The sequence below is a fragment of the Chanodichthys erythropterus genome, chromosome 23, assembly GCF_024489055.1.
Source record: "Chanodichthys erythropterus isolate Z2021 chromosome 23, ASM2448905v1, whole genome shotgun sequence".
Classification (NCBI taxonomy): domain Eukaryota; kingdom Metazoa; phylum Chordata; class Actinopteri; order Cypriniformes; family Xenocyprididae; genus Chanodichthys; species Chanodichthys erythropterus.
This window is the reverse complement of record NC_090243.1, coordinates 11,057,934-11,130,022: the sequence shown is the minus strand read 5'-3', so window position 1 is coordinate 11,130,022 and position 72,089 is coordinate 11,057,934. Positions and strand designations below refer to the sequence as shown.

At 37.4% G+C, this 72,089-nt stretch overlaps 1 protein-coding gene across 1 annotated transcript; it reads right to left on the bottom strand.

Annotated features, from left to right (window-relative positions):
* Positions 1-18,353: 18,353 nt before the first annotated feature.
* On the bottom strand, positions 18,354-59,406 carry tmtopsb (teleost multiple tissue opsin b). Its single transcript, XM_067377737.1, has 4 exons — positions 58,930-59,406; positions 50,999-51,327; positions 26,334-26,567; positions 18,354-18,629 (listed from the first exon to the last, which is right to left on the bottom strand). Exons 1-4 carry the CDS (start codon positions 59,291-59,293, stop codon positions 18,354-18,356), a joined length of 1,203 nt encoding a protein of 400 aa, XP_067233838.1. The 5' UTR covers positions 59,294-59,406.
* Between the last annotated feature and the right edge of the window lie 12,683 nt (positions 59,407-72,089).

Below are 72,089 nucleotides of genomic sequence, written 5' to 3'. Positions count from 1 at the left end.
TTGAGTGTACTGACTCCTAATAATAATGCCAGCCTGAGCTCTAACTATTTAAACTATCATATGACAGGGGCATTAGACCCTTTACTCTTTCAATAGGTATTTTGAGCATGTGGATGGAGTAAGAAGAAAGGGAAAAGCATTCTGTTGTACCATTACTCAAATTTTTAATGGTGATAAAGTAGAATCTGAATTAAAGAGGTTTCTTGTCTAATTCAGAAACAAACAGTGTCATGACTATTTACTAGTCCCATCACAAGTAGCAGAAATGAGAGGGAGGACTTGAAACTCACCCACCCATGTGCAACACACCTCAACTCAGCTGTTTAAAGCCTGAATAGACCCTACAGCATCCTCAAATGTAGTCGGTTTAGTGATTCATATCACACTCAGCTGTGGCTGCACATTTAATTATCATGAAGGACAGAAACAGTTTTATGAAGTCAGAGGCTGAGAAAACACACGAATAAGAGTATTTTAGATGTTGTGCACTGCGATTAGATGGGTGAGCATACTAACTCGTAGTTACCCCTCTTGACTTAATTAAAAATGTCAGTGTTAAATGTCAAACAGTGTCTACAGTTTCACAGTTTTATAATCATAGATATGAGCACATGGGAGAGTTCTCAGGAAACAGTGCCATATGTGATTGAAAATGTAAGGGTTTTTTTGCCCTTTGGAAAAGAATGAACTCATGAACTTTAAAAAAAAATCATATCCTTCCACAAAATAACAGTGACTTATCTGCCATAGTCATTGGGTTACACAATGTATGGTCTAACCCCATGTATCGCTTCATAAAATTAAGGTTCACATGGACTGTTTTAACGATGTCTTTAGTACCTTTCTGGACCTTGAAAGTGGTGGTTAGATTTCTGTCTATGGATGAGTCAGATACCTCTTGGATTTCATCAAAAATATCTTACTTTGTATTACGAAGATGAACGAAGGGCTTTTGGGTGTGGAACGACAGGAGGGTGAGTAATTAATGACAGAATTTTCATTTTTGGGTGAACTAACCCTTTAATTATATTAGTAGTAAGTCATGAGGAGGCATAGTTTTCTGACAATAGCCGGGTTAAAACCAGATTGTGAGACAAAAGACAAAAAACCTTTATATGCTGAGCACACTGGTGGTTTGTCCACTAATGATATGCCTGCAGTCTTCCTCATCTCTTTTCTTTTCTCAAAGGTACACTTCGCTTTTGGTAGAGGAGTGCAGTTTTGTCATCAAAATATATGGCAAATTATAAAAAGCGTTTTACACAGAAGTGCTCTGTAAAGGGGATTTCCCATGAGCAAAGCCATATATCTATGACCCTTACAACCACAGAGGGAAGACTTTAGCTGCATCTAAATTCCCTACTCTAGTATGCGAAAAACAGCACAGCAAAAGAGTAGTATTTCCGAATACATAGTATTATTTGAAAAACGGTTGCACTTTATTTTACAGTATACGTACGTGCACTTTTAATGTACTTAGAGTGTACTTACCAAGAAAGTACTGAGTAATATTACGTAACTACATGGGTTAAGATAAGGTTTAGGGATAGGTTCAGGACTAGTACCTTGTTATTACCTATTTATTGTAATACAATATTGTAGCTACAATAAGTATATAGTATGTACATGCAAAACAGGACTGTAAAATAAAGTGCTACCCAAAAAACAGTAGGCGAAAAGTCAGATGACCTACTACTTCCGCCGAGATTCTTAAGTGCGCATTTGATGGACACTTTACTATCCCATTAGGCCACATACACAGCAAAATCCCCAGAGTTAAATTAACTCTGCTCAGATTACATATGGTCCCTCTCTATATAGTGTTAAAGTAACACTGAAGCAGAGTTAAAGTTAATGAGATAATTATTGATTAAGTGATTTAAGTTATAATTGAGCATTAGTGATGAACACCTGCTGTTAACAAGCATTTACACTGAAAAGAGAAACCATAACTACAAAGGACTTCCAGCCACAGCCTAAGATGAAATCAACTGAAGATATAAGACATTAAATCTCTCAAAATCTGATCAAATAACTCCACAAACAGCATATTATCTCATTAACTTTAACTTCTCTGAGCAGAATTGATTTAACTCTGGGGATTTTGCTGTGTAAGAGGATTTAAGAATGGAAATAAAGCGACGCAACTGGCACTGCAGGTCATGTGACAGTAGCAACATGGCAGTACATCCGAATTTCATTCATACTACCCATATTCATACTATCATCGCAAAGTAAATTCAAATACCTAGTCAGACAGTATGCGATTTCAGACACTGCATTTGTCTTAAAGGGAAAAATCCTTTTGATTATCGGCCACAGTGACAGGAGAATTGACCATATGCCATATGTTAAGCTTGGGCATTTCCGGTGAAGTCTTAGCTGATCATTCTGTACTCGCTGTAGCCTACATCGGCACAAAACCATCAGTTTGGTTGTCTTTTTTTATGTTGTATTTATATCACATTTACCTAATTTGCCAAGAAGACAGTTTTATTGATGGCAATAAAGACAAAGCTATTGGAAACGTTTAAGAAATGCCATGTCTGTAATTAGACAGGCACACACATTTTTTTTTTTCAGCAAATGTTATTTTTAATGTAATGACCAAAAACAGTATTTGTTCATCCTTCTGTGATTGTCCCCATTTGTAAAACCGAACGTTTCAAAATGTAGGAAATCCAACATTTGATTTGATTTTGTTTTGCTTTTGAATAAATATTAAACATTATAAAATAACTAGGTTTAAAAATATGTTTTGTTAATGTGAAGAATGTTAAAGGTGCCCTAGATTCAAAAATTGAATTTACCTCGGCATAGTTGAATAACAAGAGTTCAGTACATGGAAATGACATACAGTGAGTCTCAAACTCCATTGTTTCCTCCTTCTTATATAAATCTATTTGTTTAAAAGACCTCCGAAGAACAGGCGAATCTCAACATAACACCGACTGTTACGTAACAGTTGGGATTATTAATATGTACGCCCCCAATATTTGCATATGCCAGCCCATGTTCCCAACATTATGAAAGGCATTAGACAAGGGCAGCCAGTATTAACGTCTGGATCCGTGCACAGCTGAATCATCAGACTAGGTAAGTAAACAAGGACAATAGCAAAAAATGGCAGATGGAGCAATAATAACTGACATGATCCATGATAACATGATATTTTTAGTGATATTTGTAAATTGTCTTTCTAAATGTTTCGTTAGCATGTTGCTAATGTACTGTTAAATGTGGTTAAAGTTACCATCGTTTATTACTGTATTCACGGAGACAAGAGCCGTCACTATTTTCATTTTTTAACACTTGCAGTCTGTATAATTCATAAACACAACTTCATTCTTTATAAATCTCTCCAACTGTGTAGCATTAGCCGTTAGCCACGGAGCATAGCCTCAAACTCATTCAGAATCAATGTAAACATCAAAATAAACACTGTACTTACGTGATTAGACATGCTGCATGACGAACACTTTGTAAAGATCCATTTTGAGGGTTATATTAGCTGTTTGAACTTTTTTTATGTTGTTTAAGGCAAGCGCAAGCTCTTGGGGCGTGAAGCACCAGATTTAAAGGGCCACACACCCTGAATCGGCTCATTTTTAATTATGCCCCAAAATAGGCAGTTAAAAAAAAAATAAAATAAAAAATCTATGGGGTATTTTGAGCTAAAACTTCACAGACTCATCAGGGGACACCTTAGACTTATATTACATATTTAAAAAAAAAAGTTCTAGGGCACCTTTAAGTAGGCCACTCACAAAATCTCATGAAAAACAATAACTTTTCTTTTCTTTCTTTCTTTCTTTCTTTCTTTCTTTCTTTCTTTCTTTCTTTCTTTCTTTCTTTCTTTCTTTCTTTCTTTCTTTCTTTCTTTCTTTCTTTCTTTCTTTCTTTCTTTCGTCTTACATTTGAATAACTAAATTAATGCTATGCCTGACTATTGTGTATTATATTCTGATTATAAACTAAGTATTACACTATTGATGCTCAACACATCGGCAACTGACATTTCACCATAAGTTTTCCAGCTGGCATATATTATTGCAGAACTTCTAAACAACGCTCCGTGCATATAGCCAATTGCCCTAACTTCATTGTTTTCCCACTTCTCTCTACACCAGAACATGCGCCAATATGCGGGTGACAGTTAAGCTATGCTGTGAGTGTGGCACAGATCCATTTTCCTGAAAAATCGAACCTGTTTGACAGCTCGTAAGTCACACAGTTTGAGTCTGTAAGTGAACGACAGAAGACCTTGGAGAGGTTCTTCCCCCTGCTTTTCTGTATTCACAAGTCTGTTTAATCTACCCCACCTTTGAGGACACAAAGTGAGCCAAACGAACTCTTCAAAAGCCACAGTGTTTCCAGCGGGGTCCCTGAGGGCCAGACGGCCATTTGTAGTGTGAACGCGGCGCGTGAAGGGAGAGCTGCGTATGAATTAATGAGGGGCCGACTGCGAGATCGCACATACAGAGAGGCCCTGTAAGAGAGCGCTCGTCTCTGGATCTGCACTAGACAACAGCGTCCTTGAGAGCCGCTCAACAGTCAACTCCCACCATTGCCATTTCCTTCTCCCTGCTTGCTGTCTGTATGAATAAATCATGGGTTTGGACTGGAGTACGCATTCACAGATTATCAGTCTGTTGCACAGAGTTTGATGTGCACCTTCATCTCCGCCGCTTCAATTTCTTCTCCTGCCTGGACATTCATCAGACAGAGTCTCTGTTCTTTAATCACACGGCAGAGCATTTCATGGTCATTTCTGCTCACGCTTGACTAAACAACTTTTATTTGCCGTGTATATTTTCACTTTCAGATTTGTCTTGGTTGCTGTGTGTTCACAGACAGCCTGATGTCACCAACACAATCTTGTGAGAGGGAATTTCGTATGATGCAATTTGTATGGAAATGTACAATTTTTTTGAAAAAACATAAGCATGAAGGTCCACCACAACCCATAACCCAACTGTTAGTGGGGCGTAAGCAGATTGTATGTGAATGTAAGATTGTACAAATTCATAGAGTAACCACCAATATATAATTTACCACCTAAATCTTTACTCCGAACCCTGAAAATACAGTTTCAATATTAAAAAGGTTTAAAATGGCATGATTTTTACTGATTTTACCTCAAGTATTTTATTCTTGGTAAACATAGATACGGTATAAACTGTAAACTTTATCAAAGTGAAAACATTCTTAAAGGGGTGGTTGATTATGATTTTACCTTTTTAACTTTAGTTAGTGTGTAATGTTGCTGTTAAAGCATAAACAACATCTGCAAAGTTACAGCGCTCAAAGTTCAACGCAAAGGAGAATTCTCTGTTTAAGGACTACAACAAATGGCTGGTAAGGACTACAGCTAGCTTCTTCCTGAGTTGGTGACATCACTAACCCTAAAATTTACATAAACCCTGTCCCAGAGAACACACAACAAAGGGATGAGGCCATGTTATTGCAATACAGTGCGTAACACAAATGCATATCGTAAAAGCAAGATGACAACATGACAAGTTATAACCGTAATTAAACTAATCTATACCTGTTCTGTCTTCATGCAGCATATATTCTCTGGTTCTGTAGGCATTTTACAACAGTTCATGAGCGATTTATAGATGATCAATGACTTTAAGATAGTTAACTCCATATCAGCAACATAAATTCATCAACCATTCAGAAACATCCTGTAATCAGCGCTGCTAACATGAGCTCTTGAAACTCCGCCCTCTTCTTGAGAGCAGCAGCTCATTTGCATTTAAAGGGACACACACAAAATCGGAGCGTTTTTGTTCATCTTAAAAAAGTGACAAATTTAACATGCTATAAAAAATGATCTGAGGGGTATTTTAAGAAAAACTTCATATACACACTCTGGGGACATCAGAGACTTATTTTACATCTTGTAAAAGTGGCATTATATGACCCCTTTAAAGATGTTGATATTCAAACTAACATTGCAATTTATAAAAATAAAAAAGCAGTGCAGTGACTGAACTATCGTGATTTCAATTGAGCTAATATTTCACAAACAAGATTAAGCAGAAAATTCCCTCTGAGGAACAAATTAGCATCACAATGATATTTTAATCATTTTTTATTCCCACTCCCTGAATTCACAGATGTATTTTAATCACCATTTGTGCGATTAACGTAATTGAACTTTTTCATATCCCAGGGCCACACATTCACAAACATGACATTTACTCACTATAATAGAACAGCAGTAGAAATGGTGTGCTGACCCAGTTTGACTCGCAACGATTCAAACCTTTTCACTGAGGAACCTGAGGTCAGACATAATAGAGCCATTTAGGAGCAGTTTTGACTGTTCATTGGGAAATCTCTAAAGAGGTTGTGCTCTGATGCACAGGAAAGGCATTCGATGACAGAAATCTTTTACGAGAGCACTGCGCTCTGGGAGACTGCTTCGCAAATGGCCTGGAAAAGGGCACCAAAGGGCATTGAAGACAAGCGAGAATGTTCAAATCCTAGCAGAGAGCTATTTTTGTGTTTATTAACTGTGGATAAATATTTAAATATATAGAGCTGAAAGTCAACATGAAAACATTTTATAATATATATGACAGACTGATCCACAGAGAATTGACTCTATATGGTAGAATGCAAGGATGCACCTTAAATTAAAAATAAAACACTAAAAACTGAAATCAGTCTTTCTTTTTAAATGCTACAAGTGAATTTAGAAATCACAGCATTATATTGTACATTATGAAAATGTTAATTCATTTTTTAGACTATTTCACAATGTGTAATTATGCAATAAACAATGTTAAATGTACAATTTTGATATCAAATATCAATAAAAATAAATTAAAACTAAAATAAATAATGTATAATTACAGTACAGTATATTGGTACCAATATCTGCATATATATATATTTATCATGTGACGACCAGGGCGGGCGAGAGCTGTGAGGGAACGGCGCGAGGCCGGTGGCGCGAGTGTTAATGAGCTTCACCTGGGAGGCGCACCGGCCTTGAGTCCCTCACGGAGGAGCTCCGGGAGCATAAAAGGAGGAGCGACTACCGTGAAGTACGAGAGAGGACCAGGCCTGGACTTTATGTTTTATTATGTTTGTGTGGCCGGCAGACGTCCGCGAGGGTCTGCCGGCATTACTTTCGTTTTGTTCTTTGTTTATTTTTTAATTAAAGTTACGTTGAATGTTCGCCGGTTCCCGCCTCCTTCTTCCCATTTACGAACTACGTTACAATATATCTGTTACGAATGGAGACTCAGGCTGGAGATCCAAGTGCAGCGTTTTATTGACAGTGAGAATGGTCGTACAGGCAGAGTCAATCAGGAACAAACGGAAGCAGCAAAGGACAGGCAGGGTCGTAGTCAGGGTACAGGCGGTAGGTCAAAAGGCAGGCAGATATCACTCATAGAACAGTATACGAGGCAAGGATCAGGACAGGCAGCAACGGGTCAAAAACAAGAAACAGGAAGGAACAATAACAAGCAGGCAGACAGGATAGAAACGCTCAGAAATTGCAACAACAGTTAACCAATACTTCGCAGTGAGGTGGTGTGTTTGGAAGTCCTTTATAGTCCTGTTAATGAGCTGCAGCTGGGTGTGGTAATCAGTGTGGTGTGCTAGGGTGGATGTGGCAACAGGTGATTGGTGTGAAGTGAACATGTGACTGACAGGGAGAATTGTGGGAAGTGTAGTCCGGGGAGTGACAGGAACAGACGGTGATCGTTACAATATCTATATGTATAATGTATCTATATATATTGGCATACAGCATATATATTTATGCTGATATTAGTCCCGTTATAGTGCAGTATTGTAGAGGACAGGTTGAAAAATGCGAGCTTGTTGATCGTCAGAACAAATTTTGATTATGAAGATTTTTTTTTCCTCCAAATAAAGTGTACTGATTAATCATTCATGATAAGAGAAGGAGAAGGAGAGATGTTTTAAGAAAGTAAAACTTTGACTTCATGTTGAATTTATATAGCTCTGGACTGTACAAGGAAACTGCATTTTTATGAAATTGTTTTGAAAAACATCTTTCTTTTGGATAAACACAGCAGCGTGTACTGTACAGCCTCCAAAGGATTTCATTAATAGTGCACACAGAAGCAGGGTGAAATGTTTCCCTATAGTGTGTCTTGCTTTCATGTGGCATTTGTACTTGGTTAAACGTTCTATTGGGTGCGTGTGTGTCTTTGTATGCCGTGGCATAGTTGAGATAAGCATTGGGCTGTGAGGGACCTACTGAGCTGCGTGGTGGTAGGATGCCAGTGCGCCACAGCGGAGGGCCCAGCATGCCAGTGCTGCTCCCTCCCGTACGCCTAACTGGAGCCAGTCACTGCGGGTCACTGGCGTCTAATCTGTCACTGAGGGCATCTGGCTCCTGCCTCAGAGAAGCACATCAGCAGATGGCTCTCTCTATGAACTGGCAGTAACAGAGAGAGAAGCAAAAATGGGAAGGGAGAGAGAGAGATTGGGTGGGCGTACATTTTTGCCACAAATATAAAAACGACAAAACATGGCGATGATATTTGTGTATACCGCAAACAATCATGAATTTCTACAGTTGATCGTCACTTAGGCTAATTGAATTATCAATTAATCGTTAAAGGTGCTAAAGAGGATCTTTTCGTTGACTGAGAAACCAAAGACTGTTACTGAGTTTTTGAAATGAGCGCATGCGTAAGAACAACCCCCCTCCTTTCGAGGGAACGCCTCCCAAAATCATAATCTGCAGTTGTTACTCCTGTCTCCTGACAAAAACATTGCATGCGGCGCCTGTGGAATGTGGAAAGTTACTGGAGAGCGCAGCCACGCACGTCTCTCACAAGGAACGTCATGGCAGTGATTGACAAGCCAGAGGGCCAATCGTTTACGCGATGATCGCGTAAACGATTGGCTGATGTTTTTAAGGCCCTACCTCGTGCACAGATGATGTATATTAATATTATTCCTTTCAGTGCACCTAATAAATAGTCTTTTATCAGTTAGTAAAGACAGTTTCAAGTAATATTGCAAAAATGTATAAAACAAAACATCCTTGTGACGAGCAGGGCGGGCGAGAGCCGTGAGGGAACGGCGCGAGGCCGGTGGCGCGAGAGTTAACGAGCTACACCTGGGAGGCGCACCGGCCTTGAGTCTCTCACGGCTCTCGCCCGCCCTGCTCGTCACAATCCTCTTTAGCACCTTTAATACCCTGACATGTGGAAGACACCAAATAATATGCAAAAAATATTACAATAATAATAATATTAAAAAATATTATATTTTGTTTAAAATTATATTTTAAATAAATGTACTTTCAGTGCACTATATTGAAGCATTTATGTTTTATTAAATTTAATTTGTTTAAATGCATGACTGTTTCGCCAATCATTCTTACATATTCGGGTCTTCATTGACCCGGATCTATATCTAACACGGAAGGATCTCTACCTGTCACGATAATATAAAACTCCTCTGATATTAGAGTAACAATTACAGAATAATAAAATAAAGCATATTTTGTTATGTTTTGCAGCTTGAAAGGGCTCAATTTGGGCAGAAGTTTTATGCCATCATCACTGTCCTCGTCAGAGTTCATTTCCCAGTAAATTCAGCAAATAATGGGCTAGTTTTATGTTTGAGGTCACGAATATGAGCCCATTCGCGATCTCAAACGTATTCTCAAAACTATATAATTTTCAACATCTTCAAAATCAATATTTCAATCACTAACAGCTTCACCAGATCCATCCAGTAAGAGTTACAGTCATATTTGATTGCGTTCAGTACTTTCTCTGCAGTAAATCACTGAGCCATTTCATGTTTTTCTTATTATTTCGTTTTCTGTCTGAATGAGTCGTCACTTCAGCATTGTGTATCAGACATTGCCACCTTGTGGAATAAAGGTGAATTGCACTTATTCCGTCATCTAAGATTCAATTATTGTTGTGCAGAAAAAATATACTTACACTCATACACACCTCTGGTTGTTTGCGACCATATTCAATTTTTACAAAAAATGAATACAAAAATAGGCATTCTTTTATAATTTTATGATTTTTTTCTTGTCATATTTTTTATAATGAATTGATTGAGGAATACCAAGAAGGTTGATGTCTAACTTTAAAAAATGAACGAGGAGGAGGGTAGTGAATGACGTCCCGGGTCACTAAAGACCCGAGGTATGCATTTAAGGGTTAATACTATTTATTACTAAATACAGGTTTAACTAACTTTGGTGATCACAATTTAGAATTATAAAACGGATAGCTCCGGCCCTTGATTCTATTGGTTGAGCCGTGTTCAAAGCTGTTGTAAAATTCCTGAAAACAGACAGCTGGCTGCATTACATAAGTATCGCTGTGTATGTGGCTGCGTCTGTCTTAGCAACCACTCTTAGCAACGTAAACATATGTTTGTTCCCAATTGATTTTGTTCATTGAAGCTTACTACATTATGTAGAAGAGTTTTGTGAGAGAGATATCGAGTGAACTTGCATTCAGATTTAGCATTTTCCTTCAGGTCAGTCCTATGTTCATAATAAAAAATCTGTTTTAATATCCGCTGCGATCTTGTCCTTTTAACATTTAATGGGGTTTCCCGTGCCATGCTGACACTGACAGCGCTTATAGTCAAAGCATTTGTCATTTGCGTTTTGTTCCGTGTTCACAACAAATTTCAATATAAAAGTCTTTGCGACTGAGTGAAGACATAAAGACAATCTCTGCCGCCATCTAATGATGTAACGCTGCATTCACATGGGGCGTCAGCGTTAGCGCTTCTCGTTTGCTTCGAATGGGTCATGCATTGCCGAACTGTATTGTGGGTTCCATCGTGTCGCTTCACTCGCGTTGCTTGCAACAGAAGTTGAAGATTTCTCAACTTTTCAAGCGCCAACGCAGATCACCATATGCAAACACTCTAGAGCAGTTGCTAGCCAATTGCGTTCATGCAACACCGGAAATGTGATTGGCTGATATCACTATAATGGTCGCGTTAACACAAGCTTCAGACACGCCCTCTGTCAAGCGTTGACGCTGACTCCTCGTGTGAATGTAGCGTAATATATATAACTTCTGTTGCTTTTCATGGTCAGGGACTATTTTTTCCAGCGGAAGGAAGGATTTTAATGATTTTACTTCATGAAAGTTGCATTGATAAATATTTTTGATTTTAACATTTGTATTGTGTGGTAACCGTTTTAAAAAAACATGAAGCAACATGAAGCCGTGGTTCACAGTGAATTTATAACACGCTTTGCTATTATAAATTCACTGTAAACCACGGCTTCACGGTGCTTATTGCTTTATTTTAGGGTGGCACCTGGAGTGGCCAATCAAATTATAGTAGACACTCCCTGCATTAGAGGAATTCTCTGTATAAAACTGTTCCTCATATCTATTTAAAACATGAATAAACGATATGCTTTTCCCCATGATAAATAAGCAGATCCATCACAGAAGTCATTGACATTGATGCTCTGCCAAAATGACAATGAAACGATTACGGTCAGGCCTGAGGGCATTGGCGATAGCTCACAGTAAGTGAGTCTTTTACTGCACAGAAGGATAAGTGTGTACTGCTGAACATTCATCCCTCGCGGTGGGAGATTGATTACGATGGCTTACAAGGTGAGAAGTTTTTATTTGATTTAGCAGATATGTGTTGCTCTGTTTTGTTCTGTGTATATTTAATACCATCTGCTTCTCTGTTCAACTGTATTTAAATGCAAATGAACACAAACCCAAGGGCAGTTGTGCTCTGCAAACTTTGTCTTAAACATTTTTAAACTGCATTTTATTTGTGCATGCAGTTTCATATTAAAGGGATAGTTCACACACAATACTCACCGTCATTTTGAAATCCAATATTAGCCTTTCTGATGTAATTGACAGCTCAGTCTTACAGTGTGAAGACTGGAGACCCAAAACTTTTACAGACTCTGAGTAACATGGACCCATTAACTCCACACATATACACAAACACTCGCTGCATACTATATATTTAAGAGTGAAAGCTCTTGTTGTTTGGCATACTTATCTGGAAATATATGCAGAATATATGCAGTTTGCACACCTGGAAATGACAGTACTCTTTTCAATGCATGGTCCATATACTTTTTCCAAGGAGTGAGAACTCTTTCTGTCTTTCAGCATTTCTCTCTCTCTCTCTCACCAGCTTTCTACCACCCTATTGATTCATCTCACTCAGAGAGGGATTTATCATACTATAGTGTGACTTTCCCATTTTCAAATCTCAAATCAGATCCCAGTACATCACACTGTTATGACAGAAACTAAGAAAGAAGACATCTGTCACAAAGACAGATGACGCAGATGCTTTACCCTTTGCATTTTGGTAGGAAAGATTAGGAAACATTATTCATTTGAGGATATCTGAGAAAATATTTGACAGCTCAGATCAGCGTACATTTCTTATACACAATGACAAAGCAATCTGGAAATATCAATAGAACACAAACTCTAAAATTACTTTCCTCTCTCTGCACAAATTGTATATAAGGCATGTTACAACTTTAACGTAATTTCTATAAAAGCCACATACATATTGTATATCCAGAGCAGACACATATTTTTTATTATTAGCATTAACATATGTAACATTTAGAGGGGAAAAAAAAAAATCTGCTTTGGTAATACATAATAGAGACGGATGTTAGGACGAACACATGTCTGTCAATCAGTTTCAACGTGCAATCACAACACAACAACAAAACAAAATCTCGATTTGGTGATCACTATGATGTATGAGATTCATTTTTAGTCATGTCAAAAAAAAAGAAGAAACACATCGAAGAAAGCCAACAACAACAAAACCTATTTTAATTGTACCAAGCAAGCTAGAAAAAAATGGTCCAAAGGAAACAGCATTAATATTAGTAGTACTAGACTGTAACAAATGTAGTTTTTCATTGCTGTCCAAAAATTGCATTCACTGTGCTGTTCACTTGCATTTTTATGCATTTCAAAGTGCCGTTATCTTACATTTCCATATGTATTCTGACTGCTTACAGCATTCTCGCTTGATGTACAGAATTCACAGAATGTTTTGCACATTGTCAGCTTTGCAAAATGGCCCTCAAAAAGTAATCATTAATGTTTATTTCACACAAATAACCCACCTAAAACCCTATTATACAACTAACCCTTAAAATAAACATTGTAATCAAACTTTCAGATAATTGTCAGTTTGTTTCACAAATCTAGCTCTTATAAAAATAATCTTGTGAAACAGACTCTCATCCGAACATTTGTGTTTATGCAGATTATATGACTGTTTCTGGGTAATCCTCCATTAATTTGATCTGTGATAATTTTATATATAAAAAAAAAAAACATGGCTCCAAATATATGTACAGTACCGTTCAAAAGATTGAGGTTTTTATTAATATCAAAAGGTGATGTTAACATTATTTAATGGACTATGCTCTAACATGAACAAATGAAGAGTTCGGTTCCAAAACGCAATAACTCCATTTTGATTAATTTGAGTAAAAAGAAATTTTCTTTACCAAGAAAGTGGCAAGATGAAAACCACTATTTTCTGTTTCAGACTTTCGCATCTTTTGTTTATAAAAACATAAAAAATTCAAATCTACATTTTGATTTTATTATAAAAACGTATTATTTTTTTCCCCCAAAATGCAATTAATCCATCAATATAAAAGTTATTTTTCATATTGAAAATAAACAACAAATTAAGTTGATTCACATATATGACAGAGTCTAAACTTTGCCAATATTTATCTTATATACAGACATTTTACTAAAAATACATTCAGCCATCGCTCCTGAAATGAATTCAACGGGTCGGCTTGTTAATGTTATAAATTATTTGTTATTAAAGAGTATCTGGCGCCACCGCATGGTTAAATAAACACAATTGCCGAGTACATTGGTATTAAAAACAGCTTTTTAAAAAGTCTTCAATGTTTACAGTGGGTGGAATGGAGCTCTGTGATTGGTTGAGAGCGGATATATCGCGTTCTGCAGAAAAAGGAGACTGGCGTTTGTCGCGTTTTGGAAAAAAAGGGAGAAAACATGACAGAATAACACTACGGATATCGCATTTCACGCAAAATTAATAAATTACTTTTCAATACCGACCAGATACAATTCTGATTTTGGCGGAAACTACATTTTTTTGAAAATGACGTTTATCGCGCTTTGGAACCAAACTCTTCAAATATCAACAAAGGTTCTTGAATGCTGTAAAAAAATTTGTTCATTTTTACTTCATGTTATTTAATGCATTACTTAATATTAAAGGATTAGTTCACTTTAAAATGAAAATTACCCAAGCTTTGGAACCCATTGGTCCCGTTTACTGTCATTATAAAGCTTGGATGCATCAGGATATTTATTAATATAACTCTGTGTTCATCAGAAAGAAGAAAGTCCTATACATCTATGATGGCTTGAGGGTTAGTAAAGCTTGGCTAATTTTCATTTTAAAGTGAACTAATCCTTTAACAAATGAGACCTAATTGTAAAGTGTTACCATCTTTTTTCTAAATCTAAAAGTCTTTACTGTAATTTTAAAACTATTTACAGTCTTTTTAAACTATTTAATGCATCCTTGTGAAATTAAGGTATAAAAGAAAATACTTCCCTCAAACTTTTGAATAGTAGTGTAACATTTTACATTATAGAATTTCACAAAACAATTTCATACAAAACATGGCAAATGAAACTGATCAGTAAAAACTCAGAAACAGTAAAAAGTCAGAAATGCTTTTAAGAAGTCATAAAAAATATCTACATCATTCAAATCTGCTTCAGAGTTCAAAATAAATGTGATTTATTTCTCTTATAATAGAAAAAAATCATCCTTTTCCTTGTCTGATGTGAATGTTGCTGCATTAGTAAATGTGGATCAGCTGATTAGAACAGTCACAGCCCCACTTGGGACCCCTCATTATTCAAGTCTTGAGGAGTCAACAGCCTGCTCATTTCCTGTCCCTTTGATGCCAAACAAATTTAAATATTGATTACAAAACCTAACTACCAGAATCAAACTAAAATGAAACCGAAAACATATAAGTGATATAAATAACTGTAAATAAGTTGAACTGAATTCCATTGTCAGCAGTTTCATGTTTTGGCTTCAAGGCATCATTGCTTTACAATACATTATGATTTATGAAAACTTTTTGGCATTTAATTATTATTATTCTCTGTGTATTGGTAAACAGTACGATGAAGACATTTCATGTGATGGGTGCTTGCAGCCAATTTCACATAACATGCCAAGGAAACTGCGTACTTAAAATGAATGATTTTCTTATTTAAACCTGGAAATATACTGGCAAGGCTAGGAGAATTATTCTTGGACTGTTTTCAATTGCTAAGCAGTTTTAAATGTTACACAACATCTGTTAAAATAGACGAGAGTGCTAAAACAGAACTTCAGAGCTTACATATAAATATTTATTAAAATGTATTTCATGTAGACTATTGCATTTTAATTTTAAAGGGGTCATATGATACATTTTTAACACTTTTTCCCTGAGGTCTATTATTAATGGTAGTCAAGGTTTCTTACACCTCAGTGTTTTTTTTTTTTTTTACATTTTGAGGATTATCATAAAACAAATCCAGCTGAAATGAGCTGCGTGAACTGACTGATGCAACAAGGGGCTATTGATTATTGACAATATTGCAGTATTTATTATAAATGATTTATCTGTGCACATCATTATTTATTTTTTTAATTCACATACCCTTGTAATCTTTAATTAAAATAACTTCGGTGACATCTGTTCTCTGATGACGTTTACTGGCATGAGGGCGGGACAACCTGTCACTCACGTGAGAGCGACCAATAGCAAACTATCCAATGATTTAATCAAATTGCAATGGACATTGCATGGAATTTCTTGGTCGAGAAGTAGATTCACTTAGATAGATGTAAATAAATAGATCACAAATACTACAACTTGAATTTCATGGCGACTTTAAACAGGCAACAATATAAATTAATCATTGATGTGTAAATCAGGACATGTGTTAAATATATTTATCAGAATTACTTCAGAATAGGGGTGTAACGGTACATGTATTCGTCCCGAACCGTCACGATACGGACATCACGTTTGTCTATCGATGATTACAGTCAGTCACAAGCTAAAACTCCAATCCAGAAGGGGGCGAGTGCGGTAATGCAACACTGCTTGTTAACTGCCACAACTGTAAAAAGCACAGAAGAAGAAGAACAGATTATCTATGGATATCCATAGATATGCTTACTTGTAATCTCTCAACCAGTGTTTCAACCATGGAAAGACATCAATAAAAGCTTGAGAATAATATCTCACATAGCATTACATTTACCTCAGGTAAGTCATTTAGTGTCCACAGCATGTTAGTTCACTGGAGAAATTAACTTTAGAGGGGGGTATTTCACTAAATACGTATATGCACTATATTTACTTTACCTGTTAGTAATGTCTTATTTAGTCAGGGTGTACGCCCCCAAAATTTGCATATGCCAGCCCATGATCGAGGCATTACACAAGCATTAACGTCTAGATCTGTGCACAGCTGAATCATCAGACTAGGTAAGCAAGCAAGAACAATAACGAAAAATGGCAGATGGAGCAATAATAACTGACATGATCCATGATAACATGATATTTTTAGTGATATTTGTAAATTGTCTTTCTAAATGTTTCGTTAGCATGTTGCTAATGTACTGTTAAATGTGGTTAAAGTTACCATTGTTTCTTACTGTATTCACGGCGACAAGAGCCGTCACTATTTTCATTTTTAAACACTTGCAGTCTGTATAATTCATAAACACAACTTCATTCTTTATAAATCTCTCCAACAGTGTAGCATTAGCCGTTAGCCATGGAGCATAGCCTCAAATTCATTCAGAATCAAATGTAAACAATATAACAGTATACAATACTCACATGCATGACGAACACTTTGTAAAGATCCATTTGAGGGTTATATTAGCTGTGTAAACTTTGTTTATGCTGTTCAAGGCAAGCGCGAGCTCCGTGGGCGTGGAGCACGAGAATTAAAAGGGCCAGTAGCCCTGAATCTGCGCATTTATAATGATGCCCCAAAATAGGCAGTTAAAAAAATGAATAAAAAAAAATCTATGGGGTATTTTGAGCTGAAACTTCACAGACACATTCAGGGGACACCTTAGACTTATATTACATCTTTTAAAAAAAAGTTCTAGGGCACCTTTAAATAAATTTGTCATGAAATCAAGTTATGACAGTAACTGTGTAAATGATTATATTTCAAAAATGAATTGGAGTAGAAAAATAATTGAAAAATAATTTTATAATCAGATTTAGGAGTGAATGCAACCTGCCTTATGTGCAATTTACATGTTTTTATTTTTATTTTTGAGTGTTGATTATTATATCTAAATTCAAATAGCAAATGAATTTAATAGTTTGGGCTCTGTTGTTAATTGTAACCTTCAATATTATAGTAATGTGCAAGAAAGGGCTCTGCATATATAGATTAAAGCATTAGCTGAGATAGATATTTTTATCCTTAAATGAAGTTGAATTTATTTAAAGAGTGAAATACAACTTATTCAATAAACCACTGTTAAATTAAAAAGAAGAAAAAAGAAGCAATTTTCTCCCGCTGTTGTACCAAACCCATAACGAACTGTAACTTCAATACCGAGGTACGTAACCGTCATGTTTGTGTACCGTTACACCCCTACTTCAGAATGTTCAATATTTAACAGATGCTGTTTTTGGATTAAGGAGGAAGTTATAAAACTGTATTACTGTATTTCAAAAGATCAAGGAAAATGATATGACCCCTTTAAATTTCAGCAACATATAGGCTTATCCCTTAACAAACTGGGCTTCATGAGCTTACTGTACTTGTACATGTCCACATGATGAGCAGGCTTACAAGAAGAGTAAGAAAAGTATCACATCTGTGCTACACTTGTTGTCCAACCACACGAAGGAACTGGTAGCGAACGTGTCCTTGTTAAAGTAAAATATCAGAAACAAACAGGCTCATCAGTTTCACCTCACCAAAATCTGCGAGCACATTTACATCCAGGATTGAAGAAACATCAAATACATTATCAAATTAGATCCATGTGCGTGTTTCCTACTTGTAGTGTCATCCCTTTCTCCAGCTGTTCACTTTCAATATCCATTCTTTGTTTTTTTCCCCCCCAGAAAGGTCATGTATGCAACATGACATGATTGTCAGTGAGGGGCGTGTCCTAGTTCCAGATTCCAAGACACACCCACTTATCAACTCTCTTTTCTTTTTACGCAATCCGTGACCTCTGTCACCTCCGATTCCATTGTATTAGTGCTGGTTTGGCCTGACTGTATGAGCTCAACCATTGTAATAGGCCACAAGAGAGACAACAGGTCTGTTGGTGCCCTGACCCACAGCAGGAGAGGGTTTCTCACACTCTGAGGAACTTTTCTGCCCTCCGCTGTTTGGGGCACAGATAGTAGGATGGCCAGCCGAGGCCACCGCGAAGGTCACATTATGGCCATTGGCGCGTCGCACTGTCCTGAGAGTTTTGGTGACTTTGGAGGAGTTTTTAAAGCTGGAGCCTCTCTCTGGGGTGGTGCACATGACGAGTGCATGGAAACATCTGCAAAACTGACAAACAAAGACAGATTGAGAGCAGGGATTACTTTTATAATCCTTAAAGGGATAACACACACAAAAAAAGAACATTTTTGTCATTTTCTACTCACCTTCGTTTCGTTCCCAACCTAGGATTTTCTTTCTTCTGTGGAAACACAAAAGAAGATATTTTGGAAAATGTCGATACACTGAAAGTCCATGGAGTCCAATGTTGTTTTGGACCCAAATGACTTTCATTGTATGGGAAAAACACTAAAGTTTTCTTCAATTTATCTTTTTTTGTGCTCCACAGAAGAAAGAATGTCAAATAGGTTTGAAACAACACAAGTTTCCTCTTTAATAAGAGATGCACATTATCAGTCAAAAGACAAACAATGCCTGAATGTACACTTGATTGCACAGCTCAGCTCATTTCTCCCTTTCTCTGCTGGATTTGCAACTGTACAGACAGCAGGAATAATAAATACCAGCCAAACGTGGGAATCATCAGCCCTGGAACAATAGCTGAAGCTATGTCTCCTCTAATGTGGACAGACTTGTTTGCAAATTGAAAGCTCTCTGTGCACAAAATTCATTAACAGAGGCAGGACCTCTCAGCAGGAGTGTAGGCAGAGATTTGTCTGCGAGTGATGGAGATGCCTGTTTGAAGGTGCCAATCCCTCGCTGAGCATCTGTGTATATACCTCTACATTCCCCGCATGCGGATCACACACTCAGAGGAAACAGCTTGCGGGCTTTGACCATCAGGTCGCCACAGATGGAAGCAAAGTGGGCTGATTTAAGCTGAGAAAAAAAACATTAACTCACAGCGCAGTGGATACTCAGAAAAACTCAAAGGAATGTATTATGATCCAAAGCTAGCACTGTGTTCTTACACAGCACTTTTCTTTATAGATAAAGGTTTATTGTACAGTAATTAATCATAACTGTCTGCAAAGGTCTCAGAGGAGAAAAACAAATTTTCCAAGAGGAGACGTTTTGTCAATATGTGTGAGAGATTTACCACATTCTAAGAAAACAACCTTCACCAATAAACTGACAAATTCAGCCAAAACTTTGAAGAGAGTTTTATGAATACTAAAATGTAGAGATGTAAGCATTGGTCACAAAGGTTCAGCAATTCCATTTCTCTAACAGAAACACTTATTTTAACCTTAAACAATGACAAAGCAATGTATTTTGCTCCAAGCAAACCCATTTTGCTGAATAAAATGAGTAAATGTTTGTGTGGCCATGGCTCTATACCACCTTCTGATTGCAAAAAGATTTCATGCAAGTGTTGAGTAGATGAATGGCTAGTCATGAATTGTTCCCTCAGCAGGAGAGTGTAACTAATCCGCCCTTTAAAATCCTCTATGTTTCTGGAACAGTGGCTTTTGAAAAACATTGAAAACTTGAGATTCAGAAATCGAATTTCAACCTGGAAATAAACAAAGTTTGACAAATACAGAAATATTATGACACAAAATGAACACAAACACACATATATATACACATACACATATACATATATGTTATTGTAAAATTTCAATTATTTTAAATACATTTTTGTGACCTAGAAACACTTAAGTACATCTTTCTGGTAAAATAAACCTTCACACTAGTTTGGTCACAGTTTAGATTAGGGTCCAACTGACTTTTAACTATGACTTTTGCCTCAAAAAACTCCTAATTATTGCTTATTTATAGTCAGTAAGGTAGTTGTTAAGTTTAGGATTTAGATTTTGGTAATGCAGAATAAGACATTCATATGTGCTTTATAAGTAGTACTAATAAACAGCCAATATCTTAGTATGCTTATAAGCAATTAGGTAATAGTGAGAATTGGACCCTAAACTAAAGTGTTACCAAAAAGATTTGTAGCATGCATTAACAATAGAAGCATTTGAAGTAAATATTAGTGAAACAGTAAAAATGTTATTTAAAAAAACTGTTCCAATGATTTTTCAGCAGTTTAAAGTATCATAATCCACAAAACACAGAGCGAGATTTCACCCCTTGAGAAAACGTAGTGTACTTAGTATACTTCCATGTTCACTGTATACTTATAGTCTACTACATTTCCTCAGAAGATGCCAAACACTGCAGAACCATCACGTGTTGTCAGTTTAGTCGCTTAGTATAGTATTATATGCCTGAAACATTGCTGTAGTGAAACATAAATATTCAGTTATCGGTGCCTTTGAAATAGAGCGACAACAAAAGAGATAGTGAAAGACAGACCACTGCAGGGGTTTAGATTGGGGTCAAGGGGTCACGGTTAATGGCAGACTGCAGATACACTCTTTTCCCAAGACATCTAACTTCACTGAGCCTGTTAATGGCCATTCAGTGTTCTGTTAGCACTGATGGGAAGCAATCATGCATGACCACGGCACTCACTGATAGTCCTCCCAAAATGCTCTCCATGCCTCCACAATAAATCCACAACTAGTCCAGACATACATGTCCTTAATGTTTCTACAGACATGGATGACCTATAATGTAATGAATCTGAGAATTGATCATGTTGCTGTCAGCCGTCGCAGGTGTGCAGCTCTGTAAGCTTTTTTTGGGGGGAGCGAGCAAGTGAGGAATGTGATGAGTCTAAGGTGGGAGGAACGAGTCTATAAATGGATTCAGATCCGCACACTCATTACAGGGGCTGGCAGGAGGTCTGGTGAACCCTGCAGAGATGAAGAAGGTGGCACAGAAAGTGGGTTTGCATCTGGACATGCTGTAAGACAGTTATCTGGCTGGGTCTTTCAACCGGAATCAGATTTAGTGCATATGGCACACTGATTTTACATGGCCGTTAACTGAATTTACAAGGATTATGACATTAGTTTTGTTGATTAGTCTGTGTAATTTTGTTTATAAGTAAAGCAATGTTCCTGGTTTGAAACAAATTAAACTCTATTGCCAGTATTTGTGGCACAATTTTTATTACAAGAGACTCATCCCATAGTTATATCAAGGCATCTACAATGGAAGTTCATGGGGCTGTTAGATTGGATGGATCTTCACGTCAGAAATATCAAATATATTAGATCCGACCTGGACGTCGAATCCCTGCCAGAAGATATCAGTCTTCTATCAGCCTGAGAGTTCAGACTTCGTCTGAATGTCTCAATGCTCAGACTTCATCTGACCAGTACAAATCTGACAAGTGTTATTATACTGAAGAAGAGGGGAAAAAATATCTTTGCAAACTCCTAAAAGTCTGAACTTGACTTAAGCAGTTGGGGTTTAGGGAAGCTTTCTCACCTCTGGCGGATAATGAACAATAATTTCAGCATATACTCATGCTGGATAAGTGCATGTTCTTTTGGCAGGGGTAGCCGGGTACAATCTGGATCAAAGAGGAGTGCTGGGTAGCAGACTTTTGAGCAGATGATGGTCTGGAAAGGAGATGATTAGCTCTCTGAGGGGTGCTGAGAAGCTTGGGGGAGAAGGACAGAACTTCCTCGCCAATTATGCTACACCTGTTTACAGGTGGTCCGGAATAACTGATCCCAGTGCTTGGATGTACATGCCTGTCTCTCTGGAAAGCTCTTACTTCGAAAGTGGGCAATTTTGTTTGTCTGATTGTTTCTCACATAGTGTGCAAAAATAGGTCTATTTGCAGTCACTTTTCACTTTTACAGCAAAAAATGAATAAAATAAAAATAATTTACTTATATTTTTTGTCTTGATTTGCAGTAAAACATCATTATCCTAAAAAAGATACTCTTACCGGACAAGAAAAATTGAATTAGACAATCAGATTTGTTATATATACATATAGTATACATAAATATATAGTCTTAAATTATTATTTTTTTTCATGAAACTCTAGAGGGCACAGGCTGATAGGTCCTTGACATGCAATCTGCAAGCAATCACATCATTACCACATGGTACAAGCTGATTGGCCTCTGCTGATCCTGCAGCCAATGAGATTGCTTGCTCAGCATTTAAATAGTCTGGTTCACTGTTTGCTGTAAGCTAGTGCTTCAATGAGCTATTAGAGTTCCTCTGAAACCTTCAACCTCCCCCAGCTTCACCTGTCTAGATCTGCTACTACGGGATCTATGCATGTCTATTTATGCAGCAGCAGCAGCAGCAGCATATCTTACATGCTCACAGCAGAGTGTCCGTGTATCTTTTAGTAGCATACTTGCTATGCAGCAGCAACAGTATAGCAGATCTAGTACGCCAAGACCAAATACATTAATATCGCCCTATTTAATAACATGCTAAAACTACTGAACTAACTATTGTCATGACTGAAATAAAACAACATCAATGTGATCTGCACACTACAAATCAAAAATCTGCCAATGTGGTAAGAAAAATAAACTTAATTCAAGTTATTTCCATTTATAATATAAGGGTTTTCTTTTCAATAAAATATATTGTGTTTTAAGGATGCTTTAAGGAAGTTTTCACTGGAAATCAAGACATAAATACTCAAAAGAATGACTTTTTTTGCAGTGAATTTTTCATATGCTTGTGACCTTATTGCCAGTTAATGAACAAGGGAGATTTTCAGCGTACTGATGCTTTCCCTAAGCACACATTGTGCTCTTAATAAGGGAGAGAATGTGCAATGTGCCAGAAAATTCTTTTCGTCCCAGGAACGAGGAAACAGTAAATGCAATTACCACACAGCATGACAGCTCCTGAACCTGGCGGTATAACAGTACAGTTATTTACTCACTGGTTCAGGGACTTCGCAGCTCTCTCACACTCCAAAACTCCCTCCTTTTTTCCATACTCTTCCATTTTTTGCTGTCTTTCAATCTCCGCTGGTCAAATCGACACATGCCGAGTAGATACTTGAATCTGTACAGCACTTTAAGTCTTCAACTCGCCTCAACTCACAGTTTCCATGGTTACGGGCTGGGAGGAATTGAAGACTGAAAATGACATACAGGTGACTGGTGTCTCCGATGACAGTCAAAGTTAGTTTCTCCAAGTCTTCATCTCCGGTCTTATCACAAGCAATTGTTTGGAGCAGAAGCTTAAACCCATACAGAAGAGATTTTACAAAGCCTGTTCATATATACACGACTTCAGAAATAACAATAAAATTGTGCATCTTGTATCAGTTGATCATTTACAAGAATTGCTTTTTTGAATGAAAAGTTTCTTTGAAAACTTTCTACTGCTTTCGCTGAACATACTCAGATATAATTATTGATCAAACACAAACTAAAGCGCTGAAAGATTATATTCACTCAAATGGTTTGTGCATTCTTCCAAAGACTACAGCATACCTATTTGCCATTTCATTGTTTTGTCCATCCATAAACTAGAATGAAAATACAAATGGAATACAAACAAACCATCAAAGCTGCGTGGGATGGATTGAACAGTCTTACAGGAGAATGAACACTAAAATATGATCTAAAGAAGTAAATATCACTGGGAAAACAACAACAACCAATGGTTTACTTGAATATTGTAGTTTTTTGGTTTCAGGAAAACAAGTAATTCATCTCAAAACTACGGAAGAGGATTAGGGCCAAGCAATAATAAAAAAATAAAACCATCTCGAGATTAAAGTTGTTAAATTTCGAGAAAAAAATAGTTAAATTTCGAGAAAAAAGTCGAGATAAAATGTTGAGAATAAACTTGTTAAATTACGAGGAAAAAAACGCGTTAAATTTCGGGAAAAAAGTCAAGATAAAATGTTGAGAATAAAGTCATTAAATTCTGAGAAAAAAGTAGTTAAATTACTAGAACAAATTCGTTAAATTACGAATTTGTTCTCATAATTTAACAACTTTTTTCTCGTAATTGAATGACTTTATTCTCATAATTTAATGAGTTTATTCTCAACATTTTATCTCGACTTTTTTCTCGAAATTTAACGACATTTTTCTCATAATTTAACTAATTTGTTCTCGAAATTTAACTAGATTTTTCTCGAAATTTAACAACTTTAATCTTTAATCTCTATTTTTTTATCATTGCTTGGCCCTAATCCTCTTCCATACAAAACAGCTTTTTTATTACAACATGTTTAGATTTTCTGACAAAATTCGCAGGTTGGTTGGATTAATGCATTTTTACTTCAAATACAATGATAAAATTGAATAAATGGTTTTGTGATTCAGCATTTTCCCTCTTTCTAGCATGCAACGGAGCTGGAATAATCAATATAGTTGCATTGTTTAGCCCATTGCCAGTTTAATTCACATGATTGTTGTTGGCTGTATCATGTTTCATGCATGTCATGAGCATCCACATGGTTTTTCAATAATTTAAAGAGAAAGTTCACCCAAAAATGAAAATTCTGTCATTATGTACTCACTCTCAGGTTGTTCCAAACCTGTATAAATTTCTTATGGAAGTCAATATTGCCCCAGAACTGTTCAGTTCCTCACATTCTTCAAAATATCTTCCTTTGTGTTCAACAGAACAAAGAAATGTATACAGGTTTGGAACAACCTGAGGGTGAACTATCCCTTTAAGCCAAGCACTTTGCTCTCCACAACATGTACATTACATAAAGAAATGTACAGTACATGAGAACATAACAACAATTTAAAACCATGTAAATAAAGGGAAAAGTCAACATAGAACTCTTTTCAAATTCACCCAAAAATATAAATTCTGTCAACATACCCTCATGCCATTGCAAACCCGACTTTCTTTCTTCTGTGCAACTCAAAAGAAGATATTTTGAAGAATGTTGGTAATGTTGGCATTGTGTAATGACACTGGGGTGAGTAAATGACAGAATCATCTCATTATTGGGTGAACTATCCTTTTAAGAAATCTCTCTATATAATTTAAATTTGTGGAAACATGACATTTTAAGTTCATCCAGTTCTCATAAAATAAGCAGATAACTTCAACTAATTAAAAACTGTTGCCTTCAGCTTTTGCCCTCAGATCAATCTTTTACAATGCAGAGTAAGAGAGGAAAAAGATGAGCAGAAAGAGAGATTAAAGGTTATTAGCAGAATATAATTCAAAACCAGTAAAAGAAAAAAGCTGAATACTTGTTCAGTCTCCTTGTCCTTTTCTTCTCCCCAATGAAAAACTGACCCTGAGAACCTGATTTTTAATATTACAGTTTAATGAAATCTTCAAATGGTACAGTTTAAATCATGTGGTCTTTTGTATGACAGCCTTGTAATTTTTCAATACATAACCCATAAAAGGTTATAATTTAATCTATAATGACTTGACTAGAGAAACTGAGTGGATTTTTATTTTTATGGAGCTTCGGATATGGATACGTTCTGCCTACATCATGTGTGACCTTTCCAGCGTGATTAAGTAATGTGTGGTGCATCGCAGAACAGTGCAAGATGAGCATTTGTGGTTAAAAAGTACATACATTTTTATTTATTTATTTTCTTTCAGAAAATGACCAATCGTTTCACTAGATAAGACCCTTATTCGTTGGCTGGGATTGTGTAGGGTGATTTAAAGCTGCATTAATTTGGACCTTCAATCCGTTGTACCCGAGTGAAGTGGTGTGAATGCTTACATAGTTATAAATATGGTTATCTTCATAGTTATCATTCTTGGTGTGAACGGGTCTCTAGTCATTGTGAAATGTTTAGCATTAAAGTGTGTTTTCTTTCTTTGCAATGACATTCATCCATTTTTAAGCGTTCGAATACGTATACGTGCTGAACTTGTAATAGTCATGTTCATATCATAGCCATCCAATGAAGAGCTAACAAAAATAGCAGCCATGCACATGGACTGATCAGTAGCTATTCTGTTACCCACCTGTTTGTTCATGAAGATGTAGATGATGGGGTTTATGACGGTGCTGGTCTTTGCTAACAGGGAAGGAACAATGCTGGCTGCAGGTGTGACCAGCCCTGGCCGCCCAAATGTGGCTAGCAGGGCCATAATCCCGTAGGGCAGCCAACACAGCAGGTAACACGCCACCATGGTGACCACCATGAAGAGCACACGCTGCTCCCGTTTACGACTGACCGCTGTATTGATCCGGCTCACCTTTGTTATTGTGATAATGGAAGAGGAGAAAGGAGACAAAGAAAAAAAAAGAGATGTGAGGAACATGACATTACACTGGGCAGCTGTGTCATTGCTTTTAAAGCAAAGTGATAAAACTGTATATGCAGACATTCACAGATTAGATGAACGTTATGTAGCTTCAGGCCAGCTTGGCAGAAATGGATACAGCCATGAATCGATCACTGTGGTCTGTAATAGACCTTTAAACACAACAATGGGAACAGAAGGCCCATTACACATTGTAGAATTGCCTGCGGAGCATGATGCACCATTTTCTCAGTGTCGTAGCACTTTGTCTGACAGCTGCTAAGTGCTATTTTGGTGTAGGTGCCCAAGAGCTGAGATTTGCTACTTTGGTTGAACTTTAGTCCCTGAAGTTTGGTGCAGTGGTGCTATGCACTGCCATTCACTCTCAGACCGCAATGTGGATGTGGAGTAAAGTCATTTTCTTTATCAGTACTTTTGTCTTTACTTCCAGTAAAATATTTAAATACAGATACATTTACTTACATTAATACTTTTATTCAGCGAGGAAGCATTAAATTGATCTAAAGTGAAAATAAAGACAAAACTTTCTATTCATCAAAGAATCCTGAAAAAAGAATCCACAAAAAAATTAAAAGGTTAGTTCACACAAAAATTAAATATCTGTCATTAATTACTCACCCTCATGTTGTTCCATGCCCATAAGACCTTTGTTCATCTTTGGAACACAAATTAAGATATTTGTGATGAAATCCAAAAGGTTTTTTTTATCCTCCATAGAAAGCAATGAAATTACCACATCAAAGGTCCAGAAAAGTAGTAAAAACATTGTTATAATATGTCAATGGTTCAACCTTAATGTTATGAAGTGATGAGAATACTTTTTGAGAATACAAAAAAAAAAATTTCAACTTTATTCAACAAATTCGTCTATGCTATTAATGAAGCAGCGCTTCCAGGTTCTACGTCAGAACGCTCAGGTTTGGCAGATGCTGTTCACGTGAGCAGCACGACGGATACATGCGATGCTGACACATGAGCCGGCCAATACCGAGTCGACGTTCTGAAGTAAATGGAAGCGCTGAACTGCATCAATTTCATACGAAACTGACGGGAGAGACGAATTTGTTGAATGAAGTCGTTATTTTATTTTGTTTTTGTGCACAAAAGTATTCTCGTCACTTCATACATTAAGTTTAGTCACATTTTTTATTTTAACAATGTTTTTACTACTTTTCTGGACCTTGAATGTGGTAATTTCGTTTCTTTCTATTGAAGATTAAAAAAAAAAACCCTCTTGGATTTCATCAAAAATATCTTAATTTGTGTTCCGAAGATGAACAAAGATCTTACAGGTTTAGAACGCCATGAGGGTGAGTAATAAATTCCAAAAATGTAATTCTTGGGTGAACTAACCCTTTAAGCAGCACAACTGTTTCCATGCATATTGGAATGATTTTTGAAGGATCATGTGATTGAAGACTGCCTGAAAATTCAACTTTGCCATCAGATGTATGAATTAAATTTTAAAATATCGTTAGCCTCATAGCATAATTGTCCAGATCATATTTCAAAGGCAGATATCACAATATGGCCAAAAAATGACTTAGGCAATTATGCTATGAGGCTAACGATATATTATAATATAAACCAGTTATTTTAGATTGTAGTAATATTCCACAATTTTACTGTATTTTAATAAATACTGTACATGCAGTCTTCTTAAATATGAGACTTCTTACAAAAACATACAAAATCTTACCAACCCCACATTTCTTAACAGCAGTGTATGTAAATTATAAACATGTTTAGCAATAATTTATGTGATCAACCTTTGACATGGGATCTTCAAACTACAAATGCCACACTCTAAAAAATGCTAAATTTTTAACCCAATAGTTGGGTTTGTTTATATTTGACCCATATTTGTGTTAAAACAACCCAGCACTTTTAAGGGTGCACATATGAACTGGTTAATGATAGACATCATGCAACCCAATTCTAAAGACTCGACTCCTAAATACAAATTTATTACATATTTAGGTCCCACTTTATATTAAGTGGCCTTAACTACTATGTACTTGCATCAAAAAATAAGTACAGTGTACTTACTGGGTTCTTATTGAATTGCAAAACACTTTTGCTATTATTGAGGTGGGATACGGGTAAGGTTAGGGACAGGTTTGGTGGTATGGGTAGGTTTAAGGGTAGGGGTAAGGTGTAAGGGATGGGTCAACAGTGTAATTATAAATGTAATTACATGCAGGTGTTTTTTTAAAATATAAGTACAATGTAAAAACATGGATGTACACAATAAGTGCATTGTATCAAATGATTAATTTAAATGTAAGTACATAGTAGTTAAGGCCACTTAATATAAAGTGGGACCCATATTTAAATCAATGTAAATTATTTGAAATGAAATCCGTTTTTTTCTCTATACATGATATACATATTTAACATACAGTTTAGTCCAATGTAAAATGACTTATGTTGTTTTCTTATTATTATTATATAGATTTATGAAAAATGGGGAACAGAATATAAACTTTAATTCAAGATATAAAAAAAAAGTCTTAATTTCTTTCACAACTGCGCTTTAAACAAGTAAATTTATCTTGATTTAGGATGTTTACAAGAATGTTCTTTTACTGGAAAATAATGAACAAATACTCAATCTAACAAGTAAAACCGGTAGGAAAAAGAGAGAAAGTATGTACTGGCAAGTAGCCCTGTTAAAATGTGAAAAATTCACCTCTAATGCCACATTTCCTCACACATAACTTAATGATCAGAGTCATACAGCACTTTGAATTACATACTTTAAATTACAACGTGAACACATGTCTTCCTGATGGGCCTCTGGAATGTAATGTAATGGCCAGAGTAACATAATTGGGCTTTAACTAAGAGCTAATTAAGAGCAATGCAGTGGAACCAGTGCAGCCCTTTCTTCACAGGCAGTCATCACTAGGCACCCTTGATTCCACCATCCACCTTGAGTAGAAGCCGCAACTTGACAAATTATTACTTAGCAGAATGTCAGATCAATGTCAAGTTGCTAATAGGCTCCCCATTGAGTTGCGCCACAGTTTTTTGGCTTTTCGGGCTACATTAAAAAGTCCTATATGCACAGAAGGGCACCACACAGGGGTGCAGACTGTGAATAACACAGACTGTGAGGTGTGAAGGCTTATGGGGGTGTGAAGTCATGGTGGAGAACATCACTGGAGGCCACAGCCAGCGGCACATCTGCGGCCGATCTACCAATTAAGAACTAGAGAAGATGTGATGGCTGTTTGAGATGCGGCGCTGAGGTGGGTGGACAAAAAAAGGGCAGTTCATACCCCGCAAGTCATCCACAACTTCAACTCAACTGAAGTTTGATTGGCAGGTGGAAATTTCAGGGTCACATTAAATGCGGGATGCCAAGCAAACTAAAGACAGACAACCTCAGATGTGAATCACAATAAGTGACAGCGAGTTTGTAGTGTGTCTGTGTAGGTGTGTCCGCTTTCCGTAATCCTGTAATTACAGCACAACTCCCGATGAAGCATTATTGCTGGGGAATAACAATTATGAGCTGTTATTTAAAAGTGCTGAAATGCTAATTGGATTAAACAAATAAACTGTGAAATAGGGAAAATTAGTCTAAGTAGGACAGAAAATATGCTTTGGGAACATTACAATAATCACATGGAATGTGAAAGCAAAGGCTCAATCAACGCTCAAACCCTTATTAGCATACATAAATATTTTTTTTTTTTTAGCTCTCGAAAACAAGACATTGAGATTGAATAGATTAAAAACTAAAAAACACCAAAATCTGATGACATTCAGAGCTGTCAAACTTCTAAAATGTGCCTGGAGAGACAAACTGCAACCATCCACAATGTTGCATCATTAGAGCGGGCGAGTACATGTAAATCCAGGAGTGCGTTACGCACCTAACCCCGATGTTGTGGTGGTGTTGTGGTAATGAGGCTCTCCCCTCGGGGTGCGTGTGAGCCCTGCAGTCAGAAGGTGGCAAACCCAGCAGGATGGAGCGCTGTGAAGGAGATGCTAATGCGCGTGGCATATCCTGTGTCTGTCAGAGCGCGTTTGGTCAGGGAGAATCCCTCGGGTATGTGGGTAGGTGGACGTCAAACATTATGTAGCTGAGAAGATTCTTATAGCTGTGATCACAGCTGAGATCTGCGAAATAAACATTATTTCTGGAGATCTCACCGGGGTCTTCTTTGAACCTGATAAAAAAACAGTCTCCCTTAGAAAAAGAAATGTCTGTCAGCAGTCTGGGGAACATGAGTAAATCTTTCAGCTCTCCGGTGAACCTGATATTTTGCTGATTGAGTGGCTTTAATTCTAAAGGCTTAAGCAAGGTGGTGATACTCCTTAAAAGTTTTTTCTACACTTCTGAATGTTTAGCATATCCGTAAATGTGTTGTGAATGCGAGTTTGTTTGAGGTCTGTATTGAATGTAATGCAATAAAATGATAAAAATGGAAAGAAATTGGTTCTTGCTAGCTGCACAGAACCACTGACTCTTCACATTCTTATCCTTTGGAAGTGTTTACAAAGAAAATTTGCTTTTGGAGAGCAGAAAACAGCGACATGTACACAACACAAACCAGCTACGGTGTTTGAGGGGGGGGTCAAAGTAGACGTTGTTCTCGGGTGGCAAATTTGTTACATTGTTACGTTTGTAAATCATGGAAGTAAGAATGGAATTACTGACAAATCATTTCGGCAGTTCAGAATCGATTCTTTTTTTGGGAGACAACACTAACGCTAACAACCAGGGTAGTATGATTCATGAACAAACAACTCTTATGGGCTAGTGAACCAAAAACATAGGAATTTCACGAGTTGGTTCTTTCAATAAATAAAAAAAAAGTTAAAGTCCCACTTTGATCACCAAAGTGACATATTTAAACATTTTTTCCTGAGAAAAAAAAACTTCCTGCCTTAAAATGCTTGCTTCATTTAGTATACGCTGATCTACGAATATGCCAATTAGCCCCGCCTCCACTCACTCGCATGAGCTCAGAGATCCACTCAGTCAACTGAGAAACGCAGGTAAACGCTGCACAATGATATTGCTTTTTACAATGTCGGACACACATTAGCCTTTTGCTTGACTACATTATCAAAGAGCTGCTAATAATGTGTTGCTAATGTTACAAACCATGTTCCCATTAGTCATCAAACAGCTGCCATCTGAAAATCAGTATCCTTAGAAATGCTTTCAACAAGAATTTCAGAGAAGAAAGGCATATAGTTTATCATAACATCGTAGTATACATCATACACCGCTATATTGCTAAATCTACCTGATTTGTCATATCAACAGAGGAATATACTGGGATGTATACTCTTGAGACTCCACTGCATGAGAGCGGTCATGGTTAATGATATGCTAAAGCCCGTCGGTACGTTGACGTGATTGGTTACAAGGTAGATTGTGACGTCACAGACACCAGCGATTTCAAACTGCGGGTCTTTTTTTCACTGCAGTTTTAAACAGAAAATACTAAGCAATAATTAAGAATAAAAGGTTAAAAACAAATCTGATTTTAAAACACTAGGCATCAGATATTTGTGATAAGTTTGTACACCAGATGGCGCAATGCGACAAATGCAAATAGAACCCATTATAATCAGAGATGCTGTCTACACTGGATGCGGTGTGGTGACAGTAGGAAATGTCATGTAATGCAGAAATATGACGCTTGCGCGACAAAGAGGAGTAACGGGAACCAGGCTTTAATAACAAACAACCAAACAAAGGAAACTAATGAGCTAATTAATCATAACACAGGTGAACAGAATGACACATTAACAGACTAATTACACAGACAGAGGGAAACTATGTCACAGCGTACAACTAATAAACACACTGAAACTTTGTTGCGTACAGTGTAGACAGCCTCAAGCTGTTGCAGCACAACATGACAATTGTCACATTTGGTGTAGTTATGGACTAAGACTGAGAACCACACACTAGTAGACTTTCACGTAATTCTGAACACAACAAACTCACACAGAAATATGGGCCTCATTGCAAGGAGATGCTGGTCAAATGACAACAATAGTTGTAAAAGTTGTCTCCATCCAACCCGATCTCACGGCAATTCGTAGTTTGTATGACCTCACTCATATGAATTAGTACGTTTTTTTCCAAATCGTACATATTTTATGAGTTGCCAAATTCGTATGAATTCGTCCAAATGACCTGCCACTAACCCCGCCCCTAAACATACCAGTCACTGGAGTTTAGATTAATCGTATGAAATTCATAGTGATGTTGTAAGAATTTGCACAAATTAACCACCTCGTAAAATATGTACAACTTAGTCGTGAGATAGTGTTGCTCCATCAACTAGTGTCGACTCATCCAGACTCTAAATCAGGGCAAAAATCTATACAAAAGAAGTGTATTCCAGATTTAACCAATTTGAGTCCTGTGTAATTCACAGCATTAGCAGAGAGAGAGCATATATAAGCAAAAATTATTTTATAACTGAAATATACCCAAATAAATCTGAATCAAAATAAAATTGAGTCAAGAAATATGTATGTGTAAATCTGTATACACAGTACAAATTATTATGAATCCTGTTCACACACAAAATATGAATTTCACTTGCTACCAGTTTTAAAAACAACAGTTGAAAGCTGATAAATCTGAATGCTTCCATAAAGTTCATGAAAACAGTTACAGAGGGCAGTTTCTTATCATTAAATCATGTATCTGAGCACGTTAATGTAGGGGAATTACAGTAACTATCTCCTTATATCAATTATGAAAACAAACATCTGTTTGATGACACAAATGTATGTGATCATTAAATAAAAAGAACCTTCATTTGGCGATAGAACAGTCGTAATCAGCGGACCCACACACAATCTGCATCCACAGACGATTTCCACAGAACTGGAACACCCTTCATTCACCAAGCTCCACATATCCCCCAACCCTTTCATGATCCATTATTAAATATTTGGGCTAATTTGATTATGTTTTCAGCTGCCAATACTCTCAGCACTGATTAACACATTTTACCATTAAATCCATTCTGCAGATTTCCTCACAATTCTATAATTAAATTAATCCTCAGATTCCCACTTTGCCTCTTAATCATTAAAGCCTGTAATGGGAAATTTTATGTCAATAAAACTCTGATATTCATGACATCAACATCACTCCATAAATATTTTCCTGTGCATCCCCAATTTTTTAGCATTAAAAAGAATAGATATATGCAATTACCAAAGTTTTTATAAGTAAATAAATGAAAGAGATGCCAAAAATGATTTAACATTGTTCATTTAGGAAACACTGTTAACACTTTACAACAGTGACTCATTTGTTAACATTAGTTAATGCATTAACTTACATTAACTAATAGTGAGCAATATATTTTTACAGTATTTTTTATTTTTGTTAATGTTAGTTAATAATGGATGGATGGATGGATGGATGGATGGATGGATGGATGGATGGATGGATGGATGGATGGATGGATGGATAGATAGATAGATAGATAGATAGATAGATAGATAGATAGATAGATAGATAGATAGATAGATAGATAGATAGATAGACAGACAGACAGATAGATAGATAGATAGATAGATAGATAGATAGATAGATAGATAGATAGATAGATAGATAGATAGATAGATAGATAGATAGATAGATAGATAGATAGATAGATAGAAGCACCAACACAAAAAGCATCTCTCTCTCTCTCTCTCTCTCTCTCTCTCAAAAATAAGTAGAGAAAGTGTTGATAGTTGAAAGACGGATGGCTGGAGTGACAGATGGAACAGTGAGTGAGAAGTACAGAGCAAAGTCAAAAACAAACTTAAAAAAAGTGGCAGCCAGAGAGCAGAAAAACGGGACAATACATTATATGGATGAGGAGTAGAGTCACAAGGCAGAAGGTAGGATAAAACATTCTAGACCAACCCATTTCAGTAAAATAGGGCCTGACGGTCCTTTCCTGATTGATTTGGGGCATAACCTGAACCGCACTAAACAAATACAGTGGACTAGATCATTAAATCTTCTGTCTGACAGGTGGGCAGAACAGTTGTGAGTACAGCTGCTTAAAAAGCTCCCAAGAGAATGTGTTGCTCTGTGCCTCTTTCTTTATGGTTCTTGGTTTTAAGCAGCAAGTTGGTTGTACAGCATACATAAATCAATGCCTTTAAGTAAACAGTGAGTTCATCACAAAATGAGTTCATCACATTCACTCTATTCTCTGTCCTCATGTAAACTGGTGACAAGGTCGAGGGTGTGTTCAGTAATACAAACCCTCCTTCCACCACTAATCTCATTTTCTGAGTGTAATTATATCCCTTGTCATAACATTTTGATGAAATGTACACTAATTATAGACTGTTATAAAACCCAATCAAATGGTGATACATTATAAGTCTGTGCAGGAGTTTTATGAAGAGAGATAAGTTGATAAGAAAAGCATGAATGCATTATAAATAAATGAGTCACATTTTATCCTTTCTATGTAAACTGTACAAGCTGTTTAAATTGGACAGCAACTTATCAGTCCGGGAAATTAATTTTTAATCATCGGTTGGCTGCATCCAGGACCACCGACAAAATGTCATAGTATATGTGCATGTTTGAGCAGAAAGAACAATACATATTAACTTTTATCAACCTTTATAAGTAGCTCTGAAAAAGGTCAAATCATTTTGATATTTTACTGAATTGGCTTGTTTAGAAAGCAAGGTTAACTTAAAGTGCCCCTATTATGCCTTTTTTAAGTTTCCTAATATTGTTTTGGGAGTCTCCTACAACAGGTTTACATGCATGCAAGGTCAAAAAACACTTTCATTTTCTCATAATATACATTTAATTTCACCTCTCTTCTCAATGTTTTGTAAACGATTCTGTGGCGAGGGGGGCTTGGTTCAGCGAGGTCTGCAACTGGAGAGAGCGTCGGGAGACGCGTGGTAAGCGAGTGGGTTAAATGTAAATCATGAACACCTGTTTCTCATTCCAGTAATTGGCACGGAGACAGGATAAAACGCCGGGAGAAGCAGGAGTGTCCGAGAGAGAGAGGGACTGCTGACTGAGACGCTGAGCACGACAACAGCACTGGAGTGAAGCCCTATTGTGGATTGTTTATACCGACGTTGGAGTGAAGCCCTGTTGTGGATTGTTTATTTTTCTTGTTGTGCGTTGCACAGACTTGTGTTGGACATTTTTATACACTGAATAAAGCTCAGTCAGCAGTCAAAAGCCGACCCTTGTCCTCTTCCTTCCCCACGAACTCTGAACATTATTACACTGGTGCCGAAACCCAGGAAGGAAGAAAGGAGCCGCCGCCATGCAAACGCCCTCCGCCACGCCGTTTGCGGACATCATTTCATCCCTCGCGGTCTTACATCAAGACCAACATCAAGCCCTGCTGGACCTCCGTTCGGATCAGGAGCGCCGCTTCCAGGCCATTCTTCAGGTCCAGCAGGAAGACCACGAGAGGTTCCGGAGCTGGATCGACTGGGAGGTTCGTACGGAGACCACCGGACAGCTGGCTGCGCCCACCCATCTCCCCCTCAACAAGATGGGCCCGTTGGATGACCCGGAGGCCTTCCTGGACCTCTTCGAGAAGTCCACGGAGGTTTCAGGTTGGCCCCGGGACCAGTGGCCCATGCGACTCATCCCACTACTCTCGGGTGAGTCGCAGGTGGCAGCGCAGCAGCTGACTGTACAGAACCTCCTAGTCTTCGACGACCTGAAGAGGGCCATCCTTCAGCGGCTCGGCCGGACCCCAGAACAGCATCGCCAACGGTTCCGCTCACTGGAGTTGGGCGAGTCCGGCCGGCCCTTCGTGATGGGCCAACAGCTCCGGGAATCCTGCCGCAAATGGCTCCTGGCCAAGGGAGGCGATGTGGAGCAAGCCATCGATCGAGTGGTGCTGGAGCAGTTCACAACTCGGCTGCCCAGAAGAACAGCCGAGCGGGTCCAGTGCCACCGTCCCACGTCGCTGGACTCGGCCATCCACCTCGCGGAGGACCACATGGTGGCATGCCCAGGGGTCGGCGAACCCCTTCCATCTGCCTCTCTCTCTCCTTCTCTTCCCTCATCCTCCTCTCTCTCTAAACCTGTCCCTCTCCCCAGGTCTCGTCTGCCCGGGGGCGGGGCGGGACTGAACAGGGATACTTTTCCGGACCTCGGGTCCCTGCCGGGCCGGACCACACTCCTGCTTCTCCCCTCTCTCCGCGCCAACCATTTAACCCCCTCCCTGCCACGAGAGCAGCGGGCAGGTCTGGGCCGGCCTGTTGGCGTTGCGGGGACCCGGAGCATTTAGTGGACAGGTGTCCGATTATGGAGGTCGGGACGTTGATCCGGGTCTCGGACGATCCACAGGCCGCCCCTGGTCAAGCTGGCGGGTACCAAATACCTGTGAGTATCAAGGGGGGTACCTATCAGGCTTTGGTGGACTCAGGATGTAACCAAACCTCAGTGCATCAAAGCCTGATTTCGTCCGGGGCATCGGATACAAGCCGCATGGTTAGGGTTCGGTGTGTGCACGGGGATGTGGTGAAATATCCTATAGTCGTTATCCAATTTAGGGGACAAAAGCATAATGTTGAGGTGGCAGTTAACCCGCACCTCCGGCATCCGATAATTTTGGGGACGAATTGGCCAGCGTTTAATAATTTATTGGGTTGTTTGCTCTCGGATGCCTCTTGGAATAAGAATTCGCTGGGTAAGGATGTGCGCGTGCAGGTGAGGGAGACTGACCAGGGATCAATGAGTACTGCCTCAGGACCGCGATGACTTTCCCCTGGAGCAGTCTCAGGATGAGACACTAAAACACGCTTTTGAAAAAGTCAGCACTATCGACGGTCAGCCTCTCCAGCCTGGACGCCCACTGAATTATCCGTATTTCGCGATCATAAAGGATAGGTTGTATCGAGTGACCAAAGACACTCAGACAAAGGAGGATACAACCCAGTTATTAGTTCCAAAGAGCCGCAGGGAAATGCGGCTCATTCTAATCCAATGGCTGGACACTTAGGACAAACGGCAACACTAAATCGCCTCATGACCCGATTCTTTTGGCCAGGCATTCACAAGAAAGTGCGCAGGTGGTGCGCGTCTTGTCGTGAATGTCAGTTGGTGAATCCACCGGCCGCTCCAAAAGCGCCTTTGCGCCCCCTCCCATTAATGCAGGTCCCCTTCGAAAGAATTGGTATGGACCTCATCGGGCCATTAGAGCGATCAGCAAGGGGGCATCGCTTTGCATTAGTGATTGTGGATTATGCAATGCAATACCCCGAAGCAGTGGTTCTCCGCAACATTTCCGCTAAAAATGTGCTTGGGAAGGCACTGTTTAGTTTAATCTCCCGAGTGGGGATTCCGAAAGAAATTGGAATCTCGGGCCAGAGGCGAATGTCAAAAAACAATCTCTCGCTCTGGCCCCAGGGGGAGATCACCTCTCGCCCTCCCAGCTCACTGATTTAACTAAGTTACAAGCAGAGTTTGCTGACGTGTTTTCTCCCCTACCAGGTCGTGCAGGCTGGATGACTCCCCGGCCTGAGTCGGGCGGTGGGGGTATATGGTGAGGGGGGCGTGGTTCAGCAACTGGAGAGAGTGTCGGGAGACGCATGGTAAGCAAGTGGGTTAAATGTAAATCACGAACACCTGTTTCTCATTCCAGTAATTGGCACGAAGACAGGATAAAACACCAGGAGAAGCAGGAGTGTGTGTGTGAGAGAGAGAGGGACTGCTGACTGAGACGCTGAGCACGACAACAGCACTGGAGTGAAGCCCTATTGTGGATTGTTTATACCGACACTGGAGTGAAGCCCTGTTGTGGATTGTTTATTTTTGTTGTTGTGCGTTGCACAGACTTTTGTTGGACATTTTTATACACTGAATAAAGCTCAGTCAGCAGTCAAAAGCCGACCCTTGTCCTCTTCCTTCCCCACGAACTCTGAACATTACTACAGATTCGTTAGAAGCAGTTTGAAGAATAAGTCTCTCTAAACCCCTTCTTTCCGTGAGCCTACACTGCTCTGATTGGTCAGATGGCCCAATCCTTTGTGATAGTCCATTGCTATAACTGAATGACAACTATCAATTCGCAAGACATTGTACTGTATAAAATGTATGGACAGAAAAGATAGCATCGATTTTACTGTATCAATTTGAGGCCGAGTCCGACTTTAAAACGTCTGAAGTAGTTGATCAACCAGAAACTAATTTGCAATAACAACTGGAGTAGGACATTTCTTTATGGTAAGTGTCACCTTAGTTGGTCTTATTTATAAGACGTGATAGCAGCATCACTGTTATACTTTATGTAGGTACACCTGTGGGAACTGTATCAAAATGCCAAGCCAAGCTGAAAACCTCTAACATAAGATAAACATTTAGGCCAGATGTGTACACAGGCTTTTGTAGTTATGTAAGCGAACAGGGCACAAGCTATGTTGTAAACTCACATGCTAGCTGAGCACAAATGTGAACAGCTGATAATGCATTACACTTTGTAAATGAAAGTCGTGCTCCATCCTTGATCATTACTCCAAGTAATAAGACAGAGAAGCTGCATTAATTGACACATTTTTAGACAATATTGGACACACATCTGAATAGCAGAACTACAGAAACTACAGTTAGCCAGTTAGCAGGAGACAGACTAGGGTGTACGGTACACAACATATCATACAAAACTATGAATTTTGAACGATCGCTAGAAAATATAAACATCAATTATTAATCACACTTACAGGTTTAGATTTAGAGGAGTAAGCTGGTCCAAATAAACTGGGCATTAATCCATATTTTAAGACCAAGCGTTTTGTGAATCTTGCGTTAAACTCCCCGAGGTTTGAGAGGTAGTCATCAGTAAAATGATGGGCAACAAAAGATTATACTGCTGTGGTATTGTTGAAAAAAAAAAAAATTTCCCTGGCATCTGGGTGCGCAATGAGTGGGCGGGCAATATGCTAATGTTTCGTTGCGATGTCTCAACGAAATGGCTTGGGATTCGTTTTACAAACGACTCGTTTAATTGACCCAGAGTCGACTCTTACTTTTGAGAGACAATAACTTTATATACGGTGCACTTTCAGATTTAAAACTTTGCAGGATGTTTTCATTCACTTAGAGATATGTTACACACTACATGAAATGTAATTTTCAAAAATCCATAATAGGGGCACTTTAATGTCACATTTATCCTGCAACTCATATTCGATTAACCCAAACCTTGCTTTATTTGAGGTATGCAGGTTCCAAAACCATGGTCTGGAGTAAGTTCAGTCAACCCGGAGTATGAAACTCAGGCCTAGTCCACACGTACATGGGTATTTTTATAAATAAAGTATTTCCTCCTTCGTTTCAAAATAGTAACGCGGCCAAAATGTGCCTAAACACACTTCATTTCAGACCAGCACGCCCATGGGTGCAAATGCATTTACTATTTAAACAACGTGGTGCACGATGTGAAAATGATAACTGTGTCAGGCTGAAACTAGCAAAAAACACTTGCATCGCACCTGGCGGCGCATTGCGGCGGGTGTATGATAGGGCCCTGAGGATTCATTCCACCTGTCCACATTACAACTGCTACAACATTCCCCAGCCACAACAAAAACAAACACTGCTCTAAATAATACAAGACAAAATATGACAATGCAGCACATATTCAGAATTGCCTCATAACTTTCTCTTTCAGGAGTGCTGAGTAGCATTTCAGCAGTGGATATAATAAGGACATGTGACAACAGAGTTTTGGTGAATTTTCTGACATCCTGAGGGCTGTTTGTTCTGTCTGAAATGAAATAGCAGAGGAAAAAAGACTGGGAGGGAGATGGCAAGCTAAGAGCAGGGGTGTCCAATCCTGCTCCTGAGGGGGAAATTTGTCCTGCAGAGTTTAGCTTCAACCCACCTCAACAAACTTGCATGGAAGTTTCCAGTATTCCTTTGTTATCTTTATTACTTTTTTTTTTTTTTTTGGAAACATTTTACAATAAGGTCTATATGTTAACATTAGTGAATGCTTTAACTAACATTAAACAATGAGCAATACATTTGTTACAGTATTTATTCATTTTTGTTAGGGTTAGTTTAAAATACAACAGTTTATTGTTAGTTCATATTAGTTCAGGTTCATTAAATAATATTAAAAGATACTAGTAGTACTAGTAAATATTAAAATTAACATTAACTAAGAGTAATAAATGTTTTAGAAGCATTTTTCAATTAGTTAAAGGTGCAGTAAGCAATTTCTGAGAAACACTGTTGATATTTTAAATCACAAAAACAAACACACCCCTACCCACAAGGATCGCACATATATCTTGATAGCTCCGCCCCCAAATTCACAAACATGCTATGCAACACAGGCACCTCCCCCTAATGAGTGTTACTGCTGATTGGCTACAAGTGTGTTTTGGTGCTCGGCCCAATCCACTTTCAACACTGTTTCTCAGAAATCACTTACTGTCCTTTGACTAATGTTAACAAATTAAACCTCACTGGTTAACTATAGTTAACTAAAATGTAAATCATAAAAAAAATGTTGCTTAAAAAAAATGTATATTATATATAATAACCCATATCAGGGGTGTTTAAATAGGAATTAAGCTAAATTATGCAGGATAGTGCCCCTGCAGAAGCAGGATTGGACACCCCTGGCTAATAAAACTTTACAATGACAATATCATTTTAGCTTTTTCAACATATGGCCACTTAATCTAGAATACCAATTCTCTCAAAAAGACTTTGGGCCCTATCTTGCACCCAGCGCAATTGACTTTGTACACCGACGCATGTGTCATTCCTATTTTGCACCCGCGCAAAGCGCGCTTTTCCCTCCACAGAAGCACGTCGCTAAACTAGTGAATGAACTTGCGCTCCCTGGGCGGTTCAGCGCAAAAAAGGAGGCGTGTTCCGGCGCAAACAATCCCTGGTGCTATTTTGCTGTTCCATTAAACAATTGCGCCACTGACCAGAAAAAACCTAGTCTAAAGTCAGTGGCGCGTTGCGCGTTGTTCATTATGCTATTTTAAGGGCGCATGCTTGACCATAATGTATAGCGTGCACAACGCGCATACACTTTGCTCATGTAATCTACACAGATGCAACAGTTATTTTTGCAAATCATATGTTACACTAAAAAAATATTAACACATGAGATGACGGAAATCATTGTGGTGTGCCACGAAGATGTGAAAAAACCTGTTTAACCGACGCTATTTTGGGTGGGTTTCTCCCATCCCCATACAACACAACTTCTCTGTCTTTCACTGCTCTTACAAGAACATCAGTCTCCTCGGCTGTGAACCGCTCCTGGCGTGCGCCTGGTAAATACGCCATAATAATAGCAATCCATAATGGAACTTGCGCACCTGCTTTTAAAGGGAATGTTGGATGACGCTCTGATTGGTTTATTTCACGTTACGCCCAAACCACACCTATGAATAATGAAGCTACTTCAGACCAACCCATTTTAGATTTGCGCCGGGCGCAAGAGCCATTTATCCCGCCGGGAAAATAGCAACAGCGCCGAGACCCGCCCTCAAAGTTACTTGCGCTTCGCGCTTTGACACTTGCGTTTCAGATCGTTAAAATAGGGCCTTTAACTTAATTGCCATTTGAAAGCTCCTAATTAAGAGGGATTGCACTCTAAAATGCTGACTAATTAAGCTGTTAGTCGTCAGGCTTGACTTCAAAACAAATAAAACAGAAACAGTAGCTGACATGATACCCATATACAGCTCTATCAAATTCAAGTTCACCCAAAAAGGAAAATTATGTCATCATTTACTGTGGAACACAAATAACATTTAACTTTAACATAACATTTAACATAACTTTTTTTGCCCATGCATTGACAGTCATTGGGGTCCAAACATTGTTCCCCTTTGATGTTCATTCTATGGGCAAAACCAGTTGAAATGTTGTTCTGCCGAAGAAAGCCAGAGTAAATTACAGAGTTTTTTATTTTTATGTGAACTATCCCTTAAAAGAAATGCAATTTGAGAAGTTAGAAAGAACTGACAGCAAGCAGTAAACCCTGACAAAACCCATCCAACCCCAGCCTTCAAAACCAAACCAATCGAATTAAATCAAAATGATGCATCCGCAAAATATCTTCCTTGAAACCTCACTTGAGGTCAACACTTTTCAGAGCTGGCAACGTGACCTGCAGCAGATGTGAACTTAGTTTCTCTCTCTCTGCCTCTCGTTCTGTCTACCCAGCCGGTCTCTGTGCGAATAGACAGTTCTGTCTTGAATGATGGCGAAAACGAGTGTGGCAAATCCGCTGGGTTTTTCTCCCTACGTTTCCCTAGCATGCTCCTTTTTCACCCGCAGTGTGAATTTACAGAAAGAGACAGGCCGTGTCCGAGCAAATGAGGCTGTTCTTTGGGAAGGCGTTCGGCCCCCTATCGGGTGACATTTTGGATGGGTTAGTCAACGGCTGAGTGGAGCGACAGGAGCTGGGAGGGTATGTGCTCTATGCACTGTGAATACGCAACTGTCACATCTTCATTCAAACTTATATAACAATGTGACACTTTCTGGGGGACGATGGGACAAAGCCTGTAGGTCTACTTACTGTAGGTGACATTCAGACTGTCACAGTATCCACCCTACACTCTTAAAAATAAAGTTTCCAAAAAGGGGTTTTCGCAGCAATGACATAGAAAAATCATTTTAGGTTACCCAAAAAACTTGTAGTGATTTTTTTTTCTTAGTTTGAAGAGCATTTTAAAAATCTAAAGAATCCTTTTCTACTATAAAAGAACGTTTTGTAATGTTTCGTGGATGTTAAAGGATGGTTCTTCATGGAACCATAAGGCACTTTTCCACTGCATGGTACAGTTTGGTACGGCTCACATTTTGGTGCTTTTCCACTGCATGGGACGGCTCAGTACCGAACAGTATGGCTCGCTTAACCCTTTGATGGGGTCAAAAATGACCCGGCTGAGTTTTTATTTTCTATATCTTTGCAAGAAATTAATTTCATCATTCAGTATTCCAGGTATTCCTGAATTAACTTGTTTTTGATCATCACAAATCCTTATTTTAATTTTTTCTTTCTTACTTTTTTAATAAAAATCATTTTTGTATCACTACCCTTCTAATGCGCAACATGGGTCAAAAATGACCCGTATTCATTTCCTATGTAATTTTAATAACGGTTGAGTGTTTCTTTGAATCTTTAAAAGAAATGTATTTTATCATTCATTTATTCCAGGTATTCCTTAAATATCTTGTTTTTGATTGTAAAAAATCATTATGTTCATTTTTTCTTTCTTACTTTATAAACAAACACAGTTTTTGTTTGTCTACATCAATTTTACACACATGGGTCAAAAATGACCCGTATTCATTTCCTATGTTATTTCCGTCATGACTGAGTGTTTCTTCGCTGAATCTTTGAAAGAAATGTATTTTATCATTTATTTATTTCAGGTATTACTTAAATATCTTGTTTTTGATTTTCTACAAATAATTATGTTTATTTTTTCTTTCTTACTTTATAAACAATAAAGTAACTGCAGTAACTGCAGTAAAGTAGCCATAACACGGAAGTTGCAATAGCCCTTTCTTCCTTGTTGTGACATATATCCAAGTAAAACTGTAGGGCGGGACTTGATTTTGTTCATCCAGATTTGATTGGACGGTTGTTGTTTGCTATTGCTGTGATCTCATGTGAGTGACAGGTTGTTCCGCCCTCATGTAAATATCAAAAGAGAAGAGATGTCCCTGCAAGAGGGAGGGCAAGTATTTTAATGAAAGATTATGAGGGCACATTAGAAAAAATATTGTGCAGAGATAGATCTTATAATAAATATTGCAATATTCCACATAGAAAAATTGAAATTGTCACTTTTGATTTCATGGTGACTTCAAAGTGATAATTCACCCAAAAATGAAAAGTACCCCATGATTTACTCACCCCCAAGCCATCCTAGGTGTATATGACTATCTTCTTTCAGACAAAAACAATCTGAGTTATATTAAAAAATATCCTGCTCTTCTCAGCTTTATAATGGTAGTGAATGGGGTGTGAGATTTTGAAGCCCCAAAAAAGTGCATCCATCCATCATAAAAGTAATCCACACGGCTCAAGGGGGTTAATAAAGGCCTTCTGAAGTAAGGCGAATCCATATTTAAAACTTTATAAACTACAATAACTAGCTTCCGGCGGAAGAGTAACTTCTGATGTGATGAATGATAGGAGTATCGTAAGCTAGATGCCTCTCGCAGTTCAAACAAATAGGGCTGGGCAACGAACTCAGCCTCCTCTACTCTTATATCGAAATCCTCTAACATTTCTCTTTAAAAATTCTCATTTAAGACTGTTGTTTTGTTTTTCTAAATCCTCTGCACTTCCGTGCTTGTCAACACATCATTTGCGTGTCAGAGGTTACTCTTCCACATATCGATGCATACGGCTGTTTGCCGGAAGCTAGTTATTATATTTTATAAAGTTTTAAATATGGATATTTTTCTTACAAAAACCCATCGCTTCACTTCAGAAGCTTTTTTTAACTCCCTGGAGCCATATGGATTACTTTTATGATGAATGGATGCACTTTTCTTGGGCTTCAAAATCTCACGACCCCTTCACTACCATCTTACAGCTTGGAAGAGCCAGGATATTTTTAATATAACTCTGACTGTGTTTGTCTGAAAGAAGACATACACCTAGAATGGCTTGAGGGTGAGTAAATCATGGGATAATTTTCATTTTTGGGTGAGCTATCCCTTTAAGAGTGTAGCATGTTGCAATGAGAGCCTGAAAGGCAGTTTGTGGTCTTATTGATCGTAAATGTACATGAATCATTATCCAATTGATTTGCTTGTTATGCATGCAATTAAAAAGAGCCTTCAGCTTAATCAAAGAGCCAGTTACTATGTGTAATAAAACATGTGGCATTTTTATCACCCCCTTTGAGATTTATCAGAGTGGAGGGGGAATATATCTGACACCTGTCCCCCTAGGACTCCACTGCATCGAGTGGTGGGAGTCACATCTCGAATAAACACACAGGGTGCTAATTGTTTAAAAGACTCAGAGCTTATCAGCATTCTGTGCCTGTGGTTCAATACCATCGGTGAGGAGCTACAATCACTCTTTTACATTTGAGACGACACTCTAGTTATCTGATTTCATGCTACGATTGGCCTATAATTGGTTTGCATTAAATGACATCCAAATAAATTGAAGGCAGCGGATTAGGAAAAATGCCTTTGATCAAATTCAATGATTTTATCATCTTCAGGATAAAATTATGCAAATGATTTTGTGTGAGGTGTCATAATTCATGCTCTTTAAGCATCTGTATGAATTATATATGAAGCATTATGTAGGCAATGACATTACTAACGGTCTCTTTATAGACCTAAATAACCCTCAAAAACTTGAATGGTGGTAGAAAGTTTAATGTCATGCAGAGGTTACTCCAAAACTGCAAATCTTGAGCAATTAAGCACTTAAATCTGGGTTGCTGCAAAGGGACTAATGCAAATGGTTCCATGGGTAGTGAGAAAATGTTCCACAAAATGTTATATACAGCTTTTTTTTTCAGTTGACAAAACTTAGTGTTAGGATGCAGAGTAAAGGAAATATCTGTAGCTGCAATGACAAAAATATTGGTAATAAGACAGAATCAGATGTGGGAGAGGCCTAAACAGGAAGTGGATCAAAACATTTTAAATGTTTGAATGATTTCTCTTATACTCGCCAAAGCTGCATTTATTGATCAAAAATACAGTAAAACAGTACTATTGTGAAATATTATTACAATAAAAATATGTTTTCTATTTTATTGTATATTAAAATGTAATTTATTCCTGTGATGCAAAGCTGAATTTTCAGCATCATTACTTCAGTCTTCAGTGTCACATGATCCTTCAGAAATCATTCTAATATGCTGATTTGTTGCTCAAGAAACATTTATGATTATTATCAATGTTGAAAACAGAGTTAAGCTCTTTAATATTTTTGAAGAAACTGGATTCTTTGATGAATAAGGTTCAAACTAACAGCATTTATTTGAAATAGAAATATTGAGTGACATTATAAATGTCTTTAATGTCACTTTTGATCAATTTAATGTGTCCTTGCTGAAAAAAAGTATTAATTTCTTTTAAAATATATTTCTTACTTATTTTACTGACTCAATACGTTTAAATGGTAGTGTAAATGAAAAGCTTAATTTATTCCATTTACAGTTTTACTTGAAGCAAATGAATAAATATGTAACTATAAATAATTAAATTATTAAAAAGTTATGTAGTCATATATATATATATATATATATATATATATATATATATATATATATATATATATATATATATATATATATATATATGTATATATATATATATATATATACACATACAGTGGGTACGGAAAGTATTCAGACCCCCTTAAATTTTTCACTTGTTATATTGCAGCCATTTGCTAAAATCATTTAAGTTCTTTTTTTTTTTCCTCATTAATGTACACACAGCACCCCATATTGACAGAAAAACACAGAATTGTTGACATTTTTGCAGATTTAATTAAAAAGAAAAACTGAAATATCACATGGTCCTAAGTATTCGGACCCTTTGCTGTGACACTCATATATTTAACTCAGGTGCTGTCCATTTCTTCTGATCATCCTTGAGATGGTTCTACACCTTCATTTGAGTCCAGCTGTGTTTGATTATACTGACTGGACTTGATTAGGAAAGCCACACACCTGTCTATATAAGACCTTACAGCTCACAGTGCATGTCAGAGCAAATGAGAATCATGAGGTCAAAGGAACTGCCTGAAGAGCTCAGAGACAAAATTGTGGCAAGGCACAGATCTGGCCAAGGTTACAAAAAAATTTCTGCTGCACTTAAGGTTCCTAAGAGCACAGTGGCCTCCATAATCCTTAAATGACAGACGTTTGGGACGACCAGATCCCTTCCTAGAGCTGGCCGTCCGGCCAAACTGAGCTATCAGGGGAGAAGAGCCTTGGTGAGAGAGGTAAAGAAGAACCCAAAGATCACTGTGGCTGAGCTCCAGAGATGCAGTCGGGAGATGGGAGAAAGTTGTAGAAAGTCAACCATCACTGCAGCCCTCCACCAGTCGGGGCTTTATGGCAGAGTGGCCCGACGGAAGCGTCTCCTCAGTGCAAGACACATGAAAGCCCACATGGAGTTTGCCAAGATGGTGAGAAATAAGATTCCCTGGTCTGATGGCCTTAATTCTAAGCAGTATGTGTGGAGAAAACCAGGCACTGTTCATCACCTGTACAATACAGTCTCAACAGTGAAGCATGGTGGTGGCAGCATCATGCTGTGGGGGTGTTTTTCAGCTGCAGGGACAGGACGACTGGTTGCAATCGAGGGAAAGATGAATGCGGCCAAGTACAGGGATATCCTGGACGAAAACCTTCTCCAGAGTGCTCAGGACCTCAGACTGGGCCGAAGGTTTAACTTCCAACAAGACAATGACCCTAAGCATACAGCTAAAATAACGAAGGAGTGGCTTCACAACAACTCTGTGAATGTTCTTGAATGGCCCAGCCAGAGCCCTGACTTAAACACAATTGAGCATCTCTGGAGAGACCTAAAAATGGCTGTCCGCCAACGTTTACCATCCAACCTGACAGATCTGGAGAGGATCTGCAAGGAGAAATGGCAGAGGATCCCCAAATCCAGGTGTGAAAAACTTGTTGCATCTTTCCCAAAAAAGACTCATGGCTGTATTAGATCAAAAGGGAGCTTCTACTAAATACTGAGCAAAGGGTCTGAATACTTAGGACCATGTGATATTTCAGTTTTTCTTTTTTAATAAATCTCAATTCTGTGTTTTTCTGTCAATATAGGGTGCTGTGTGTACATTAATGAGGGAAAAAATGAACTTAAATGATTTTAGCAAATGGCTGCAATATATCAAAGAGTGAAAAATTTAAGGGGGTCTGAATACTTTCCATACCCACTGTATGTGTGTGTGTGTGTGTGTGTGTGTGTGTGTGTGTGTTAATTCTCAGACAAGCAAAATAATAGGAGAATGCAAGGTCATAAGCCCCGTGAGGTGCTCATTCTAAAGGTTTGTATTCCTCTCTGCCCTTTTTGAGATAGTAACTCGTTAATTGGAAATGATTTCTGCTCAGGCTTGAGGAGGAATCTCCCTTTGTTCCTGCTTCTATCAACACAAACCCAGGCTCAAAGTTATCTGCTTGCACAAGAATGTATCTGTCAGAAAAGCAAAGTATTTTCACCTCTGAGGTTAGATCACACCACTGATGTCTAGCGATAAGTCTTGACCTATATACACTACTGTCATGCAACACATACAGTATAACCGCGGCTTCACATACAGTTCACCGTGGATGACACTATACGTGAATCTACAGAAGACCTTCAGACCAAAAGGAGATTCAGCAGGGTTTTCGCACAGCAAAAGTACCTTTATGGAGAAAGTGCTTATGTTAATGCAATGACACAGGCTGGGCGATTTGAGTTGCTGTTGAATGAAGTGAAACGAAAAGGTGACGCTTTCAGTTCTGCATCAATGGCCCATTTCAGACATGGCTAATTTACATAAACATGAATGTTTTAATTTCCGAACTCTCTCTGAACATCACAGTATATTAAATGTGCTGAAACATCTATTCCATACATTGTACTCTATTAAGACGCAGAGATGGAGATTTTTCATTCATTGTTGCTTTGAAAGTAATTCACTTGCAAATCAAAGCACTTTGTTGTGTCAGTACATTTGATGTAGGCGGTTGGTGGCTTCTGTTAGCTCAACCACTCAGTGAGGGGCGGGAGGAGGGAAAGGAATTGTGGGAGCTTTGAGAGCGTTTGTTTTGTGTTTACTTCAGAAAATTGGGCCACTCTGGGGAATCGCATAAAAAACTACTTCTCAATTGAAATGTTATTTTCTTTCCATCTCCATGCAAATTCTGACACGGTTTGCTCTGTGCTTGACGTAATATGGAGCTTAATTTGCATTCAAGATGCTTCACGCAAAACATTGAGAATAATTGTCATTTGTTGCCGATTGCCGGTGTTTATCATCGGACAACACAGGACATATCCTGTCGAGCATTTGAAAGAGAATTAATCTGGCTACCTCTGGTAAATTGGAACTGATAGAGGAACACAGACAGGAAACTGCCGCGAGTTGCAATGTTTTAACCGTTTTCAATTTAAACCACACATTGAGAGGAGTGCTGAGTGGTTTTGTTAATTAATGGTGCAAAAAGGTCATTGTGAAAACTCATAATGATTTATGAATATTATGCTAATTGAAGATGAAGTAAGTCTAGGTAACTGTTTTTCTAGTCTAAGGTTGCAAACATCATTTTCTGTTACAATATTGAGCTGCTATTTGTAATGTAAAACAAAGGTTCTTTATTGGCCTCAGTGGTTCCATGAAGAACCTTTTACATCCATGGAACCTTTCCATTGCACAAAAGGTTCTTTACAGTGGAAAAAAGATTCTTTAGATGATTAAAATGTTCTTCACTATAAGAAAAAATTGTTCTTTTATTGACTATTCACTGAAAAGTTCTTTGGGGGGCCAAAAATGGTGGTTCTACACTGTAAAAAAGAATTGTTGGTTTAACTTAAAAAAGTAAGTTACCTGGTTTCCTTAAAATTTCAGAGTTCATTTTTAATTGAGTTGATACAATAAAGGCGATTTTTTTTTTTATCTGAACCACATGAATGATCTAAGTTGATTTGATTGACAAAAGAAAATATTTGATAAATCATGAAAATGATTTTTTACAATGGGCATAACTGGGAAACCCCCCTATTGTAACCTTTATTTTTAAGAGTGTCTTTTTCCACACAAGAGCATGGAGCAGATGCCTTGATCTACGCTTTTGTTGCTTATAGATGGTCACGAAGTCACGAACAGCTGAATTGTTTATCTTCACATGCTGTTTGCATTAAGCAACTGATTAACTAAGGGAATTCTTTAAATAATGCATAAATGCCCTCAAAATTTGTGCTGAAGGCAATTTGTATGGTGTAATTCCCTATCTTGCAGCCCGGATCTGAGTGCTGAGTTCTGTAGGATGCAGCAGACTACCTTGATCTGGCATAATTTATTACTGTGATTTTCAGCAACATTACTCCAGTCTTCAGTGTAACATAATCCTTCAGAAATCATTCTAATATGCTGATTTGCTGCTCAAGAAACATTTCTTATTTCTTACTTTCATTACTTATGAGAAAAGCACTTAATTCATTAACTAATCAGTTAATGTGATTAAGCCTGGGAAAATTTATTGTGCAACTCAAGAAACACATCCAAGCCAAGTCTCTATACAAATGATGCGGCCTATAACATTAGGCATAAAGCTTCTTTAAAATCAATAACCCGTCAGCTGTAGTAGACAGTGATGTTTTAGACACTTACCTGTGTGATAGCCTGAAGGAGTCTGCCATAGCTGTAGACAATCACGATAAAAGGGAGAATAAGGCAGAAGAAAAACAGACAGACAATGTAAGACACGTTGTTGGCCGTCCTGGCGGCCCAGTTGACACTGCAGGTGGTGCCGGGACCCTCCGGACCATAGCAGCTCCATCCAAACAGCGGAGGAAGAGTCCAAACCATGGAATACAACCAGGAGAAGGCAATACCCATGGCCACCTTTCTGTAATTGGTAGAGTCAGCCTGCGTTGCCCCCATCATGGTACAGTAGCGCTCGTAAGAGAGCACCGCCAGGGAGATTAGAGACACAACGCCTGTACAAACAGAGGAGAGATACAGACAACACAACACTGTTATGAGTAATAGCTGTGGTCCTGGGTTGCTTACAGGTCCTTTGTGGGTTTGTTTGCTTCAAGTAAAAGGCCAAATCTTCAGATTTATGGCATGAACTGCAAATATATGTCAGGCTCAGTGCTGTGGGTTTACATTGCTTAACAGGAAAAAATGAGACATTAGACATTGCATCTACACTGTAAAAATTACTTTTTAAAAGTTGTAAATAAAACAGATTACAAGAGAACGTTTTACAAGAAAATACTATTTCAGTCTTTTTACTTGAAAATTGTAATTGCGTTTCTTTTGTAATTATTTGTGAAATTTAAATCATACAATTTTTTTCAGTGTACCTGTTTTGCATCTGTAGCTTTTTATCAATAACATCAGCATAACGGTAAAAGAGTGTAAAAATGCTACATTAAGTCCCTTTACTCCATAGAGAGGTGACCTGTTTTTGTAGGCAAAACCCGGAAGCGAGTTAGCATTTCAGGACTTCCGGTTCCAACGCTGTCAAATCTATGGGTTTTTTTGAATGGGTTTTTGCTAAATCGCCTGAAATAAGGTCTGTGGTTAACAAAGCCTCGAAATATTTTCACGTTTTGATCTATGACATAAAACACACCAGTTATAACCCATTTGTGATTTTTTAAACCTTTATTGTGTCTTAAAAATGGCGGTTGCTAAGAAGTTGCTAAAAGGGACTACCTTTGGCGGGGACTTTAGACGTCATCATTAAAAACGAGACATTTGGACAGCATTTCTCATGAAAACGTGATTAAGTATTCATACACAGCGCAGATCATAATCAGTGAGCATGTTTTTAAATAGAGTTGTTTTCTAAATAAAGTTTGAGGAAGCTTGATGGTGGTGATGTTGATCTGCGACCATGGTGTGCTGTAGTCCGTTTATAGCCTACTGTTAGCCTTTTATATTTGAAGACTTTATTTAGGCTTCAAAATGTATAAATGTTGTGTTAACTTGTAAAGATTATCTTGATAGACAAAACGCGTAAGTGTCATAACCCTTTGTTAAACACAAAGCTTATTTTTTTTGTTAAAATGCATAGGCTTTTGATCGAGGGAACCCATGCACCACTAACCTCTATAGAGGTACTCGATACAGTGAAAAACTTTAATAGATCTTATGGGTTATTTTACAGTAAAATACTGTTAAATATACAGCTTTTGGAAGTGAAAAAAGTCACATTTTGTTTCTTCTTTTTTATTTTCTTATCAGTTATGAACATTCAGGTTTCATGCTAAATCTTATGTTGTGAAATAATGTTTGTTGAATTATATTAGTGTTGTGTGTTACCATCAATGCTGGGTTAAGTTACTTTTAAAAGTAGGCCTAATGCATTGCAATATTGCATTACTCCAAAAAAAAAGTAATTGTGTTAGTTACATTTTATGAAAAGTAATGTGTTACATTACTTTTTACGTCAGGCTACTTTTCTTGCATGGGATGGGCTTGCCTGTTTGTTTGTAAGGCCCTTTCACACCAAAAGTGAAATGAATAAGCCTCAGGCTGAAGGAAATGCCTATTTACGCCTATACAGTAGAGGGCGCAGCTCAAACAAACATTTCAGCTGTGCTGCCATTCTGGATTAAAGAAGAATAGGATACAGGAGAAGGAAGTTCAACACTCTTATTTCTAAATCTAATATAAAGCTGTCAGACAATAAATGTGAAAAAGTAACTTATGTTACTTATTTGAAAAGGTAACTCAGATATTTTGTTGTAAATTGAAAAAGTAAAGCTTTATTATGTAATTATGTAATCTGATTACATAACTCAAGTTACTTGTAATGAGTTAGCATCAACACTGTTTACCATGATGGTGTTTTGTACACCTTATAGAGTATTAGTATTTACCTCAGCTTATGGAAAAGTTACTTTTCTTTACTACCTGTGCTGTGTTTACTACAGATTTTCTACTACAAAGTGTTCTTCATCTTATCGAGTTCCTCTTCAGAAAACCTGCTTTAGTGTTTTTTTTTTTTTTTTTTGTTAGAGGAAGCTAATTTACATTGGTGATTTATAGTCTTATAAGAACTGAACCAGGCAAACATCCTTTTCAGTGCACTACACAATACACATGCAGACAGCTTATGGTACATCTGGCAAGGGGCACTTGTGTTTCATTGTGCACTCCTCCTTTGTCATTGTACAGTCAGTGTACTGTCATTTGTGCTGGCAAAACCAAAAAAACTCAGGGGGATATTAAAATATCTCACCTGAAACTGAAGGCAGCTATCATGTCACTGTCATTTTCACTGTGCAGAGTAGGTGTTCAGACTCATTTGAGATGTTTCTAACTGCAAGTTCTCTATAAAGGCACAAGGGAGTGTGTATTATTACAATCAAGCCAAATGTATTGCGAAATAGTGCCAAGTAAGGGTGTCAAATGTGCCGGGACATTGATACCAAGTTGAAACTGCAATAAACAATAACAAAACATGGATGCACTTTATTTTACAGTACATGCACTTATTTGTACTTACAATGTACTTACCTAAGAAAGTACTGGGTAATATAAGGTAACTGCATAGGTTAAGGTCAGGTTTAGGGGAAGGTTCAGGGTTAGTACCTAGTTATTTTACACAGTAAAATCTCCAGAGTTAAATCAACTCTGCTCAGAGTACATATGGTCCCTCTCTAAATAGTGTTAAAGTTACACTGAAGTAAAGTTAATGAGATAATTAAGCAATTAATAAGGCTGTGACTGAAGACAGCTGTAGTTCTTGTGTTTCTCTTTTCTTTAGTGATTCTGCTTGTTAACAGCAGGTGTTCATCAGTAATGCACAATCATCACTTAATTAATTGTTTAATTATTTCATTAACTTTAACTCTGCTTCAGTGTTATTTTAACACTATTTAAAGAGGGACCATATGTACTCTGAGCAGAGTTGATTTAACTCTGGAGATATTTTCGTGTATGTACATGGGGAACAGGACTGTAAAATAAAGAGTTACCTAATTAGTAAAGATTACAGACTCAATTCAGTTCATGATTTCTGAACTCTAGAAACTCATTTGTAGCAAACAAATGCAGTACTATAATAACGAAGCGTTAGGCTAGATGTGTTTCGAGTTGGAACTCTACCATATTTATTATTTAAATGTGTGGACACATTAGGCTTAATTGAGCAAAGAAATGAGGACTGCAGATAAGAGTTCAGCAAACTTTGTTAGTGAAAGACAAAATTTCTCCACATGTGCTTGTGTTTCCGGTCTCTTGCGGAAATCTCCCCAAATCCTGCCATCTTAACCATAAGAAATCTTTTTAGACTTTCACCCAAAAATTATTCAAAGAGATTATAAGCTTGAATATTTAAACTATAAGCCTGAAAAAGAATATCTCAAGAACATTTTGAATGTTAATAGTCATATTCCCCTGCCTGATATGTGTGCGTGTATAAAACCTTCACCGTGTAACATCTGGATGAAGCTATGTCTTCATGAGCCTGACAATGTGATTGCTGTAATGATAATTCAAAGATAAAAATTTCTTACAAGTATTAGCATTGTTAGCACTTTTATCAGTGTAATTTATTCAAGGGAGGTAATAATCTGTGAAACAAGTGTATAGTCCACTGCTTACAGTTAACATCATTATGGCATTAGACATTGTGAACGAGTAGAGAATCAACTTATATCATATGCATGGTGGCTCCTGATGAAAGCTAATCAGGAAAGCGAGTAATGAGCCTTTTCAAAGCAATGAGAGGCATTTGTCATCAGGCTTTCAAGGAGTGGAACTGATTACAGAGCTTTTCTTCATAAAAGCACACTTAGTTCTCTCATAAGTGTAGTTTTATCAAACAGATGCAGATTCATTCATTTGTTTAGCCGAGGTCCCTGACCGGTCATTGAGGCACTGACAATTACAATGAAAGGTTGTACTTAAAGGATAAGTTCACTTTCAAATTAAAATTTCCTGATAATTTACTCACCCCCATGTCATCCAAGATGTTCATGTCTTTCTGTCTTTTCTCCATATAGTGGACTTCAATGGGCCCAAAGGTCAAAATTATAGTTTACAGTGATCCCAGACTAGAAATAAGGGTCTTCTCTAGAGAAACCATTTAAAAATGAAAAATTAAATACGTTTTAACCAGAAATGCTCATCTTGAACTAGCTCTCTTCTTCGTCTCTATTTGATTTCCAGCAGTGTAGACACTGCTAAGTGTATTACTGCCCTCCTCAGGTCAAACTTTGAACTAAATTGTCATATACAATATGCTAGTGCAAGTTGGAATTCTAATAGAGAAGAAGAGAGCATTTATTGTTAAAACTTTTTTTTTTTTTTTTTTTTTTTTTTAAATGAGCGATGGTTTCTCTAATTATTTTCTTTTTGACTGAAGAAAGAAAGACATGAACATCTTAGATGACATGGGGGTGAGTAAATTATCAGGAAATTTATATTTGAAAGTGAACTAATCCTTTAAGGGCTGCTGGCACCAGAAAAGTGACACCTGTTAATTAACAACAAAAGAGCTATTCTACTGGAAACAGCCTGTGTTATGGGTCAAGCACAGGACAGCACGCATCTCTTTTCCATGAATACGGCTCTGCACACCTTCAGGTCAAGTGCTAAACCCCAGGAGATGAATACACCCCTGCCCTCGTTTGCTTATTAACGTCTTTCCAATTATGGAGACTAATGGGTCTTTTCAACAGTACATTGTAAAAGTGTTTTCATCATCTTTGTTTCCGATAATTTGTCATTTCCAGTTATGTAATGAGTTTTCAACTCATTTAATAGTTCCAACTTCATTTTCTTCATCAGTAAATAAATTAACAGTGGTTTAAATGAAAGTGAACCTATTACTGTGGGTTGGCAAGTTTTCAATTTTAGTGGGTTGGATTTTTCGAGCATTTATTTTCGGTTTAGACTCTTTTCTTGTTTACATCCCTACAGAAATGTACTATGCGGCACCACGTTATAGTATCAGAAGTATACTTTCATACTTTGGAACAGCACTTCAGTGTATTGCAAAGAATATTATAGTATTAATGTAGTACATTTCCAGAAACCTGGTACGGGACATTCTGTAACACTTAATATGAGAAACACTTATCGTGACTTAACGTAAAACAGTATTACCAGGCCAAATTCAGTAAACACCATACTAATAAAGCATACTATTCACAGAAAAGCAGATGAGCCCAGAATATGAACGCAAAGTGTTTAATTACACGTTAATCGTTTTCCTCCCATAGAAAATTGTTATAAAGAAAACGTTGAAATGTGACACTCACTGTGTTCAGGCTCATCTGCTTTTCTGTAGTATGCTATATTTGTAGTTTTTACTGAGTTTGGTCTTTTAATATCACTGTCTTTACACATTAAGCCATGTTAAAGCGTTTTTCACATTAAGTGTTTTAGAATGTCCCCTTGGTAGCCTACTATAGTAGGGGTGAGGTCAGCTAAAATGGGCCAAGTTTTGGTAAATTACTTATACAAATAATAATGACTTATAATATCAAATAAGCTATGCATGAGATTTAATGATATTTTTACAAATTAGCATGGGTTTCTTAAATATATATTTTATAAAATGTGAAAAAGTATAATTGTTTTAAAATTATGAGAGTTAGAGTATTAGCAGGTCCCTTCTAGACTCACGGCATAACATTCAGGTAAAATGGGCCAATATAAAAATGAGATCAACACAGGTAATTTTGGCTGAAATCATTTTATTTTTAACAGTAAACTAACACTATTGTCTTTAGTGTGCCATAGCAACAACACTATAAATGTATTTAATTAAATAGAAAGTTGAATGAATATATTTCATTAAAAAATGCAATTAAAAATGAACTGATCATGTTGTACAGGTGTGTGTTTCTGTGCATTGGTGTCTTTTGTGTGCATGTATGTGTGTACGCTTGTCAAATATCTATCAAATGTTTTGTTAAAGATTAGAACATCTTTGACAAAACAAAATAACTCTTCTCTCTTCTTATCTCTCTGTTTCCTTCCTTTGCTTATCCCCCTGCCATATTGTCTGGAATGCATTTAAAAAAAAAAAAAAAAAATTAAGATTTTGTATAGATACATCTAGGTATAAACCTATTTTCACCCTCAATTTCTGTGTAGTGTGTACAGTCCATTTTAGCTGAAAATTGTGGCCCATTTTAGCTTAACTAAAATCACCATTTTCACAAAAATCTAATTTTCTTTTTTAAATTAAACATTTTTATTTGAAATAGCATGCCAAACAATGATCATAAACATTTACCCTTATTAGTGATGAATGAAATGTCAGGCTCACTTTCCTTACAATTTCTCTGACAAGCTTCATGTACTCTGCCCTGCCCCCCTTAAAAACGACCAGACCAGTCAAAACTATTATTACATGTCAACCAGAGCCATAGAGAGATGGCTCTGATGTCAACAAGTGTTCAAGCAACAATACAAGATCAGTTATTGTGATTGGCTGTAATAATTTAAAGAGATATGACTCTTCAACCTCATTTGGTCCATTTTACCTGACAGTCCATCTGATAGCTACACTTTTTTGTGTGTTAGTGCAATAGGTGCACAACATATGTTCCATAAAGTGAGGAGTTTAATCTGTCAACAAGAATTCATCCTTTTAAACTGATTGCCATCTATAGGCAGAGGGGAGTTACATCCTGCTTTCCTGTTATGTGTAAACATGTATGTTGGATTAAGCAGCTACGATATGTTTACATAAAAGCTGCATTCATTTTTGGATTCTATGCGGTAAAGGAAAAAAAATCTAGAAACTACATCAAAACATAAAAACATTAAGGACAGAATCCCCAAAAATGTAAAATGTTGAAAAAAAAATATTTTTTATAAAGAATATGTAGATATGACGCTTTATTTTTTTTACTACAAAAACAAAACCAGACCAAACAACGTTGGTGGGATGTTCGTTGTATTATAGTGCAATAAGCTTACCAACTTTAACGGCAAATCTATCTGTACCAACAACGGGCATTTTACCAAAACTGCAAATATTTCACTTAAATAAATTAATATATATTTTTTTTATATTATTGCAACTTCTGGAATGGAGAGGACTTCTTGAGTAGGCTACGTGCAGCGGCATCTCCCTGGAGAAAAAAATTAAACAACTACAGCAGCGCGAGCACGAGTCTGACAGGAGGCGAGTGAGACGACGGTTTACCTCACAAGAAATAATATCAATAATTTCTACAAAACTATGTAAAAGCACGATAGCGTTTCATATAACATTTAAGTGTATGGGTTACCTAAAGGTAAAACGTTTTGTTTGTTTGTTTGTTTGTTTTTAAAGAAAATACGACTGTAGCACTAGTAGTTAGGCTATACAAATGTCGAGGGAACATACTCTAAAACATTTCTGCAACGTTGTAAACATACGCATTTACAACGTTAAAGCATCTGTCGTATGAAATATCTAATACACAAACGTTATCATAACACTTTCACGATTAACAAAGCGTTTTACAGTGTAGCCGGGTTTGCAAGGTGTGATTAAAAAGTAGCCTATCAAACTATGGCAACTGCATGCGAATCCTTTTTTAATCGTTTATTGACAACGCAGTAACATGCAGACTCACCCAAGCATGAATTGATGAAGCCATACCACACGCATCCCGCGTGTCCGATGAGCCACCGTCCCTGCGTACTGGCGGCAAAGCTGAAAGGAGTGCCGAGGACGCACACCAGCAGATCACTGACTGCGATGCTCACCAGAAGACAGTTCATGGGCGAGCGCAGCACTTTGTAGCGACAGAACAGAATGAGAACGAGCGTGTTGTTGAGAAACCCGAAAGTTCCGATGAATCCAAGGCACACCGCGACCACCAAGTGTCCCGTCGGACTCAGACTGTGTTCTGAGTGATTCTCATCCAAATGCGCGCTGGTCCCGTCACCTCCTCCAGCGCACCACGCGCAACCCCGACTCATGTTGGACTCAATCATTGCACCATTAATTATGGCTTATGTAAAGCATTTAATCAGTTTTGTTTTGAAAAGAAAGTGCTTTGTAAAGTCGGTGGAGGGTTTTCTAACCCATTATTTCAGTGGGACTGGAGTTCACCAAACGCTAGATGCAGAAGTACATTATTGCCACACAGAGAGAGGTTTCAAGATGTGGTCAAGCCAATTATGCCCCTCCTTGGGATGAATGGGAGTTTTTATTACCCCCCGCCTAGCTGACGTCTACGTCTCAAGCCACCGATTTTTTGCCAATATGCCATTCTTTCCTCTTTCTTTTTTCACCCTTAAAGCAATTCCTAATTTTTTTTTTTTTTACCAAATGCAGTTAAGCTTATTATACCTTTGAGGGTCAAATAGCTATTTAACCCTTAAAGGTATATAACTAGCTTAATTGCATTTTGGTGAAAACAATGCAATTAAGTGCTTTTTACCTTAATTGCTTTTGACTGTGTAGATTCTAGTATGCCTACACCCAGACCTAGGTCTATATATATATACACTCTAAAAAATGCTGGGTTAAAAACAACCCAAGGTGGGTTGAAAATGGACAAACCCAACAATTAGGTTGTTTTAACCCAGCGGTAGGGTTAAATATTTGCCCAACCTGCTGGGTAGTTTTATTTAACTCAACTATTGTTTAAAAATTACTGTATTGCTTAATTAAAATTAACCCAAAGTATGTTGGAAATTAACATTTATTAATGTTCAATGAATAATTATTAAACAATAAACATTTATTAAATTGCTTATTAATACATTTATATTAATAAACTATTACATTTATTTTAATAAAATATTAAAGCTTATTAATAAACATTCACCTTTTGTCTATTATTGTTGTCTCTAATTGCATCTGGTTTTTCATTTCCCAACTATTTTGGGTTCATTTTAAGCTAGCCATATAGCAATTTTTTAAATAATAGTTGGTTTAAATAAAACTACCCAGCAGGTTGGGCAAACATTTAACCCAACCACTGGGTTAAAACAACCCAATCGCTGGGTTCATCCATTTTCAACCCAACTTGGGTTGTTTTTAACCCAGCATTTTTTAGAGTGTATTAAGTAAACATGTGGAAAGGTATTTATACTTGATTTAACCATGAAGTACTTAAAACCAGCCACATTGTTTTTACACTGTACTATGCTACATGGAAACTCACTTTATAAAATACTAGACAGAAGCAGGTGCACTAATTACCAGATAAGTACAATACACTAGATTCATGAGAAAATTCCTGCAGTTTTATGTTTTTTTATTATTATTTTAAAATGGTTGTGTAACTACAGTTTACATCAAAACAGAAAACTTACTCTTGTATTATATTTTTCCACTCATTTTCACTGTTTTCACTAATCAGAGAAAATAATTTAGGCTGCATGCTTTCACATATGCATCCTACACAAATGAACTCCTGCAATAAGTTTAGACATGAAAAATGAATAAGCTCATAATTTATCTGTCATTTTCTTAGCAATGATGGATGATCTACTAATTAATCATATGAAATTATGCTAATCAAAGATGTTCTCAAAATCAGTGCTGGGGGTGACGCTTTACAAGTAACGCAAGTTTTGTAATCCGATTACTTTACAAATAACTAAAGTAATGCAAAATTTAAATTTACAACAAAATTTCAGAGTTGCTTTTTCAAATAAGTAATGCAAGTTTATTAACTTTATTATCACATTTACTTTATGCATTTAATCTCACTTTATTAATGTCTTTACTACTGACCTTCGATAATCCAATTCAACCATATCAATAAGTAAAAATAAATTTAGTTAAACATCACATTTGTTTATTGCTGCGCCGTCTACAGACGTGAATTTGTATTTTTGTTTTTCAGTCTGTCTTATTCATTTCACTTTTGGTGTGAAAGTTATTTAAAAAAACAAGCAAGCCCAGTGAGAATAAGTAATGCAAAAGTAATGTAACATACTTTTCATAAAAAGTAACTAAGTACCACAATTAGTTACTTTTTAGGAAGTAACGTAATATTGTAATGCATTACTTTTAAAAATAACTTCCCCAACACTGCTCACAATAATAGTCTGAAGAAACTGAAGTTATTCTTTACTCAAAATAGCTACTTCAACTTTAACAGAACCTTCACTGAACTTTTTACCCATTTGTTGCTGTTCCTTTTCACAATATTACAATAGTTTTTATTGTTAAATAACAATTATATTGCATTGATTATATTATAATTAAAGCAGTTAAGAGAGATTTTAATTCTACTCCAAAATAAACTCTAAAAAGTGCTCTGTGGAAACTCTTTTACTACTTGTAAACACTTGAATCAATTATCATTAAGATTGTAACATCTTCTTATCAGACTGTTTTAAGTAGCACCAAATCAGCTACAACATACATTAAGTTATTCATAATTTACTATAAAAGAACAATCTTTTAAAAATGAGAGCAAAATAAAATGCGTTCAGTGGGGATTAAAGAACAGATTTTGTGGTCAATAAAACTACACTGAGGGGTCAGGAAAAGCAATTTTCTCTCCATTTATTCATCTTTTTCCACAAGGGGCGTCAGAGAATTTCTCCGCAATCAATTCTATTGATGGAATTTCATTGTATTTTGTACCACTTATGAGGTCCAAATCTATCAGGGATTTTTTTTCAAGAAAAGTCAAAGAACATCTAAGTGGACTGTGGAAGTACATTCTCTGTATCCGGCTTTAATGCCATTTGACGCAACATAAACCCATTTGAAGCTCTAAATTGAATCTTAAAAAAATATTTGAGCAAAGTCAGGTTTCTTGGCATCATTAAATTCCACATCTCTAGCTCCTCTGGTGGAAGATAAAGAAAAATTGATTAAGAGAAATTTTCAGGGCTCAAAAATGCCTCATGCGTCACACAGAAGGGGTGCTGGCTTTCCACCTGCTTTTCCCTTTTTTAGTTTTCTGAAGGAAAGGATAGATTGTGGTACATGACATTTCATAATGTTGATTGGCAAAAGTATAAATTTCATTGAGCCCATGACCCCTGTTAACTATCTACAAATAAAATCAGTGTTGATTTAACTTTGAACATAACCTGCAATCTTATTGCACAGTTTGTGTGTAATGTTGCCATGGGGAACCCATGCAGTTTATGGGGATCTTACTTTTAAAGATCATCATCTGATGATGTATAAGCACACATTGGGTTTCCATGTTTTATGGGGACTGTCTTAGACATAGTGGTTTTTTATACTGTACAAACTGTATATTTTACCGGGCTACCCATAAACCTACCCATCACAGAAAATGTTCTGCATTTTTACATTTTCAAAAAACAAATTAGATATATAAGCGGTTTTCCTCCACAAGGTCAAAAGTGACTGGTATTAGTGAACATTTGGTCCCCATATTGTAAGGTATACCAGGACTGCACACACACAATTGCCACAAAAATATTAAGCACCACAACTGTCTCAACATTGATAATAATAAGAAATGATTCTTGAAAAAAATAAGCATTAGAATGACTTCTGAAGGATCATGTGACACTGAAGACTGGAGTCAGCTTTGCCATCACAAAAATAAATTGAACTTTAAAATATATTCAATTAGAAAATATTTATTTTAAATTGTAATAATATTCCTTTTTTACTATATTTTTGATCAAATAAACACTGCCTTGTTGAGCATAAACTTTTTTTTTTTTTTTCCATCTACAAACATTTGAACAGTAATAATGTATATATAATTGGGTGAACTATCCCTTTAATAACACTCAAAACAAATCAGCATTACTATTAAACATCTAACCCTGATAAAGATCTAAAGTGCCACTGCTCATCATCTTCATCAGCTGTACAAAGTGTGTTTGAATGAACCAATGACACAGTAGGGGTGAAAAGCAGTTAGGCTACTCATTGATTTTATGGATACGTTTTCATCTTTTGTCCGTACCTGTCATCTCTGAAAAGAAACAACAAATCTCCTAGCCAAAACAATTTTTCTCATAATGCTGGGATGCCAAGGCAACACCATTACAAAAGAAATCCATCCCTCCAGTGTGCTATCAGCTGGGAGGCTGCAGTTTATTGAATTTGCTCTGTGTGCAGTGTGCCGCTCAAGGTTGTAATTATGAAGTCTGATTAGTTCATATGGGTGGACATGAGTGAGGTGAAGAGGCCTCAAGATAGAGTGGGATTTGTTTTATAGTCTTGCTTAGCTGCTTCTGTCACACATTAACCACACGCATGAACATACATTCATTCAAACACAATCACATCCACAAGAGCTTTCTAGATTCAGTTTGATTGTATTCACCATCACACCATAGGACTTTCTTGCAGAAATTGAAAATCTGATAATGAGAGTTATACAAGTATGAGACAACAATAAAATAACATCCAAACACCTACAGAGAGGGATGGATTGAGACTGAACAGGGGGAAAAAAACAGGCTGAAACTGACACATAAGGTCTCATCACCACTGCTAGAGATTCACAATATATTGGTTCCAATATATATATATATATATAAAAAAACGTTTTTAACATTGATGTAATGAAAGAAATCAGCATATTAGAATGAATTCTGAAGGATACATGAAAATATAACCTTATGAGTGTCAGCCTGAATTTTAATATCAATACATTTTAAATGTTTATCCATTCTATCAAAGTGGATCCTGGCAAGTACAGCTTGTCCACAACCTTCAGGAGACTTGCTGCCAAAGGTCAATGATACAGTCTAAACACCATTTTTCTAAACTATGTTCCAGTATGCCAATCATCCCATGGGTATTTGCAACAAACCAACAAGCCACGTCTCCATTTTTTAAGTGCATCATATGTGTGAATAGTGACTGTCGCAACAAATTTCCATCAACGCTGCCTTATGTCTCAAGATGGTCTCTTTCAGTAGTCCCACAGTGAATCGTGACAGGGTTACAAAGTACACTAAAACGTCCCTTTTCATGCACCGGCTCAGAATAACAGGGCAGAAAAAGCTGCTTTGTTCAGGAAAGCAAGCCACCTTCTATAGCAAGGCCATGAGGAGGGAGAAAAAAGGAAGACGGAAATCAGTTGAAGAGATTACCTATAAGGAATCAAACAGGAGTAGATGGGATTTAGTAACTTTAGGCTTTCAACTAGATATCAAGCAAAAAATAATTTAGCAAAGCCATCAGTGTTGGCAATGATAACACCAAAGACTTATTTATGATTGCACAACAGCCAAAAGCAATAAAGTTCAGCGAAGTCAGAGAAGCTCTGCAAACAAACACATGAACAGGGCTTTAATACAGTCAATAAACGATCAAAAGCTCTGGGGTTCCAGTACATTGAAGCTTTACTCTACAAGCTATAACTGGTATTTTCAGACCTAGGCTCTGTGGACACACATGGAATGGATGTGATGTAATACACTGTACATTATTGGTCTTATTGTAAATTCATTGGTACAACTAAATATCAACTAAAACGACTTGCATTTTTTGGATGACATCACCAGGCTCTTTTATTTTTTTGCTCCTCCCCTCCAACCACAAGCCATATAGAGACCAATGCTCACAATCCATTCCATTCCCAATTAATAAAGTCGGCCCTACATTTTGTTTGTTGATTATATTGTCTGACTCAGAAATACATGACATTTCAGAAGTAAAATGGGTCATGAATGTGTTTCAAGTTGATTTAAAGCGTTAGTTTATGCAAAAATGAAATTTCTGTCACTAATTTCTCACCCTCATGTCGTTCCACACCCGTAAGACCTTCGTTCATCTTTGGAACACAAATTAAGATATTTTTGATGAAATCCAAGAGGTCCTCCATAGACAGCAATATAATCAACACTTTCAAGAAAGGTAGCTTCATTCTTTATAAATCTCTCCAACAGTGTAGCATTAGCCATTAGCCATGGAGCACAGCCTCAAATTCATTCAGAATCAATGTAAACAATATAACAGTATACAATACTCACATAATCCGACGCATCCATGCCGCATGCATTAATAACACTTTGTAAAGATCCATTTGAGGGTTATATTAGCTGTGTGAACTTTGTTTATGCACTGTTCAAGGCAAGCGCGAGCTCCGTGGGAGAATTGAGATGTGCTGCGATCTTGTTGCTCAACTGACCGTCCCAGCATATTATAAGTGGCTAATGCACAGTAAATACAACATAACATCACAAACAAATGTCATAACCTGTTCAAAAAAAATATTTCATATAATTATAGACATTGTTTTCATATAATTATCTTTTTATTTCACCGCGTGTATTTATGAAAATGAGTATAGCCTTTGGCTGTTATGCTTTGTCAATGTTAAGATTATTTTTTATATGTCAATAAAAATAATGCAGGCTTTCTTCAGGTTATCATTTTATAAAAATTAAGCAAAACAAACGGTTTACTTTCACGAGCCGTCACGTATTTGCAAGCTTGTAGCTGGAATCTCACGAGAACTTCAAAGCTTACAGCCTTCCGTTCGTCGACCACCGCAGCGTCTTCTGGGATTTTTAACGATTCGATTCCAGTGCCCAAGGAAGTCGACCGGAAGTTGAAGTCGGCCGCGTGCCGCCATCTTGTAGCAGAACTTCACTTGCGTTAGCATCCCCATTGACTCCCATTCATTTTGGCGTCACTTTGACAGTGAATAACTTTACATCTGAGGCGTTTAAAGACTCCATTTGTCCATTATTTATTTCCAAAGATACACGACAATGTATAAAGGGCTCCATTACCTTCTATGTTACATTATGGCCCCGTAGAAACAGTTTTTGTAAAAATAAGCTAACGATTGCGTCATAACCACTCGACTCTCTGTCGCACAGTAGAGAAATTACCGTACAGACAGGAGGAGAAGCTCGCAGACAATCGGGGAGATCATCTTAATATGGCGTACTGGCGTTACATTTTAAAATACTATACAAAATAATTAATCAGAATACTTACTCCTGCTCACTCACGCCAAAGAACTCCCCGCTCAAGCTCGCCGTCTCTGCAAGATTAACGATGGCAGTTTGTACGCATAGCTACTAGAAGATTTACATCTGTCAGACAGGTTGCTGACGTCATCAAGCTTAGTGTGAGTCTGCGCGTCAGAAACGGAAGTGCTAAAAATCGCTAAAAATGGGCTTCACTTGTCTCAATTGAGTTCCAATGGGGTCGCTGTGTCCATTTTTTTTTACTGTCTATGTTCGATTCCCTCAAGTTTGCATTCGATGCATCCTCGATATCAAGAACACATCCGGGTACTTTCATGCGTCCTCCGTTCTTGCGTTCTTGAGTATAGAGTGCCCCAGGGATGACGCGTTTTTGTAGGCCAACCCGCAAGTTAGCGGCGCACGGGTTCCCTCGACTGAAAGCCTATTCATTTTTCCCATAGACTTTTGGAAAATCGCAGAAAATAAGCTCTATGTTTAACAAAGGGTTATGACACTTACACATTTTGTCTATCAAGATAATCTTTATAAGTTAACACAACATTTATACATTTTGAAGCCTAAATAAAGTCGTCAGATATAAAAGGCTAACAGTAGGCTATAAACTGACTACAGCACACCATGGTTGCGGATCAACGTCGACACCACCAAGCTTCCTCAAACTTTATTTAGAAAACAACTCTATTTAAAAACATGCTCACTGATTACGATCTGCGCTGTGTATGAATACTTATCCACTTTTTCGTGAGAAATGCTTTCCAAATGTCCTGTTTGTCATGATGTCGTCTAAAGTCCCCGCCAAAGGAAGTAGTCCCTTTTAGCAATTTGTTAGCAACCGCCGAATTTAAGACACAGTAAAAGTTTAAAAAATCACAAGTGGGTTATAACCGGTGTGTTTTATGTCATAGATCAAAACGTGAAAGTATTTAGAAGCTTTGTTAACCACAGACCTTATTTCAGGCGATTTAGTAAAAACCCATTCAAAAAACCCATAGACTTTACGGCATTGGAACCGGAAGTCCTAAAATGCTAACTACTCGCTTCCGGGTTTTGCCTACAAAAACGCGTCATCCCTGGGGCACTCTATTGGAATGAACTTCGACGGTTGATGATGACGTAAAGCAAGAACACAAGGACGCAAGATCGCTGAAGAACGCATATTGAGAAACAGATGGAAGAGACGTGCATTTAGGTCTGCGCATGCGCATTAGCTTGATCCAGCCTGAAAAAAATAGTGTTTTTTTGTCATGATTCGAGCGTTTAGAAACTAAATTTATGAGTCGGTTGTTGTTAGATTTCATTGGTGATTTCAAATATCAAATGTAATCGTAAGGTTGACGAACAGTTTTGGAGAATCTGATGTTTCCCCATTCAAAGAGATAGGAGCTGCATGATGCCCGAGAGGCGTTTCAAAGATGGCCGCCGAGTGAAATAACTTGTCTTAAAGGGACTTTGGTGAGTAATTAATGACAGAAATTTCATTTTTGGGTGAACTAACCCTATAAAGCAGGGTAGGATTTTTTTTTTATAAACACTTTTCGTTACTGGTTGAAACTCTCTTCACTTCCTGATAGCAATCAATTACAGAAGTGGTCCTAATATTAAAATATGTACATATATCTTCTGTGGAAGTCTCTGGACCAGAAAATGTTTGTCCAATCACTGCATTTGGTCCGATATTAGAATGTTTTTTGAAGGATCATGCGACACTGAAGACTGAAGTAATGATGAATATTTGGGAATGTATAGCAAAGGCACTTCTGGAAGCCAGATCCCCGAAGAAATCAACAAAAGCTGTTGTCATATTGCTTGTCATGGTTTTGCAGTGAGATTTTTGGTCTCAGTTCCTAAATTTTCCATGGACCCCTTGGTTTTTTGAGACAGACCCCAAGCTTGAGAAATGTATAAGAGAAGCGAAACTAACCGTTCATGTCAAATAAAAACAGAGGGACATGTTCCCACCTCACGCTGTCTGATTTTAACCAAAACCTCTCACTTTCTCATCACGACGGGACTGTTCCGTCTAACGTGATATGAAATCCATCCCTCCAGTGTGCTATCAGCTGGAGGCCTGCAGTATATCGAGTTTCCTCAGCGTGGAGTGTGCCGACCAAGGTCATAATAATGATGTCTGATTAGATCATATGGGTGGACAGGATTGAGGTGAAGAGGCCTCAGGATCAGAGAGATTTGTTTTATATAGTCCTGATTAGCTTCCTCCCTCTCTCATTACTCTCGAACACATGCACAGACGACACGTGAACATTACGCTGGCTTCACAGGTTGACTCTGCTTTGTATTTACCCTCACACATAAACAAACTTCCTAGAAGTTCCTAAAATTGAAGAAATGGAAAGGTCAAATGTTACAGCAGATGCAAAAGATCTGTTCACAAGTCTGTGGCTACACTGTAAAAAGTTTAACTATTATTTACTCAATTTTTTTGGTGAAACATTTTTACACAAAAAAATTGAGTAAATTTTAAAGCTGCGAAATCAATGAAATATACTGTATAAATTGAGTAAATGTCAGTAAAAAAAAAAAAATGTAAATCTGAATAACTGAATTACTTTATGAGAAATAAAATTAGATATAATCAAAATTATAAAACACCACAACTGTAATTCTATGTCAAATAAACTAAAAATATTGAGTAGATTTGAAATATTAGATGATTTTAACCAAACAAATGTGCTATATTTACTAAATGTAAAAGTGAATTTAACTTAATATTGGACTATCAAAATGTTGCATTCACTTTTTTTACACTATTTACCCTTTACAATGAATATAATAAAACCAAATAAAAGAAAAACAAATTTAGCTTATTTACATTTGCATTTATTTGTCAATTAAACATTAGATAGTCTAAAATCAACCTATGAAACATTTCATCCATTTTAATATTCAAGTAGATTGCAAAATTCAACAAACGTAAAGTAGCCATAAGAGAAATGACTAAACCTTATGAAACATTTTATCCATCTTAATATTCAAGTAGATTGCATGCAAAATACGATAGCCGTAAGAGAAATGACATCTTACTTTGTTCCTGGTGCATACCAGCCATTTGCAGTCACACTCAACATTAAACCATAAAAGCAACACTTACATCAATACTAAAGGGATAGTTCACCAAAAAAGATGTTGTCATAATGTACTCACCCTCAAGTTGTCCCAAACCTGTACGAGTTTCTTTCTTCTGTTGAACACAAAAGATATTTTAAAGAATGTTGGTTGAGAGACAGTTGAAAGTTGCCATTGACTTCCATGGTAGGAAAAAAATATATACTATGAAAAGTCAATGGCAACCTTCAACTGTCTGTCAACCAACATTCTTTAAAATATCTTTTGTGTTCAACAGAAGAAAGAAACTCGTACAGGTTTGGGACAACTTGAGGGCGAGTACATCATGACAACATTTTCATTTTTGGGTGAACTATCCCTTCAACAGAATTAATCAGATAACAGAAACCATCCCACAGAATGGGCATTCCTGATGGAAGTATCTTGAACAGCAACTATGCAAGAAGATAATTTAACCTCTGAACCTTAACAGAGAGTCTTGAAGGATCCAGGTCAAGAAACAGTTTTTGGAACACCTCAAGTGAGTATTTGTGGGTCTTGGGATATCTCAAATCCAATGCATACGCGAGTCCCAAAAGATAGCAGCAGGCTCTGCTGAGATTCCCAAGATTGCGGAGGACAGTGATGCCCTCAATCACAACTCCTACATCGCTGACTGCCCCATCATTGTCCCGAAGGATGTAGATTTTTATGACCTCCTCTGCCAACTCCGCTTGTACAAAGGCGGGTAGATCAGCTGAATCCTACAGGCAAATTGTAAAGATAACTGGTTAGGGCTAACATTCAAACCTAAATGTTACAAGAAAGTGACAAATACACAAATCTCAAACAAAGTTTGCTGGGGGAGGAGTTGCAAAAATTAACAGCATTCTTCTTAAGAGGACAGGTTAAATTTCTACATAAGGAAATTTATTTTTAACAATAAACCTAAAAGAAAAATGAAAAGAGACCAACTGCGAGCTTCAATGCTATATGCTTTTATTGAGGTCTGCATTATTTCAACCAATTTCTTTTTTAAATAAACATGTTTAATATGGAAGTAAAATGACAAATGGTTTTGAAAAAAAAGCTTGTTTAATTGCACTACTTGAAAAAACAAATATGCATTGCATTAACCCTCACACTCAACCCTTAACACTCTAAATAATTCTGTGGCTTAGTAAATATTACAGTAATATTTAACTTTAATAAAGTAATAAAATCTCTGAATACCGTTTACTTGATTGTACAAAAGATAGCTTTCCTGTAGCTCAAACAGTACTAGTGCCAGCATGACTGTTCCAGTGTGTACGGAACCAAACTGAACAACTAGTTGTTAAAGGGTTACTTCAGGATTTAGCATTAAGCTTTGTATTAGTAGAATACCACTAGTATTTTCTAATTAGCGTGCTTTCCCCCCTTCATATCAGCCCGAGATGAGAGATTTATGCATTTTTATTCTGTAAAAAAGCCTCCGATGACGCAAAAATCGTCATTTTGCGTCATCGGAGGCTTTTTTGGCCAGAGGCTTAAAACTACAGCCAGTAATAGCAGGTAGTTCCGCATTTTTTCACCACGCCGATACATATGCGCGTTTGAGGTTACTCATGGACATAGATCAGGCCAGGCTGTTCGTCCTCTGGGAAAGTGAATATAGATGGTATCGCGGTGTCCTTCAGAATGGTTCTCTTCATTGCAAAGATATTTGGTTCGTAGTCCTCGTGCTTGAAATGGAGACTACATATTCTGCGTTTTTTTTAGGTTTTCTATAGTGGTGTCATCTCCAATCTTCGGGCGTTTGATGGCCCGCAGCCACTGTTTACGTTGCTCCAAATCTTTAACTTATGGAAAAATTATGGAAACTTACTTGTCCTTTCCTGGTTTTGGGTGTACATCCAGGTACAAAGCAATTTAGCACCATTTCGCTGTAAACGTATGAACTAACTCACGATTTATTTGTTTGAATTTTCCTGAATGCCGCCTGTAACCGATAGGTGTGGTTTGGGCGTGGCCTCGCAAAGGCAGCAAAACAAGTGCATTCTGGGAGTTGTTGCCTTTCATCCACATTAGTCAAAGATACATTTTCTGCCTTTTCTCAGTCTAGAAAGCTCCAAATTCAAAAATAATTTCACATTTCTACTACATAAATGACCAATTTTAAATGCACATTCATCTTTCCAGGGGTGAAGTACCCCTTTAAAGACGTTTACGTGCACCGGTAACGTGTGTCTCATGTATGCGCGGCGAATCACAGGGAAAGCACAAGCCTATCCAAATGCTTTATGCTAAAAATCGAGATTCATGTTAAACAACAAGCCCAAAAACGCTTATAGTGAGTGACCATGGCAACACAAAGAGCGCGCGCTGTGTGAAACAGGCTGTCCATGCATAAAACACGACGCCTCCGTCGACAGTATTAGTGTGTTTAAATTGCTGAAAATAAGTGTTTTGTCACTTTAATATTACTTTGGTCACGATAACGGATACCAAACATGAGAGACGCCAGTAACTTGCTTAGAAAACTACACTGTTGTGTACACGTACACACGGTCAACGTTAAATCAACTTTTGAATAAAGTATTGCATATACATAGTTATAAAATGACTAACTTAACGTTACTTACAGGATATTCGAGTAATGATGTTCATGTCGTTGCTGAGGAAAGCAGTCCTTCAGTGACAGGTGCCTCTTGCTTGAGCCGCGAAATTTGTTAAACTTTTTAAGATGACGCAAAATACAAACACAATTGTTAGGAAATCCTTAATAATTAACTTTTGAATTAAGTATTACAAACATAAGTAGTATTAGCTGGCT

Bases quoted from the DNA above. Each gene is read 5' to 3' on its own strand.
- tmtopsb (XM_067377737.1), bottom strand. From the start codon at position 59,293: ATGATTGAGTCCAACATGAGTCGGGGTTGCGCGTGGTGCGCTGGAGGA. The intron at 26,568-50,998 runs GTAAGTGTCTAA...ACAATAACAAAG, and splicing joins TCCTTCAGGCTATCACACAG to GTGAGCCGGATCAATACAGC. The intron at 18,630-26,333 runs GTGGGTAACAGA...TTTGTTTGTCAG, and splicing joins ACATCTTCATGAACAAACAG to TTTTGCAGATGTTTCCATGC.